The sequence below is a fragment of the Onychomys torridus genome, chromosome 7 (genome assembly GCF_903995425.1).
Source record: "Onychomys torridus chromosome 7, mOncTor1.1, whole genome shotgun sequence".
NCBI lineage: Eukaryota > Metazoa > Chordata > Mammalia > Rodentia > Cricetidae > Onychomys > Onychomys torridus.
In genome coordinates this window covers 76626117-76698205 of record NC_050449.1, presented here as the reverse complement: position 1 = coordinate 76698205, position 72089 = coordinate 76626117, and the positions used below count along the sequence as shown (strand labels likewise).

General features: G+C 41.2%; 1 protein-coding gene across 3 annotated transcripts; it reads left to right on the top strand.

The window, feature by feature from the left end:
• Nucleotides 1-17101: 17101 nt before the first annotated feature.
• Lca5 (lebercilin LCA5) lies at nucleotides 17102-64964 on the top strand. 3 transcript variants are annotated; one of them, XM_036193817.1, is made up of 8 exons: nucleotides 17102-17189; nucleotides 31400-31763; nucleotides 37574-38103; nucleotides 57366-57503; nucleotides 58448-58544; nucleotides 59288-59430; nucleotides 60553-60682; nucleotides 62482-64964. In XM_036193817.1, the coding sequence occupies exons 2-8, from the start codon at nucleotides 31565-31567 to the stop codon at nucleotides 63354-63356; spliced, it is 2112 nt and encodes a 703-aa protein (XP_036049710.1). In that variant the 5' UTR covers nucleotides 17102-17189; nucleotides 31400-31564; the 3' UTR covers nucleotides 63357-64964. The 3 variants fall into 3 exon arrangements, with proteins under 3 accessions (XP_036049710.1, XP_036049709.1, XP_036049708.1); XM_036193816.1 differs by having other exon boundaries at nucleotides 17136-17234; XM_036193815.1 differs by having other exon boundaries at nucleotides 17136-17322.
• Nucleotides 64965-72089: the final 7125 nt, after the last annotated feature.

Genomic DNA, 72089 nt, shown 5'->3' with positions numbered 1-72089 from the left:
AATGTTGGTACAACTATGAAGGAATAGCCATTCTCATATTCTTTTAGTGTAGAAATCAGCTTAATTTTTTTTTTGTTTCTAGTCTATCAAAAAGTCTTAAAACCATTGTGTCCTGCATTAGAGCCATTCTATTTTTATAATTTTTGTACTCAAAGATATTTGTTTATTTATTTGTTTTTGTTTTTGAGGCAGGGTTTCTCCGTGTAGTCCCTGGCTGTCCTGGAACTCTGTAGACCAGACTGGCCTTGAACTCACAGAGATGTTTACCTCTGCCTCTCAAGTGCTGGGATTACAGGTATGTATGTGCCACCACTGACCAGCTTATTCTTTTTTTTTTTTTAAAGAATATAATATTCAAACATAAAATTCTCATGAAGTTATTTATAAAAGGAAATAGAAACCCAATAAATAGCAATGTGATTAAATTATGTTTCATGATAATTTTGAAATTATTTAAAGCAGTGGTTTTTGTGATATAATAGCCTATAAATCAATTTGAGATTATCTGACCTCTTTATTCAATTTTCCTTTCTAAGCACATGAAACATTTTTTAGCTTTTTGCTTATGTAGGTCACAGAATGTGGCTACTGTACAAAGATGTCTTTCTTTTATGTCATCTACACAAATGCTGCTAACTGTAAGAAAGTATCTGAAATAGCAATGTTTACCTTACAATAACCTCCGGTTCACATTCTTTAGCTATGGTCAAGTGCATGAAAATATGAGTGTACAGAGAAAGTACCTAATTTAATGTTCAAAATATCCAATGAAGTGGATATTATGTTTCCCATTTGCAGACAAGGGACTATGGTTGGAGACATGGCTCCTCCTTAGGAGGCTAGGCTCACACACATAAAGGTGATTGAGGGGACTTTAAATAACTAGCTAGTACCAATTTGCAACTTCTGAGTGGCAGCCAGACCTTTCTGACGTTTAACTTCAAATCTCTTAACTACAGCACTCTGAAATGTAGAAAGCTATTGACTCTTATATCTTTAACTTATATTCCAATTGACTGAACTTTAGGATTTTGAGAAAAATACATTTGAATTACAAATTTTAAACCAGCATTCTTTATTTCATCTTGCAGCCTTCTCAATAAAGCTTCTATTGAATTTTAAAGACTACTTCAGAAAAAGGAACTCTCAAACAATTGCCAGTAGTATTTGTCAAGAGAAAATCAGAAGGGTCTATTAATATTTTTGAATACATTTTGTCCTTGAACACAAATTTTGTGACTTAAAAGTCATTGCTGTGGATATTGCTCTGTGTAAATAAAGTTCTGATTGGCCAGTGGCCAGGCAGGAAGTATAGGCGGGACAAGAGAGAAGAGAATTCTGGGAAGTAGAAGGTTGGAGAGAGACACCACCAGCAGCCGCCATGAAAAGCAACATGTAAAGACACTGGTAAGCCACAAGCCATGTGGCAAAGTATAGACTAACAGAAATGGGTTAATTTAAGATAGAAAAGGTAGATAACAAGCAGCCTACCACAGCCATACAGTTTGTAAGCAATATAAGTTTTTGTGTGCTTTCTTGGTTGGGTCTGAGCTACTGTGGGACTGGCGGGTAAGAGAGATTTGTCCTGACTGGGCCAGGCAGGAAAATTCTAACTACAAATGGCGCCCAACGTGGGGCAAGAATTTCCACCTAAAACCTGAGAAAAAAGATTCTAAAATGGAGCTAAAAGCAGCTTCCTAGTTGTCTTTCTCAAGGTAGCGGCAGCCCACCAGTTTCAAGTAATATGGCAGGTTTCTGGCGTGTGCGCCTGACCTGCAGTGTGGCAGGAATGAGGAATCTACAAGCGACACTTTAGTCTGCTGCATGGTGGATTTAGCCTTTGCTAGTTCAAAAAACAAAAAACAAACAAAAAATGGTTTCTGGGCTATGTGCTGCTTTGATAGAACTGCTTCTGATTGTTGATGGTACACATGGCTCCAGACCCAGAGCTGGCGGTAAACTGTACCACCGCCATGTTGGAAAGCTGAGGTGGGCGGAGCCAGCAGCCACAGCCGCGCTTCAGTCTTACAAAGATGGATATTACACAGAGAATCTGGTTTATGTTGTCTTTGGGATTTTTAACCACAGAAAAAGATTTGATTGTAAAAGCTGTTGAGTTAAACAAATATGTAAATTTTAAAGGTACCTTGACTTCAAAATTTGGATATAAGGATATGTTGCTTTGGAAAAGAGTCTCTGCTTTTGTTTCCACAGAAAGCAAGAGGCTGTGGATTTGTTCCAGATTAAGATACATCAGGTTTGATCAGCCAAGACCACCTGAAAGGTCTCCAATGACACCATGGCCCAGACGATCTGACATCCAGAATGGTTTCAAGGCAACTGGCTCAGAGGTTCACCCTAATGGACTACTCCATAATCCTAAAATTTTCTTTGTGTCCCCATAAGATACAGCGCCCCCCTCCAGCAGGAAGTAGTAAGAGAAACTACGCCCACATTCCCAAAATTATCAAGCTGGCTTTGGAGATGGAATTGGCTCATTCCTTCTCTAAACCCAGACATATTGCTAAAAGAAAAGGTTAGATTCTTGTGTCCCAAATCAGAAGAGCCCTCTGTTGTGGGACAGAGAAAAACCAATATTTTTCTTTAAAGCAGGTTGATTATAAATGAGATCTCTTTCTAAAGAAGAAAGGGGGATATGATATAGAGATAATAGGATGAAAGGGTAGATTACGGAAGGAACTTACTTCTAAAGAGCAACAACTTGTTTAAAATGTTTTACATTGGTATAGATTTTAGTCTATTGATACAAACTTAAAGTTAATTGTGTTATACTGTGTGTATATTTCTACTCTTGTTTAAGGTATTATGTTTGTACAGCTCATTTAAAATTATAATGGATAATTAAAAATAGATTAATAATTAGTCATCTATGATAATCATACTTGTAGCCATGTTAGTTAAGTCTTCTAGGTATACAGAGAGATATTTCAGATAGACAGGTAATCCTCAAACACTTCAAAGACCTACAGAATATGGCATTTAAAATACTTTTAAAATTTAGACTCTCTGGACAGTGAGACATGTCTGCTCCTGGCAGCACCGATTTACTTCAGAGAGGAGGATGGGCATTGAAGACACTTCATATCTTATCTTCACCTTGGCAAAAATATCCATTTGGGCAAGAAACTGTTCTTGCCTGGACTGCTTGATCGACTGGACATGCAGGACCCATAGAAAGGTGACCACTAAACTTTGACAAAATGGTCCTTCAGGTTCCTGCTTCACAGAGGAAACTGCCAGACATTCTACAGGACACTGAGAGAAGTGACCAAGAGACTCTAGCCCTGTGGGCTAAAAACAGATGCCCCAATTTTACAAAGGAACATTAGGTGACTGTCCAGGCTGCCAGCTGTCTCTGTCTACTCTTGCAAGACTCCTGAAAAATGCTTGCATCCTTCTCCCGGTTCTCAGGTAATATTATATCCTTCTGAGGTCTTTGATGTGGTTGAAGACTAGATAGTTATAATTTCCTCAGTTATGATACAAGATAAGTTAGATATAAAACCTTAGACTCACAAATATAAGATAGATAGGATATCTTCTTTAATATTGTAACTGTAATTCTTCCTAGATAATTGTTTTGTTATATGTAATTGTACTATGTAAAAGTTAAAACCTTCCTTTAAAAAAAAAAGAAAAGGGGAAGTGCTTTGGATATTGCTCTGTGTAAATAAAGTTCTGATTGGCCAGTGGCCAGGCAGGAAGTATAGGCGGGACAAGAGAGAAGAGAATTCTGGGAAGTAGAAGGTTGGAGAGAGACACCACCAGCAGCCGCCATGAAAAGCAACATGTAAAGACACTGGTAAGCCACAAGCCATGTGGCAAAGTATAGACTAACAGAAATGGGTTAATTTAAGATAGAAAAGGTAGATAACAAGCAGCCTACCACAGCCATACAGTTTGTAAGCAATATAAGTTTTTGTGTGCTTTCTTGGTTGGGTCTGAGCTACTGTGGGACTGGCGGGTAAGAGAGATTTGTCCTGACTGGGCCAGGCAGGAAAATTCTAACTACAAGTCATGGTTTCCTATCCCTCAGATTTCTTATAATAAAAAGATCCCAGGGCTGGAGAGATGGTCAGAGGACAAACGACTTTGGGGAGTCAGTTGTCCCCTTCCAGCTCATATGCTTCCGGGGGCAGGACTCAGGTTGCAGATGTGCTACCTGATGGTTCATCAGTTGAACCATCTCGCTGGCCCCAGGGATCCTGTTTTAACTGCTGAGAATTTTCCCCAGGCAAGTGTATATCCTCTTAAATCAATGCTTTTCAAAGTTCTCTGAGCATATGGGTTGACTGAAATGGGGACTCTAATTTTATAGGTCTGGATTGAGGCCTGAGCATCAGCTGTTATGTGAATGTTGCTCCTTTGTGGATCCTGCTCTGAGAGGTTAAACCTCGGTTGAAAAGACCTCAGGAGACTTTTCTTCTCTCTTATTTATGGACTTTCTTTTTATGAGACAGCATCTTGCTACACAACCATGCCCATCCTCCTGTCTCTGCCCCTCAGAGCTAGGATTCCAGGCATGAGCTCTCTTGCTCTGCTTCCAGCTGGTTTTTATATGGGTGAGTGCACACATTCCCTGAATGTTTCTCTTGTTCCATTCTGCACATTAATGATGAGGCTTTGGATATCCTTTAAACTGTTTTTTTTTATAGGCAGCATTGGAAAAAGCCAAAGAGAAGAGTTAAAAACAGCCTTTAAAGATCTAATGGGAAAAAAAAATGTTCTTCAAAAACCAGCACTTCTGGGGCTGGGGAGACAGGTTGGTTAGTGAAGCGCTTGCTGAAAAATGGAGTTCAGATGCCCATCGCCCAGGGAAGAAGTCAGGTAAGGTTGCATGTACCTGTCGGACTGATTCTGAGAGGCACAGATGGAAGGGTCCCTGAGGTATGCTGGCCAGCCACTCTTGACAAATAAGTGGGTTTCCAGGTTCAGGGAGAGACCCAAAAGACAAGGTGAGGTTTGAGAGATGGTTCAGTGGTTAAGAGCACTGGCTGCTTTTCCAGAGGACCTGGGTTCAGTTCCCAGCACCCACATGGCAGTTCAGCACCATCTAACTCCAGTGTTAGAGGATCTGATGCCCCTCTCTGGCCTCCCGAGTCCACATCTCTTAGGTAATTTTGTTAGCAGCAGGTGCCTTTTCTTTTATCCTCTTCCATTCAGCTAAACAAAATATTGCTTTAAATCCTCCATTTAAATTTATGATACTTGACAGCAAACTCACACTGTGACATCGTCTTAATGTTTTCTCCCCAACATTTATAATGGAGATAAGGAACTCAGAAAATGTAGAATTTTAGAAAACAATCAAAGCTCTTCCCCTTTCATAACCCTGATTAAAAAAAAAAAATACTATTGACATGTTAGTGCATTTCCTTACGTTTCCTTTCACTGGTCATTTAAAAGCCCATTTGTTTTTGTTAAAGAAATATGAAACAGAAAATATTTTAAACCACACACATGTATCTAGATGACATTTCTATCTCCATCTCCCACCTCCTAACCAGACACAATCACCATTACCATACCTATTGAATTTTTTTATGTTTTTACTTTAGGTTTTTCAAGACAGGCTGTGTAGCCCTGGCTGTCCTGGAACTCGCTCTGTAAACTGGACTTGCCTGGAAGTCAGAGATCTGCCTGCCTCTGCCTCCCAAGTGCAGGGTAGAAGTGCATCATCACCTGACTGAAGTCTTAAAGCACCTTGTTTGGTGGTTACTCTTTTGGTCTCTTTTTCTTTTCTTCTCTTTTCTTTTCTTTTCTTTTTTTTTTCTTTTTTTTAATTTTTTGAGACAGAGTTTCTCTGTGCAGCCCTGGCTGTCCTGGAACTCACTCTGTAGACCAGGCTAGCCTCGAACTCATAGAGATCTGCCTGCCTCTGACTCCCTAGTGCTAGGATTAAAGACATGCACCACCACCGCCCAGCTTGGTGGTTATTCTTAATCTGTAACAACATATTTCTGTCTAGTTCTTGACTTACTAATTTTGGACCATATTCACCCAGTCTTCTGAAAGACGAGGATGTCTTAGTTGTATAGACATTGCCTATGTTTCTCCTTTCCTGTGTTTGGTGATATTTTTAATTATTAAAATTTGTAACGCTGATGTTTGTTTCCTGGCTATAAATACCTCTTTGGCGCTGTGTTTATGGACTTCATATGGAAATGTAAAGCACAGGGAAAGATGGGAAGGAGGGTGAGGAGGATGCAGATGGACGGCCTAGCACTTTGATTTTGCTGATATTAGTCCCTTCTTGAATAACTTTTAAAAACATTGCCTCTGAACTTGGAATTTCCCTATACATCCTTTGGAAAGGATTCCTGTCACTGCTGAAGTTTGGGGCTGTCGCTTCTTCATTTAGTCCTAGTGTGCTTCTATTTCATTTCTATTTTTCCAGAATTTCCTCAAACTCACTCCATGCCTCTCACCATTAACATCCTTCAGTCTTTTAAACATTTAATTAATTGACAGCTTCTTAAAAACTTCCCTGAATAGCTGAGCAGTGGTGATGGAGCATGCCTTTAATCCCAGCACTCGGGAGGCAGAGGCAGGCGAATCTCTGTGAGTTCGAGGCCAACCTGGGTTACAAAGTGAGTTCCAGGAAAGGTGCAAAGCTACACAGAGAAACCCTGTCTTAAACAAACAAACAAAGAAACAAAAACCACAAAAAAACCAACACCACCAAAAACCAATACAACAACAACAAAAATTCCCTGAAATTGTGGGAGGCAAAAATCTAGATGTACAGGTCAGAGCATCATGTATCAACACCCAGAATGAGTTCTTCCACATGGCCATTGCTTGGTTTGGGGCATTTTGTGATGAGCTTGATTCTTACCAGTTAGACTAGTTCAGATCATTTGAAAAATGAAGATCAGATTAGTCTTTGTCTGAGTGACAGGGGCCTGAGGTCCCTCTTCCCTTGCATCTGTCTTTTGCTATTGGGCCAATCTCTGCTATGAGATGGCTTTCTGTATGCTGTGAATATGTGTGGCAGCCAGGCAGGAAATCCAAGAGACAAAGGGCAGAGTTGGGAGAGATGTGAGCCTGCCACCAAAGGAGCAACAAGATGCCAGCAGACTGGTAACACCGTAGCCACTGGCAACATGCAGATTAACAGGAATGGGTTAATTTGAGATGAAAGAACTAGATGGGCATAGATGAAGCCATAGGCCATATAGTTTGTAATTAATATAAGCCTCTGAGTGATTATTTTATAAGCAGCTGAGGGACGACAGGGCTGGGTGGGACTGGAAAAACTTCCAGCTACAGCCTCTGTGTGTCTACTTGGGACCGAGCAGCTGTTGGACCAGGCAGGACTCAGGAAATCCTCCCTCTAGTCTTGATATTAGAACCAATTTGCTCTGACCATATACTTACATGGTTCCTATAAAATGTGCTTCATAAACCAAAGGGGAATTGAAGCTGGGCCCCCTACTACTTCAGATTACAACCATTTATTCATGTTTATGAGAACATTTACTTAGCACCCCCATATGGCAGGGATTTTCTGGGCTTTCTACGTGTGGGGTACTCCAGTCTGGAGTGATGCAGGGCAGACCTGCTGTCCTGGTCATGCTTACATCCTAAGACGGGGGCCTTCCCCTTCCTACTGAACCGCAGCTGTTAGCACAGTACAGACTGAAAAGCACTGGAATGGTAAAATGGAATGCTGCCGGTTTAGGAGGTACAGCATCCAAACATCAGCTGGCTCAGCATCACTCTAAACCATCTTCTTATGACTAAGTGTTCAGAGTCTGCATCCAAGCCCGTGAATATCTAATAACAACAATAATAATATTTATAGGAACAAACAAATAATAATAATTCAAGTGCTAACACTTAAAATCAGGGCTGACTTGTAGCTCAGCTATAGAGGATTTATGTATGTGCAGATCCCTGGCTTCCATCCCTAGCATTGTAAAAAAAAAATTTTTAAACACCAGTGTCCTAGTGTTTACTTTAAAAATGGGCATAGCTATAAAGTGAAAATGTAAAACTAAATATTTTTATTTATATTTTTACGCTGATGATAAGATGGTTGTATAATTTCTTTGAAGTCTCAGTGGGGTATTGTGATGATTTGAATATGAATGGTCCCCATAGGCTCATATATTTGAGTGTTGGTCCCCAGATGGTGGAAGGGTTTGGGAAGGATTAGTAGGTGTGACTTTGTTGGAGGAGGTATATTGGTGAAATTATTAAGGCCGCTCCACGTAGTTAAAAGGGAGGTTTATTTTGTGGGGTACTTACAAATGAGGGGGTAGGTTACAGGGTCTGGCAAGGGTATAATGCAGTCTGGCCGTGTTCTCTGGAGAACTCTGCTCGGTCTACCTCCAGCGTCCAGAGTCCGGGAACCAAGAGCGTGACCTCTTCCCGATCCTTGGTCTTCCACTTCCTCCTCCGCCCTGCCTGTGGGCGTGACCATTACCGAAGCCTCAATGGGGGTTGGAACTTCCAGGCCAATGCTGGGATGGCTATCCACTACAGAGGTACTTCACTTTCATTGGGATTGGGCTTGGAGGCTTCAAAAGCCCTGGTCGTTCCCAGTGATCTCTCTCTCTCTCTCTCTCTCTCTCTCTCTCTCTCTCTCTCTCTCTCTCTCTCTCTCCCTCTCTTTCTCTGCCTGCCTTGTGTTGGGGACCAGAAATTACATTCTCAGCTACTGCTCCAGAGCCATGCCTGCCTGCTTGGTGATGACCATGGACTCACTCTCTGAAATGGTAAGCCCCAGATAAACTCTTTCTTCTTTAAGTTGCTTTGGTCATAGTGCCTCTTCATAGTAACAGTGACAGTTTTATATCTGTTTTTTTGTTTGTTTGTTTGTTTGTTTGTTTTTGTCTTGTTTTGGGGTTGTTGAGACAGAGATTCCCTGTGTAGTCCTGGCTGTCCTGTAACTCGATCTGTAGACCATGCTGGCCTCAAATTTACAGAGATCCTCCTGCATCTGCCACCAAGGTACTGGGATTAAAGGCATTCCCACTACTCTAACATCTTGGACAGATCCTATAACATTCTGGTTATGCAATGCTGGAAACATAGACTAATTGTAAGACACTCTTGCTTCTTACCCATGTCTTCTCTTTCCCCACACACCAGGATCTAGACCATAAAGATGACTAAGTTGAGGAGCAGGAGAGAGGGTGTACTAAAGATGTGGGGAGGGCAGAGAGGGTTGGCATCAGCTTTTTACCCAAGGGGGCACCATTAGGGGGAGGATGTCAGCTATCTTGCTAAAGTTCAGCATGTTGAGCTGAGACCATGCTCCAGAGGCTTCCATGTCTCCAAGGAGTCAAAGTGTAATTGCCTTGGACAATGCTCAGCTTTACCAGGTCCCCTCTGTCTTTGAGAAAGAGGAAGACATCCCCTTGAGGCTACCTGAATTGACACTCCTAACTGCATCTCTGACCACCCCTTCCACACATCTCCTTCCTTCCCATGCAATTGGGAAGTCTCAGTGGCATTTGCCATGTCTTTCTACATGGAGAAGTAAACTAGTTTAGTTAAATCCAGGCCTCATTTTCATCTAAGCCTGCTGTGTCATAAAGTCTTACTAGCCAGGGTCATTTCAGTTCCCGTTTCAGATATTGCTAGACTGGAAATATACATTAGCATCAAAGAATTCTCTTCCCACCAATGTGAAACTCTCTCAACCATGCCTTTAATCCCAGTGCTCGGGAGGCTGAGGCAGGTGGATCTCTGTGAGTACGAAGCCAGCCTGGTCTACAAGGAATTTCTAAGATAGCCAAGGCTATACAGGGAAACTCCATCTCAAAAAATAAACAAAAAAACAAACACACACACACAACCCCATAAAACAAACAAACAAACAAACAAAAAGACACTCCACAAAACAAAAACACAAAACTCCATCTCGAGGACAACACCAAAATGCTGAAGAGGCTTTAATTTCGCAGCCATTAGCCCTTTCTTTTAGATACTATAGATTCTATGTTGGCTTGGATTTCCACCTCTCATTCCCATCCAGTGGGCTCTAGAAAAGCAATAATAATAATAAATACTCTCTGCAGAGAGGCAACTTCAGTTTCTTTCCTACTTTCTGAAACTCGGGCCTCTTCTGCTGAAACTGAGGAGAGGCATTTTCCAGGGTGGGACTTGATACCTGTCACTAGTCTGCGGAAGGTGGTGAGTCCTAATTATCTATGGTTTATTTGAGGGTAGTAGTTACAATTTCAAGGAAGCAAGGTGAGAACATCCCAGCCAACATTCTGCTCAGAAGATGGGAAGGGGAAGCCTGAGATACTTTGAAGGTGGATCATTTTCCCCGTTTGTATTGTTTAATTGGTATTATAGGGGTAAAATTTTAGTTTCCCTAACTATGTTGGATTAATGTCACAGTGTTGTGATCTACCTCGCCTTTCTCCCAGTTACTAAGTGTGGTATTCCAGGCTGGGTCAAGGCACGTAGAAATTTTTTTCCGGGAAGAGATATCGTGACCTGCTTCTTTGATTTCTGGGTAGTCAGTCACTAATAAGTGTATGCTGACAGAATGGAAATGCTTTACTTAAGACCACTGCTTGCAAAGTTCTGTACAAAAAGCCTGCCCACTCTTTGATGTTTTCTAGTAATACTGTATTAGCAAATGTCTGGGATGTGGTTCAGTGGACAAAGTTCTCTAGGTTTCATGCCCTAGGTTTCATGCCTAGCCTTGCATCAATTGTGGTGGTGGTACAGGCCTATAATCTCAGCACTTGATTAGAAAAGGCACAAAGACCAGAAGTTCAAGGTCATTGTCAGCTACCAGGAAATTCAACGTTAGCCTGAAGTAGAGAATGCCTCAAATACACAAGTACACACACACACACACACACACACACACACACACACACACACAGAGAGAGAGAGAGAGAGAGAGAGAGAGAGAGAGAGAGAGAGAGAGAGAGAATAAATAAAAACCCCAAAACAACCAAACCTAACAAACATGAAACAATACTAGAAAGTGTTAACAGCGGGCTGAGGAACTAGGCTGAAGTTTTCCCTTTGGACAGAGAAAGATCAGAAACCAGTTATTAAACACTGCATTGCAGACCAGTAAACAACAACAACAAAACGTCATGAACTACTGTTGTTAAAGGGCCAGTGTCTGGGGCAACACTTCTCCACAAGCATCTTTACAGTCTGGGCACATTTTTTCATTTTATGATGTAGGTCACTGATCAACAGTTACTTAGGTATGAGAGAACTGAAACTATCTCTTACATTTGTTTTCCTATGGAATCTTATTTCCAAAATTGCTTTCTTACTGTTTTTTTTTTTTTTTTTTTTTTTTTTTGGTTTTTCGAGACAGGGTTTCTCTGTGTAGCTTCTTTGTGCCTTTCCTGGAACTCGCTTTGGAGACCAGGCTGGCCTCGAACTCACAGAGATCCGCCTGCCTCCCTAGTGCAGGGATTAAAGGCGTGTGCCACCACCGCCCAGCTACTCTTACTGTTTTAATTAGCAAGATAAAAATGTCAGGTGCTGAGATAAAAAACAAAAACCAGTTGTAGTTAGTAAGACAGACCCACAGTTAAAACAGGAGAGGAGGGGAAATTTAGTTTATCCCCAGATTTCACTCATCTGAAAGCTTTGGTTGGAAATCACCTGAGAAATAAATCATGCATCATTTTAATGCGTTTGAGTCCAAATGATTGCAAGGCTGCTAGTTTCTCTTCCATCCCCACGGACGGGCAGGGCGGCTGATTATCCGGCATCACAGGCATGGCCAGGCCCTGAGCCCAGGGACAGGCTGCGCCACAAAGAGCCGCAGCGATGGAGGGAGGAGGAGGAGGCAGAGTCACCGTCACGGCTCAGATGACCCGGAGGTTCAGGTGGGAGGCTTAAAACCAGGGAGACTCGCAGTCGTCGGGACCTCCGCATTGTATTCACGGTCCTTCCAATCACCTTCTGAACCACAAATAGAACCCGGGGGAGACGGAGAGAAGGTAGATCGGACCGCTTGCTCCGCAGGCGGCACTTTCGACAGTCACTCCTTAATTTAATGGTCGGGCTTTGGCTTTGAATTACTCGAAACGTGCGTGATCTCAAATATTTAAAAATTAATTCCTAGAGCTTTTCCTTGACTGGATTGCATATTATTAAAAATTAATCCTCAAAAATCCCCTCTGCTTTAAGTAATGGCATGTATCAGAGGAATCGATCACCCACTGGACACGAGGAAATGGCATATACCACTAGAAAAAATTGCTTTGGGGGGAGGGGGGAGTAAGTTCTAATTCATGAGCAGCACAGCTCCACTGGGGTTTATTTATTTATTTTTATTTATTAACTTAAAATTTTGTTTCCTATCAAAATGCAGCGCGTCCTTGCTCAGGTTCCCGCCAGAGAAGGAGCGGACTCTGGGATCCCTGGATTAAGAGGTGTGCTGATAAGGGCTAATTACTGGCTCTGGGAAAAACTGCGATTTCTGGCAATTTTCTGGTTTTTGTGGCGTGAATATCGTTACCGTGTCTGATCTGGGACCAGTGTGAGGTCAATTCTTGCCAGGGCAGCAATGCGCCTTGGGGAGCCAGTACCACGTTCCTGCTGGGTGCTGCTCCTGTTCTGGTTCTCACACCCGCTGCAGGTGGAGTGGAGCAGTCACTGAGGTGATGATGGTTGGGTTGGAGCAGCCTTTGCATTTTGTTGCACCTTGGTTTGTTAAGTAATTGAGAGAATTTTTGAGGGCCACCATATTGGGGAGATGCTGAATTGCCAGGGGTTCCACCTTTTCCCATTTCAGTTTTGTAGGGCAAGGAAGGCCTGGTTTTACAAGGAAGGTCTGGAATTCCAGCACTCAGGAGGCCAAAAAGTTAGAGGCCAGCCTGGACTTCCTAGTGAGATTCTGTCTCAAAATACAAACCAAACACACACACACACACACACACACACACACACACACACACACACAGTGGGGGAGGGAGGGAGGCAGAGAGAGACAGACATACAGAGAGAAAGAGATTGATTCCCAAACCAAGCAGAGCAGTCCTGATTTCAGATTTAGAATTCTGTACAAGATATTGTTTGAAGACAAAGGCCTAGTACCGCGGGGGGAAAATAACATTAGAGACCATTTGAATGGCTGAATTTATCTGTTCATTTTCATTTATAAAAAAAATCTGACGATGCTTTGAAACTATGAACGTGGATCAAAAACACCAATGTACCAGTCTATGGAGAGTACTGAACTTATAGTACTTTCTCATTCTTGATTAAATACTAATCCTGGCTAAAAGAGACAAGTGTGTCTAAATGAGGTTGTATCCATGTAACCACAGATCTGTTTAAAATGAGAAGGACCTTAGATATGTTTTTTTTCCAAGGATTTTCAGATAAGGTAAGCAAATTTATTAGACCCCCCTTAGAAGGTATATGGAGGGGAGAGGGGAGAGGAGAAGAAGGGAAGGGAGGGGGTGGGGAGGGGAGGGGTGGGAAAGGGGAAGGGGAGGGAGGGGAGAGGAGAGGGTGGGGGAGAGGAGAGGAGAGGTGGGGAGGGGAGGGAAATGGGGAGTGGGGAGGGGAAGGGAGGGGAGGGGAGAGAGAACCAAGTGCATAGAAGTCCAGTCCACGAGTACCCAGCCCTTCCTGCCATGTGCTGCATCACACCCTTTCACAGAAAGCAGTTCCTTGTGGAAATCTGCTTCCTGTGTTTTAAATACACGGCTTTCATTTCAGAAGATAGGGGTGGCAAATGATGTTGTAATTTGCTTTCCTAAAAACAAAACAAACAAACAAACAGAACAAAACTGAAAAACAGACAAACAAAAAGATACTAAGCTTTAAAGAGAACTTTGTAACTGCCCACACAGCTAATAAGAGGCAAAGTCAGATTTGGGATTGAGGATGCAGGCTTCTGGTCCAGCATCATTGTCCTTTTCAGAAGCCAGCTACCCATCATTGCTTCCCTTTACACCTCTGCCTAAACAGTCTAAGCATGTGCTGACCCATGAGGTGCTATGACAGGTGTGAACTGTGAATACTTAAGATATGTGGTTGTTCAGAATTGAGATGTATCAAAGGATGAAAAAAAATAGTTGAATTTTCTGGTTTTTCAGACTGGAGAACTTAGGATTATGTGCTTTTCTTAAATTTAAAAAGAAGCCCACCAGACTGGTCTATAAAAATATATGAGTGAAATTCAACTTTCAATGTAGGCTTTTTTAAAAAATTGAACACAGATGCAAAATCCACCCCCTCATTGAAATAAATTCTACAAGATTCACATACTATCAATAATTCACCCTCCAATTTGAAAGAAAGTTACTAGTGAATATCTAAGTGGCTCAGGTTTTTTTTCCACTAACACTCAAAAATGTCATGGAGTCTTCAACAATTCATCCTTTATACAGTGTAATAATCAACAGCTCTGAGGAACACAGAATGAACAATGATAACCAGATTGGACTGTGTTTGTTTTCCTAACAACCCACCTTCTCGGTCTTCAGTTGCCTCGAACCTTATCCTAAATTCATTGTTTCTTAAGCCAGTTGGTTTCTTTAAAATACCTACTATAGATGTTCTTTAAAACTTAATGTTATATGCTAACAACCTATTTATCCAGTAAACAAACGAATTGATTAATAAATTTAAAGCAGTATGAATAACAGGAAATTCCATTTTTAATTGTCAAACTTTGTTACTTATCATATATTTAGGTTAAAAAAAACATAAAAAATGTGACAGTTCTGTTTGTTTGTTTTTATTTTTTAAAGACAGGATCTTGCTATGCATATTGCCAAGGATGGAAGTTGAGATATTGTTGCCTGAGTCTCACAAACATTGGGGCTTTAGGTATCTGTCACACACAACTTTTTAAAAGAATGGTATTTAATGAACAATTTAACTTTTGCTAAGGATGATCCACTGATAAGATTATATTATGTACATGTATATGCATATATGACATCTCCCCTTTTAAAACTGTGATCATTGACATTTCTATATTATTTGATGGCAGAAAGGCTACTTATGCCTCTGGCTAGTGAATGGTTTGCAAGTTCTAACGAATCCTTCCGACTCCAACTCTTAGGTAGTAGTAGTTACCTCACAGGAAAAATTGGATAATTCTATTAGAATATCTATTAGATAATTCTATTTATAGGAACAGTTTCATATTCTTTGTGTCATTACCACAGAGCATTAAACCCGACAAAGTCCTGCAGAAAAATGGCCATTCACTGGACACTAGAGTCTGAAATCACAGCAGTAACAGAGGAATCAACCCCAGAGTACCCAGTGGTGTCATCTCCAAACATAATCCTTAGGAACAGCAAACCTGGATGCAGTTAAATAGTTTCAATTAGCAGAAATATTAGCATGTGGTTTGGTAGCTTCATTTCCTCTTTTTTCCTGAAAAGCTGCATCTGTGTAGTACACAGTGAAGTGAAATGGTATAACCAGAAAGTTTTAGTCTTAACAAAATGACAGATCCAAACCATGTTATACAGAAAGTTGAAATTATTACCTAATACCTGAGATAGCCCTTTAAAAACTTAACTCAGTAAAACTGGCTTGTATTTTTTGGGTTTTATAAATTCCTTTTATCTTTTTTCCCAAGGTCAAATAAAGTAAGTTATTTTTAATGAAAAACACTGCATGCTGTAAAAGGGAACTGAAAATGTTACAAACAATTAGTTCTTTTTGTTTGGGAGATTTCTGAATTTTTAGATACTGCTCAATTACTTTGTTAGAGAAACACTCCAAAGATGCAAAATTTGGAATTTAATGGTATTGTGGTCCTATCCTTACATCACCACTTACTACTCTCTGAATCTCTCTTCTGGAGTATAAATGATGGCTAACAATATCTAAGTCAAGCGTTGAAACAGAATAGGATGTTACAGCCTAGGACATTCTGAGTGCTCAGTTAAGTCACAGGCTAGTTATCTCTGAGAGCCACAGAGAGGTTCTGGAGATGGTGGAAGGCAGTTGGCCAGGGAAATGGCATATTTCTCAGCTTTTCCCCCAGCATCCTTCTTTGAAAGTAGTTCACCCATGCTTGTTAAACTACTTTCCATTAACTCTGTCAATAATAAGGGTGAACTACTTTGACTGAGGAGTACAGATTTAACTAAGTGAAATGAAGTATTTCATTGCAGTTTGAGGGACTCCTCATTTTCACTAAAGGACAACTGCTATCGCCTATGATACACTGTAACTACAGAAAATTCCATTTACAATATTTAGGCAGGTTCGTCTGTTACTTGAAGGAAAATGTGTCAGCAAAAGTTTTGAAACAGTGCACAAGTGGAAAAATGAAGTGAGGTGAGAAATGAGAATGATCAACTCTAATGGGCAATGGATCAGAATATATTTGTATCCAAGAATTCGATTCTCTGCACATGGAGGCTGAAATCCAGAGAGACACTAACAGTCTTAAATCAAGAACTGGGTAGTCTTAAACCATCTGAATGACAAGGCTCAGAGAGCTTCAAAGCCCCCGTGAAAAAGATTGTTTTCTTTTTAGCTTCTTTGCCTACTGCAATTAATGCTGTTTAGTGTGCACAGTCAACTTTTAAAAGAAAATTAGCCATCCAGCCGCCCTTAGCCCACTGGCATGCACTTCGGAATATTCCTTTTAAAAAAATAAATTATGTGCAAATGTGTTCCGATTACTCTTTATCCCCAAATTCGCTCCAGAACCTAAAAATCACGTTCAAACTATATTCAAGATGTGCTCATGAAGGCCCAGACCACGAGGCAGGAGCCTCATTCATATGTCAAGTTCACACCCTCCTACAGATCAGTTTCAGCGGAGCCCGGAAAGTACATTATGCTTTCTTTATAATGAAACCCAACATATCCAGAAAGAAATCGGGCCGTTTCCAAGGATTTTGTCCAGCAGCTAGTTTCACCGACCCTGTCCAGGGACGGTGTCGCTCCTCGGGAAGGTTGGCATCCTTTCGGTCGGCTTTGGGCGCGGAGCTTGGCGCACCGGCTGTCCTCGCGGGTCGCAGCCCCGCCTCAGCGGCCGACCAATGGCCGATGCCTCTCGCCTGGCCATCCCGGCTTCCGGTGTCACACTAGCCAATGGGAATGGCCGTATGGAGCCAGCAGCCAATGGGAACTCGGGGAGGCGGAGACCGGTCCTCCCGCGGTGGAAGCTGGGCCTCCGCTCCGTTGCCCGGGAGCCGAGGCCGCGGAGCCGCCGCCCACAGCCGCGGTCCCTGATAGTGAGTGATTTCAAACTCCCCGAAGCCGCAGTCGGCAGCGTCCCGGTACTCCTCGCCTCGGGCCATAGCTGTCGGTCGGGCTCGGGGATCGGGCTGGTAATCTAGGCAGGAGCGGGAGGCGTCAACTTGGAGGGTAAGGGGCGGGCCCCGGCCGAGAGAGGAGGTCTGCGGCCGGGGCATGGACGCAATGGGGGTGATGCAGGGCGGGGCGGCTGATGCGGCACTGGGGCGGAGCAGGAGAAAGTTAGGAGCGTGGGGTTTGTTAGCCCCCAAGGCAGGAGGAAAGTGCGGTGCAGGCAGATCCAGAGAAGGGTGAAGTTAACCAGAAAGAAACCTCTGGAGGCTGGTGGAGATCCGCATGGGTGGGCGTAGAGCCTTTCAGAGGCTCTGGAACAGGGTATTATTATTACACTGCCATTAAACGGGAAAGGCACTTGGCCCAGGCTATGAGTTACTTTTAATATATCCTTGAGGGATGGAATGTGACGAGTAAAAGTAGTTAGCCAAACCTACCTGTTGACATAGCCGCGTTGCGGTGGGTACAGAGGCTTTGCTTCCTGCGGGCTGAACAAGGGGACAGTGTTTTCTCGGTGTGAAGGGCTGGCCCAGTTCACCTGAATGTAAACTTTACTCACTTCGTGGGCTTGAAAAGTCATGGCATCTATCTAGCGGCAGTTTTTTTTGTTGTTGTTGTTTTTGTTTTGTTTTGTTTTGTTTTCCCGGTGAGGGGGTGCGGTGAATAGCAGATTCATTGTGAGGATTAATTTTATGGAGGTATTTGTACCTATGTTTGGGTGGTGTGGAGGAAGGTTTTATGGAAGTAGATTTTCTTTTAGGACTGATTTTGTGCCTTTTCTGTCATGAACCAGCCCGTCTGCTCATCTCCACCCCGAAATTTGAGGGTCTAAGCTCATCGCCCAAGCAGAGTATGCGTGACCACATACATGTTTATGCCCAACCGGTGCATTCAGGATTAGATGTCTTTGGGATCAAAAGTCATCATTTAGTTCAGCAGTTGAGAGCACTGACTACTCTTCCAGAGGACACAGGTTTGATTCCCACCAGCTGCAGGACTGCTCACAACAGTTTCTAACTCCAGTCCCAGGGAATCCAACACTCTCTTTTGGCCTCCTATGGCACCGTGAATGCACATGGTGTACAGACATAGGTTCAGGCAAAACACCCATACACATATTGATAAATAAATAAATAAATAATAGGCATCAAGGAGAAAGGTAAATGGAGGTTTCGTTTTGCCCATGGTCATTAATCTGTATTCTTTTTATTCTCTTTCCATACTCCAGTTTTATATTATCATTTACAATATTTCGCCCTGTGATTGGTTGCATATTGATTAATGCGTTTATTCAAAGGTATGACAGGCAAGACTAGTTTGCTTGGAATCTTTAAGTTGATAAACTGTCATTCAGATGTCAAAAATCAGTTGATGCCCTTGGAGAAGCGATATTCCCACAGCTGCATCTCTTTAGGGTCACAGAACTCATTTCGAGAAGACTCAAGCAGTCCTCTCCTGGTCCGCCTTTTTGTTGTCAACCCTGGAGTCTGGACACCCTCTTCTGCCCACCACAACTTAGTCTTCAATTACGTCTTTTCACTCCATCCTTCTTGGCCAACTCCATCCTTCCTGTTGGCTCCTACCATCTATAATCCCAGTTTTGCATCTCTCCCACTCCTGTGTCAGCAACTTTAGGTATTTGCACTCAGATTAACCTGCCCATGGGCACCCCAAACTCAGTATGTCTGGTAACTGGCAAACCCCATGCAGCTGGATGGTATCATTTGTATCCAGTTTTACAAGTCAAAAACTTTGAAATTCAGATTCTTCTCATAGTCCACATTTAATCCATCATCAACGTTAGTTTATTTGACTTGCTGAGTATCTCTGACATCAGTTTGAAGCCCTGTATCCCTAATTATGTTCCTGTAGATGAAACCTCCATTTCTTGGGTTGAGATGGACATTTGTAAAGGAAAGTCTGAGTGCTTTAACGTTCCTGAGAATCCTTTGTTTCCATAAGAAATCTTCCTGTGATGGTAGCTTCCACCCAACCCAGCCTGACTCATTACTTACTGATGCTCACAGCCGGTGTATTCATTTCAAACCAAATTGTCCAAAATTAGTATCATGTGAAGCATATTTGTTTTGCAGTAAGCATACAAAAATATAAGCAGATAAATTTGGTTACTGAATAATCCAAAATATCGTTTCAACACATAACCAATATAGAAAAGATTATTAGTTTTTTTTTTTTTTTTGGCTTTTTGTGTGTGTATTAAATTTTCAAAAGCTCATGTATTATGTGTGCAAAAGTTATTGGTTACTATACAGTGAAAATGACTTCCATTACCTTGGTTTATTTTCCTCCTTACTTCCTTTAGACCTCCATTCTCATGTATAAATTTATACCTAGATTCCACACATGAGGTAACCTGAGGTATTTGTCTTTCTGAGTCTGGCTTATTTAAATGACCCTGAACAATCTTCAGTTCCATCCGTTTTCCTGCAATATCATTTTTATAGGTGAATATATTTTCATTGCGTACATCTACCTTATTTTCTTTATAACATCACCTGCTGGTGGACGTCTAGGCTGATCCCTGTCATTGCTGTTGTGAGAGGTGCAGCAGAAAACAGACGTCCCACGTACATATTCTGATGACCACATATCTCAGTACCGCTGATACATTTCACACGCTTAGTAACTATTTGCGATTTGAAGGTATGCCATGTTTTTGTTATTAGGCCCTAGCTGACTTGATATAGGGACCAGGCTGCATTCTGGGCTCTGGGTTTAAAGGCATGGCCACCATGCCCAGCCCTTGCTAAACTGTTTATTTTGACAGGTGCTGCTGTTTGTATTGGAAGGAGCCTTCTTCACCAGCTGCCTGCTTTTAATAACCGAATTTGCCATTGCCCACGCAGTCTCTCCCCTCCTCCAGATTATGCTGTGCTTAACCTCTAGTAATGCCCGAGAACAGAGACCGAGCGTTGCCTCCTCTGGACACCTCCCAGCTCCCTTCTGGCACTAATCTTGCCTCTCATTTCGCTACCTCTCCGTACCGCCAGCAGCTGTATTCGGTTGTATTATTTCTCCTCGTCTTGGCTCAGAGTCGGTTCTTGTGAGGGAATGAGTTATCTTACTCACTTCTTATTTGTAGCTTATTCAACGTTCAATGTCTGACATTTGGTGGGTGTTGAACAAGTGTCTATGGGTGGATGAAAGAACACTCTGTGGTATTTTCATTTGATTGACTAAACTTTGGGAATACATACTACAGCTATGCTTTCATTTGGTTGACTATTTCTAAAAACATTTTTTAAAGAAGCTGATTGTGCCAGAGATGTGAAGGATAGCATTTGCTGTGGTCTGACTGATCATATTAAAATCATACTTTAAAATACAACATAATTTAAACATTTTTAGTATTTCAAAGTTTTAAATATATTTTGATATTTAAGGGAGAGATTGTATGCAAATAAAATAAGTTTTTTGGAGAAATATGCAGAAGCATGTAAATAGAGTGAGGAAACTGGATTTTCATTCTCTGTACTCTTCTCATGTTCTCTGTAGAATTTGCAGCTGTAGCTTGAGAGCAGCACTGTGCCTCTTCACCTTCATTTCACCACTCCAGACCTTCTTCCTTCTTGAGAAGACCGTGCTCCTTAATTCCGGCTGTCGCTCTTAGTTTCTCGTAGTTTTCTTGTCCTGTTGCCTGCCAGCAGCAGAGGTAACCAGGGAGCGATGTTTTATACACAGAAACCCAGCACAGGGTTCTGTTGGGGGATTAACAAGGCCTTGGTGTTATACACTTTGTTCCTAGACTCACGTGAGCTGTGTGTACACAGTGATCTCTGAGGATCACAGCTCACTTTGACATCCACGAGAACCTGGGGATAAAGAAGGCATTTCAGCCCTGGAGGAGTCCTGACCAGTTAGGTATCACCTGTATTCTTGGGGATTCTTGTTAAAGAAATTTACTTTTGGATAAAAAATGAAATGTTTTGGAATTGATAGTTTCCTGACATTGCTGTAGTAGTGCTCTTGGCCATTTTTAGGAAAATAATTATTCTTATAGATTTAATTAGCCACACACACAGACACAGACACAGACACACACAGACACACAGACACACACAGACACACAGACACACACACACACACACACACACACACACACACACACACTGCTTTTAGCTAGTTAACTTTAATCTGATGAAATACATAAAGCATTCCACCCCTCAGGAGAAACAGATAACTGATTCACTCCTGGTCACAATGACTAGTTTAAATGAGTGGGAAACCTACACATGGAACATGAATCTTCAGCATTCTGTAAGTTGCACATCTTTTTTTCTTTAATGGAAAATAGATTTTCTTCATACAATATATTCTGATTATGTTTTTCCCTCTTCCAACTCTTCCCCACCCTCTCCTCCTCCCTTCCCATCCAACCCCCCCCCCCTCTCTCTCTTTCTCTAACACACACACACATACACACACACACACACACACACACACACACACACACACACACTTATTAGAAAACAAACAGGCATCTAATAATAAAGTAAACAAAATCAAACAAACGAGAATAGGACAAGACAAACAGAAGGAAAAGAGCCATAGAAAAAGCAAAAGAAACACATGTAGATGGAGAGACACACACATTCACACACATAGAAAGCCCTTAAAACACAAAACTGGAGAAAAACATAAGCTATACACGAAAGACCCGTAAGGTAAACAAACAAAGACCCCAAAGCCCCAGCAAAGCAGTGTGAGACAGAGGCCCTCCAGAGATGCCACTGAGTTTCTTTTCCTTGGTCGCTTACTGCTGGGTGTGGAGCCTGCCCTCCTGAGTGGTTTGTATACCCAGTGAAACTCTGTTGGAGAACTAATTTTTCCTTGGGAGAGCAGCTGTCAATTGGAGACAGCTTCTGAATTAGGGATGGGGGCTGTGTTCACTCAGCCTGTCAGTGTGGGACCCCATCAGGCCCAGACCTATTCCGGCCTATGCTTGTTGCCACAGTCTCTGTGACTTCATGTGTGCTTTGGTCCTGCTGTGTTTAGAAGGCCTTATTTCATTGTTCTCCATCCATCCGGCTCTTCAAATCTTTCTGCCTCCTTTTCCACAGTGTTCCCCGAGCTGTGGGTGGGGAGGAGGCTGGGTGGGGAGGGGTGGGGTGGGGCGTCTGCTAGAGACATGTCATTTAGAAAAGAGTGTTCCGAGAACTCTCTGTGTGCAATGTCTGGTTGTGGGTCTCTGTATTTGTTCCCATCTCCTGAAGGAAGAAGCTTCTCTGCTGATGGCTGAGTGAGACACTGCTCTAGGAGTCTATCAGAATGGTATTAGGGGTCATTTTGTTGCTGTGTTTCTTTAAGTTACACATTTTTTTAAAAAGAGAAGTAATTAATTCAATTCATTTTACAATATTTCTAAGCTAGCTATGGTGGCTCACACTTGTAATCCCATCACTTAGGAGTAGGGACCAAGGCCATCTTCAGCTACATGGTGGCTTGCTGACCAGCCTGGGCTACCTGAGACTCTGTCTCTAAACCAGAAATATTAGTAAAGTACAAATTATAGATATAAATGCAGGTGAATTTTACTTTGCCTAAAGTCTCATTAGATTTCTCAGTTATTTAAAATAAGCCCATGAAAGTTTCTGACAGAAAATAGAAGAGTATTTCCAGTGCTAAAAGGCCTATACAGACAGTAAAACAAACAGGATAAAGCGACTGGGTTCAGTGTAATCAAATTCAGTCCGAAGTGATGTTGAGAAGGTGGCCTTTGTGCTGAGCCCAGGGTGAGGGAGCCACTGTGGAGAGTGCTAGGTGGTGAATGTGAGTGCCAGGGTTGGCAGGTGGGGAGCACAGACGCCATTTAGCCTGGGAAAGAGAAGAGAGTGATGGCGTGCATGTGAAGGCTGGGGCAGGAAGGGACTGCTAAGTCTCGGACAGGTTTGAACTTACGGAGTCTGGTGGTTTTAGGAAGTCGTTGAGGTGGCCTGAGCAGGGAAGCTCTGCTGTCTAATCTCTGCTCTGGTTGCTATTTCTGGCTGCCTGGAAGAATTAGCCTGTGGGAATGAAAGCAGGCTGTCGGCGGCCGTGAGTGCAGCGGTCCAGCTGAGAGAAGATGGCGACTCAGACTTGGGCAGGAGCAATACAGATGGTGAGAAGCAGGTAGATCTACAGTGCAGTAGTTGGAGGTTAAGCTGTCAGGTTTTGTAGATGACTTAGGGATGTGAAGAGAGAAAGATCTAGAATAATCTTAGATTTGTAACTTGGGTCATTTAATAGAGAGCAGTCCCCCTAATGAGGTCAGGAAAATAGGAAAGAGTCAGGTGGGATAAAGGTATTTTAACTTGGAACATGTGAATTTGAAATGACCTGTCCACTAGGAAGAGGGGATATTGGACTCTGAAAGTCAGACTTAGAGATGACCAAAGGGGGCATAAAGATAAAGAGAAGGAAGCCAATATGGCTGGTACATTGGGTGTTTACTCATTTGGGTGTCAGGTAGAAAAGAGAATGCTTCTTGAAGGCTTAGGGTTGTTATTGCTGTGAAGAGTCACCATGACAACGCAACTCTTATAAAGGAAACATTTAATTGGGGTGGCTTGCTTACAGTTCAGAGGTTCAGTCCATCATCATCATGGCAGGGAGCATGGTGCTGGAGAAATAGCTGAGTGTCCTACATCTTGCAGGACATAAGCACTGTGGTTCAGTGGAGCTGACCTGTTAACCAAGTAATGGTCAGGAAGAATATGCAGTGTGCATACTCTGGGTGGATAGATAATTCACATCCTACACTGGACAGTGGAATGCCATGAGACATTATGAACAGTGTGAGATTTAGAAGTTGTGTGTTGTTTATTTCTGGAATCTTCCATTTAATAATTATGGACCCTGTTGACCATAGATGAAGGGAGACTAAGCATAAAAGTTTAAACCTTTAAAATACTTGTGGGGAGCAGGAGCTGGATAATGGGTGTAGGAATTCTGTAAGTTCTTGGGAGGAGGGAAGAGCGCTGTTTTGTGTATTCTTCCCCTTGCCAAGCCAGCTGTCCCCTTGATGTCTAGATGGATGAGGTCGGAGAGCTGCTTCTGGTATACAAATGAAAACAATACATTTTACATAACCAACTATAACATTATTAGCATTCAGATGGAATGTAATTAATTGTGTGAGAGTTACTGAATTATCCCATTTAATCCTCAAAACATTTCTCTAGTTCTTGCTATTAATGGTCCCACTGTATGGATGGCAGAGGGGACAAACTAGTCTGGTATTCATTTATTTTTGGTGTGTATACATGTATATGTACATGTAGGGACCAGAGGTTGACACGGTATCTTCCTCGATTGCTTGTTACCTTACTGTTTGAGAACCTGGAGCTCACCAGTTTGGCTGTGCTGGCTGCCCAGTAAGCCTCAGGGACCATCCTGTCTCTACAGCTCCACTGTTGGGATGTCAGAATGGTCCAAGAATGGAGCCGTGAGAGGAGAATTCTAAATGCTTGTGATAAAACTCCAAGAAAACAAGGCATGAGTCTGTATCTCAGTTTCTTCGAAGCACAGGACTGACTGTTCTTGGAACGTGTTTTCGTGCTCCTCCCAGGTGTAGCCGACAGTGAGTTTCCTTCAGGTTATTCATTGCAATTTGCTGTTGTTATTTGTTTATATGCCTCTATGGAAAACGTTTTTGCCACATGCAGCTTGTCCTTGTGATTGTACACTTATGTGACTCTTAACCCTCAGAGTATAAATTGTCTGATGCTCTGAATAAAGCTGGCTATTGAATGAAACTTTAGTTTGCCTCATATTAGCCAATTAGAGAGGTAAACACTGGGATAACTGATATGTGCCACTGAAGCCAGCTTTTTAAATGTGCCAGGATCCAAACTTAGGTCATTGTACTTGGATGGCAAGTGCTTTTTCTGACTAAGTCCTAGTTTTTATATCAATAGCCATTAGAACTGTTGATTTCAGATCCATTAGTGAATTTTTAACAGTCTGAGATAGGCATTAATACATCAGGCTAAGATGTATTAATTAAGTTTTCGGAGATACAGCTCAGTAGTAGAGTATGTACTTAGCATGTGCAAGGCCCTGCATTTGGACCCCAAGGTTCTCTCTCCGTCTCCCTATCCATTCCGAGAAGCAGTGGTAGCAGGATAATGAAGATGTTCTTCATCACCTTACAGTTGCCAACTCTTGGTGATCTTTCATCTGTGTCCTTCTCTGGGATATTTTGAAGCAAACCTCAGACATCCCTTCATTTTTATTTTGAAGTATTTGAACAAATATCTTTAAAAGGCAGATTCATAACAAATACAAACTGCACAATTGCATTTCACCCAAAGCCACAGTAATTCCTTAACATGCAATGCTCAGCCTGTGTTTAAGTTGGCTCAGTCGTCTTCTAAGAGTTGTTTGGGTACCATAGCGATGGCATGCACAGGATGTTGCTTTAGACTCAACACACAGACAGCCTCTTGAGCACAGTTTGTACTCCTTGCAGTTTGTTCAGGAAGATGCTGCATTTCCTGTAGCTTGCATTCTATTTGGAGGCTTGACCAGGTTCAGATTTAACCTGGGGCAGGAGGACACACTACTGCAGAGTCGTGTCCTCACAGGAGGTGCCTGTTCCTATGGTGTTCCCACCATTAATGACCATGGCCTTGTTCCTTGCTTTATTAGTGCTTGTAAATGGACAGACTTCTAATCTTGCATTTCAATGTTTCTTTTCCACTATTTGATGAAAAATAATTCTATAAAGAAGTGTTTTATCTCTTGTTATTTTCAGATACAGCCTTGGCAGCACAGGCCAGGTACATGCCTGGTTTCCCCCTGGAGTATCTTGAAAACGTCATTAGATAGAGATTCATTTAGTATCTCGTGAATTTGTGGGCTTAAGTGTATTTCCTGTTTTAATCTCATGCTTATGCAGTCCCTTTGAATGATGAAAGTGTTCAGTCTTTGCACTAAGAGCCTCTTCGAGTTGGCACATAGGCCCTTTTCAGAGTCTCAGCATCATCTTATTGCTTCTTTGCTTTCTGAAATAACCAACCCTCTGGATTCTTCAGGCAATCTTACACACCTCCACCTTCAGACATGATGTCAGACATTTTACGAGGAAGTGATATTTAGATAGGATGTGTGGGGGTGCCTCATTTGCTTCCTGTTTCTAGGATTTCTCAGTGGACATAGATATAAAATGTTCTTTTTCTCTTTGAAAAAAAATTAAGAGATAAAAGCCACCATACATTCATATTGATGCTTCTGACTCAGATTTTGGGCTTAAGAACGTTAGGGCTCAGCCAGGTAGTGGTGGCACGCACCTTTAACACCAGCACTCAGAGGCCGAGGCAGTTCCAGGACAGCCAGGGCTACACAGAGAAACCCTGTCTTGAAAAAAAAGGACATTAGAGCTCATCTAAGCAGATACTTGTTTTTTCCATATTGAAAATTCCAGTGCCCAAGCAGTGCAGCAGCTGCCCACTTGCTTGTCCCTGGTACACACGGACTAGTCTGAGAGTAAGAACCAACGAAGATCACCTAAACCAGCCTTTAACAGTTCTGTTATTTGCTTTTGTCATATTTGAAACATTTTACTGTGTGTTTACTGTGGGGGGGGTGTTGTGTGCGAATGTGTGTGTGTGTGTGTGTGTGTGTGTGTGTGTGTATGTGTATGCGTGTGCATGTGTATGTGTGTGCATGTATGTGTGTGCATGCGTGTGTGTGTGTGTGTATGTGTATGTGTGTGCATGCATGCGTGTGTGTATGTGTGTGCATGCGTGTGCGTGTGCGTGTGTGTGTGTGTGTGTGTGTGTGTGTGTGTGTGTCTCAGAGGACAACCTCAGGTGTCAGTCCTTGCCTTCCATCCTGCAAGTTGTATATTAAAGTAATTTGAGCTGGCTATGTTATATTTTTGTCACCAACTGAATATTATTTACCTCATTTGTTTGATTTCTCCTAGTGTATAGGACTTGCTCTAAAAAATTCATTCCCCTGAAGTCCTAGTGTCTGAAGTCAAGTCTGTAAACAGTTAGGTACAGTAGAGGTTAGCGTCCATTACTGCCCCTGAATTCTGTCTCTCCCTTCCCTAGTAGCTATTTTTCAGTAAGAAAACCACCAGCACATGTTGCTTTTAAAATTTAAATTCATTAGAACGAAATAAGCATTTGCTCTTCAGTCACATGAGTGACATTTTAAGTTCTACTACAGAGATAGTCATTGACCTCATAGACCAGACTGTAGAACTTTGCTGGCGTTGTTGGGAGTTCTACTGCATAGCCTGACTCTCAGAGAACACATTCCTTTAAACGTTTTATTTATCCCTGTATTTTTTTTTTAAAGTAAAAGGTTATATATTTTTTCCTGTCATGTCACAAAATAGCTGAAGCTGAGTACTTACAAAGAAGAAAGGTTTATTTAGCTCACAGTATAGAGATTGGAAGCCCAAGACTGGGCAGCTGCAGTTCTTTGGTCTGTTGTAAGGACCTCTTACAGATGATGGAAGCCCTCCGTGATGGTGATCATGGTGAGACAAGAAGTCATAGGGGTTCGGGGGTCAGACCTGATCCATGGGCACCCCCTGAATATAAGGTCTGTTTCCTATGTTACAGAAGCTCTTGACTACTGAGCTGTATCCACCCCTTTATTTTACTTCGAGAAGGAGCCTTGCCCAGTTGCCCAGGCTGCTCTGGAACTCACGATCCTCTTGCCTCATTCTTTCTTGTAGCTAGGATTACAGGTGTGTGGAATCATGCTTGGTCTAGGCCTGGTTTTGTAGAACCAACACAGCATCTCAAGAACTCTCTATGGGAGACCAGGATTAATTCCTTCCAAGGGTAATACTCTCATGACCTAATTACTTTGTGTAAATCTGGTCTCTTAAAGATACCGTCAACCCGAGCATAGCCCTTCCAGGGACAAAGCTTCCACACTGTATCTATCCCTCCCTGCACACTTGCTGTGCTTTGGGTGCTGTTATCTCCTGGTGCTCTCCTCCTCACCCCATGGACTTACACATGCTGCTCACACTAGGCCAGTGGTGTGCTTCTGAGCAATGCCCTCAGTTCTGTCCTTTTCATAGCATATCCTGGAGATCCCCAGACTATAGAGCAAATACAGAGTCATGATCACTTTCATAACTTCAGGAGCTTACAGTCTGTTAAAAAGGCAGCTCCTTCCTGATGACATTCTGGGCATTGTAGTTTATCATGGCTTGGTGTGTAGTAGTACTGCATTGTGCATACCTCTTTCCATGTATTAAGAAGCACTCTACTATTAATATTTACTATCAATAAGGCCCCATCTCCCAAATATGAAGAGAGGAATTATTCTCGTTATAAAAGTAGTCCTTTTCCATCGCATTAGCAACACAAATATATTGGGGAGGGAAGAAAATGAGTCATCTACAATGCGTTTGCTCCAACAGGCTCTGTGTGCTGATTCATCCCTTGCTTTTCAGATTGTTTCCAGTTCTTGAGTTTGGATGGGAAGAATCCTCACTATTTCCACATCCTTTCAGTGTATATGTGCATTTTAGATATGTGGTATGCACTAGTTAGAGGTTTCTTTACCATAGTAAGTGTAAACATTTCTTTGAACACAAAATTTTTGTATGTTTCCAAGGATGTGTACGGTATTGATTTTCAGGCCTTTTCTTAATCTGTGATAAATTAAACATTTGTTTATTTAGGTTGTTTCCAGTTTAAAAAGTTGCATTATAAACTGGACATGGTGGCACACACCTTTAATCCAGCACTTGGGAGCACTGGAAGGCAGAGGCAGAGACCTGTGGATCTCTTAATTTGAGAACATCCTGGCTAGCCAACGTTACAGTGAGATGGGGCCCACCACCTGGCTCTCAAATAAATCATACATGGAGATTTATACTTAATTATAAATGCCCGGCCTTATCTTGGCTTATTTCTAGCCATCTTTCCTTAACTTAAATTAGCCTGTCTACCTTTAACCTCTGAGCTTTTATCTTTCTCTATTTCTGTGTACCTTTCATTATTTCTTACTCCATGACTTGCTGTGTAGCTGAGTGGCTGCCCCTGATGTCCTCCTCCCTCTCTGGCTGCTTCCTTCTGCTTTTTCTCCCAGATTTCTTCTTCTGTTTATTCTCTCTGCCTGCCAACCTGGCCTATCCTTTCTTCTGCCTTGCTATTGGCCGTTCAGTTCTTTGTTAGATCATCAGGTGTTTTAGATAGGCAGAGTAACACAATACAGCTGCACAGAGTTAAACAAATGCAACATAAACAAAAGTAACACACCTTAAAATCATATTCCCCAACATTTCCTCCCCTTTTTTTTCTAAACAAAAATGAAAGGCTTTAACTTTAACATAGTAAGACTGAATACAGTAAGAACAATTATCAAGTAATGATTACATTCACAGTGTACTGAATTCCAATTAATTTATGTCTGGTACATTGAAAGAAAACACTCTATAATCTATTCTTAGTAAATACAAAATTGTATATTTAATTTAGTCTCTATCGTAACTGAGGGAAACTGCAGCTATAACTATCTAGTCTTCAACTCCATCGAAGGCCCCAGAAGGAAATAATATTTAAGTAAACAAAAGTGCATTGCAGAGAGCTTCCAAAAACTCTAGAAATGACGGAGACATCTGACTGCCTGGACAGTCACCCAAGTTCTTCTGCAGTGCTGGGGCTTCCATCTTCAGCCTACAGGCCCATAATATCTGGCAGACTTTTCAATGAAGCAAGAAATTTGAAAAGCTGTCCCATCTATATTGGCAAAGTTCATCAGTCACTTTCCTCTGTGTCCTGCAGAATGTCTGGCAGTTTCTTCTGTGAAGCGGGAACCCTAAAGCGCAACCCCAACCTTATTTTGGCAAAGTTCAGTGGTCACTTTCCTGTGGGTCCTGCATGTCCAATATACCACATATTGTCAGTCAGTCCAGGCAAAAGCAGCCTCTTGCCCAAATGGCTAACCTTGCCACACTGAAAGCAAACTCCATAAGGAGTTTCTTCAATGCCCATCATCTCTAAAGTAAATTGGTGCTGCCAGGAGCAGATGTGTCTCATTGTCACGAAAAGCCCTAAGTTAACAAAACATTTAAATGCTATATTCTGTAGGTCTTTTAAAGATTTGAAGACCATCATATAATATTACATGAAGCATTTTTACTTTTCCTCATATTTAGATTGGGGGTGGGGACACCCAGAAATAGAATTATTGAATTAAATGTCAAAAACATAGATAAGATGGCCATGGTGTCTTTTGCCTGTAATCTCAGCAGTTGAGAGAGGTGGAGGCAGGAGGCTTGCTGTGAGTTCAAGGTCATCCTTGGTTACAAACATTTCTCAAAAATCCAAAGTCAATTAACTTTTAGAAACTATAAATAAAATAAATATATCTTGCCAAATTTCTTCTCTCAGAATCTCCTGATGGTAGCTCTGGCCACATTGTTACTATTTTGAAGCATCTTTGGCAATAGAATAGGGTAAAAATGTATATTACCTTTTTGGGAGTATTATCATCTATTTTTCTCATTTCATTTTTTTACCTTATTTTGTATGGGATGCTAGCCTTATGTGCTAAGGATTCCTTTTTTTCACCAAATATGTTTTAAACTTTAAAAACATACTTTTGCTTTACATTTTCATAGTCAATATTAGATATATTTTTCTTTTTTTGTTTTTGTTTTTGTTTTTTGAGATAGAGTTTCTCTATGTATCCCTGGCTGTCCTGGAACTCACTCTGTAGACCAGGCTGGCCTCAAATTCAGAGATCCACCTGCTTCTGCCTTTCAAGTGCTGGGATTAAAGGAATTCACCACCACTGCCTGGGTAGGTAGGCATTTTTCTTCCTAGGTCTTTTTATTTTTTTATTACCACACCCCAACATAGGAAAATACTGGCAATTTGATCATTATTGTCTTGTAGATTTTTCAGGATTGTATTTATAATTCTCAGGATTAAAGTAAAATCAGAATTAGTTGACAGTATTCAGAAGGAATATTATTTCTAGGCCATGACAGAATGTGTCTTATTTCAATATGTAAGTTAATGTATAAAAACACAAATGATAGCCTCTTCCTTATCCTGGGATGCTGTAAATTATTTTGCCTTTAGTCACTCTCGTTTTGATTAGAGAAATTATCTCATGACCCTTTGATGACTTCATTTTCTTTCCTCTGTAGAGAAGAAAGTGTATCTTGTGTTGACTGATGTGGACTACAGACACATTGTGAAGAAAACAAACTGCACATAAATAAATATTACCAGGATACCAAGACTACAGAAATACTCTTCAGTATTTTCATGAATCTGTAAAATTATGTGACTAGCGGCCATTTTTCCAAACGATGGGGGAAAGAGCCGGAAGTCCAGACACCGATCAGGAAAGACAGGCGGGCAAGCACCATTACTCTCCCTATTCATCTGACTTTGGGTCCTCAGCACAGTCTTCTGACCATTCGTCACCCCTCAACCTGCTTTCGTGTCCAAGTACGAAGGAGAAGAATCCCAAAAGACAGTTGTCAGAGAACCAGGTACATCACCAAGGTGAGTGTCTACTGTAAAAGTTGCCAGGCACCCGGACTCTCCGGGGTGTACACGGAGTGGGCTGATTTTCATTGCAGATGGGCTTTATCTTTATAAATTATGTGTTGCTTTTATGTATATATTTTATTTGTGTGTGTGTATGTGTGTTTTGTTTTTCGAGACTGGGTTTCTTTGTGTAGCTTTGTGCCTTTTCTGGAACTCACTCGGTAGCCCAGGCTGGCCTGGAACTCGGAGAGATCCGCCTGGCTCTCCCTCTCAAGTGCTGGGATTAAAGGCGTGCACCACCACCGCCCGGGTTATGTTACTATTTTTATATTCAGAGTCATACAGAAGAGAGAACCAGAAGACTGCTCATTTTCTTGCTTCCTAAAGAAATGTCTTTTGGGGTTGGGGATTTAGCTCAGTGGTAGAGCGCTAAGGCCCTGGGTTCAATCCTCAGCTCCAAGAAGAAAAAAAAAAAGGAATGTCTTTCTTGTGATTGAAGAGGCCCTTAACTGTAAGGGCAAAACCTACAGAGCAATTGTACTTCATTATTATTTTTTTTTTTTTTTAAGTAACTAAAAGCAGTAATATAAACTAGTTATGGGGCATTTTCATCGACAGAGCTGGTGCTTACTGAAAACATGTAACTTAACCGAGGGACGGGTTTAGGACTCTGGATTATCCTCCAATTTGTTTGTCATTCACTGACTTAAAAGAGACTAGATTGTTATTAAACGTAATTTTTGTTATTAGAATGTTACTATTCTGGAGCATGCATAACTGTGTACTATTAAATACATATCTTCATTCTAATCTCTGGGTTGAAAATCCCATTTCATCGGGCAACAGGATGCACCAAGTCTGTAGTCTGTAAGAATGGCGTGGAACAATAAGTTACAGCAAGTGAGGTAATTATGATACACTGATGCACGGCGCACGGTTAGGACCACACTGCAGAGTGTTGGGAGGAACGCAGTGTTAGGGAAGTTCCCAGGAATCCACAAGGATGACTCTGCCTTAGACTATTAGCAACAGTGGAGAGGGTGCCTGAACTGGCCTGCACTGGTAATCAGATTGGTGATCAGAGTGTTGAGACTTCCTGATGCCGGCTAGGGTGTGGGAAGTTGGGGGCTGAGAAGAAAACAGTACCCACATAATGAAGTACCCACATCCGATGGTAACAGACCATATTCATTATTGTTGTGGGGGACAGCTGCTGGACCAATTTAAGAAAGGGTGTAATTAAATTTTCATTAAAAATTACTACCTTGAAAAGTAATGTTTACATGTTAAAAACTACAAAGGGCCAGCAAGGTGGCTCAGCAGCAGGTAAAAAGTATTTGTTCCTCAAGCCTGATGATATGAGTTTGACTCAGGAACCATGGAGGAAGGAGAAACCCAACGCCACAAACTCCAGCTCTGCCCTTGGATCTATACATGTGCACACACACTCCTATAATAATAATAACAATAATAATAACAATAACAATAATGAAGAAGAAGAAAATTGCAAAGAATATGTATCTGAATGGGAGTGACTGTCCTGGACCCCAGTCCAGTGCCTCAGGATGCCCATCTGCTGACATCTGAGTGCATCTCTTGTTTGATTGCCGTTCCTTTTTGGCTTCTTTTTTCCCCCTAAGAATCATGTTTGGTTTTTTATATTAATAACTATTTATTTATATATTTATTAATATAAAATCAATGGTTTTGTATGTATATCAATACCTATCAATATGTGGTCCATATTTTTTCTTATTAAGAAATTTTCTATTCATTTTACATACCAACCACAGATCCCCCCTCTCCTCTCTCCTCCTGCCCTCCATCCTCCCCCCCCCCCCCCACCCCAGTCCACCCTCCATGCCTACCTCCTCCAAGGTAAGGCCTCCCATGGGGAGTCAGCAGAGCCTGGTACATTCAGCTGAGGCAGGTCCAAGTCCCCTTGCACGAAGGCTGTGTAAGTTGTCCCACCACAGGTACTGGGCTCCAAAAAGCCCACTCATGCACCAGGAACAGATTCTGATCCCACAGCCAGGGGCCTCTTAAGCAGGTCAAGCTAAAGAACTGTCTCACCTATGCTGAGGGCTTAGTCCAGTCCCATGGGAGCTCCACAGCTATTGGTCCACGGTTCATGAGCTCTCACTAGTTTGGTTTGAGTGTCTCTGTACATTTCCCCATCATGATTTTTTTTGTTTGTTTTTTTTTGTTTGTTTGTTTGTTTTTTCGAGACAGGGTTTCTCTGTGTAGCTTTGCACCTTTCCTGGAACTCACTTGGTAGCCCAGGCTGGCCTTGAACTCACAAAGATCCACCTGGCTCTGCCTCCCGAGTGCTGGGATTAAAGGTGTGCACCACCACCGCCCGGCTCCCCATCATGATCTTGAGGCCCCTTGCTCATAGAATCCCTCTTTTCTCTCTTTGACTGGACTCCTAGAGCTTGGCCTGGTGCTTGGTTGTGGACCTCTACATCTGTTTCCATCAGTTACTGGATGAAGGCTCCATGATGACAGTTAGGCTATTCACCAATCTGATTACCAGTGTAGGCCAGTTCAGGCACCCTCTCCACTGTTGCTAATAGTCTAAGGCAGAGTCATCCTTGATGATTCCTGGGAACTTCCCTAGGACTGTGTTCCTCCCTATACTCATGATGTCTTCCTCTCTCATGGTATCTTTTTCCTTGCTCTCCCACTCTGTCCCTGTTCCAGTGCAACCTTCCTCTTCTCTTATGTCCTCATCTCCCATCCCTTACTCTATATTGCCCCCCTCATCCTCAGTTTACTCATGGAGATCTCATCTATTTCCCCTTCCCAGGGTAATCCATGTGCCCCTCTTAGGGTCCTCCTTGTTAACTAGCTTCTCTAGAGCTATGGGTTGCAGTCTGATTATTCTTTGCTTTACATCTAGTATCCACTTATGAGTGAGTACATACAATGTCTTTCTGAGTCTGGGTTACCTCACTGATAATGATATTTTCTAGTTCTATCCATTGCCTGAAAATTTCATGATGTCATTGTTTTTTTACTGTTGAGTAGTACTCTATTGCGTATATGCACCACATTGTCTTTATCCATTCTTCAGTTGAGGGGCATCTAGGTTGTTTCCAGGTTTTGGCTATTATGAATAATGCTGCTATGAACATAGTTGAGCATGTGTTCTTGTGGTATGATTGAGCATTCCTTGGGTTTATGCCCAAGAGTGGTATAGCTGGGTCTTGAAGAAGATTAATTCCCAGTTTTCTGAGAAACTGCCATACTGATTTCCAAAGTGGCTGTACAAGTTTGCACTCCCACCAGTAGTGGAGGAGAGTTCCCCTTGCTTCACATCCTCTCCAACATAAGCTGTCTTCAGTGCTTTTGATCTTTTCCATTCTGACAGGTATAAGATGGTATCTCAGAGTTGTTTTCATTTGCATTTCCCTGATGACTAAAGATGTTGAGCAATTCCTTAAATGTCTTTCGGCCATTTGAGATTCTTCTGTTGAAAGTTCTCTGTTTAGCTCTGTAGCCCATTTTTAAAATAGGATTGTTTGGTATTTTGCTGTCTAGTTTCTTGAATTCTTTGTATATTTTGGAGATCAGCCCTCTTGTCAGATGTGGGGTTGGTGAAGATCTTTTCCATTCTGTAGGCTGTCATTTTGTCTTATTGACTGTGTCCTTTGCCCTACAAAAGCTTCTCAGTTTCAGGAGGTCCCATTTATTAATTGTTCTCAATGTCTATGCTACTGGTGTTATATTTATGAAGTGACCTCCAATGCCAATGCATTCAAGACTACTTCCTACTTTCTCTTCTGTCAAGTTCAGTGTAACTGGATTTATGTTGAGTTCTTTGATCCACTTGGACTTGGGTTTTGTGCACAGTGACAGATATGGATCTATTTGCAGCCTTCTACATGTTGACATCCAATTATGCCAGCACCATTGGTTGAAGATGCTTTCTTTTCTTCCATTGTACGGTGTTGGCTTCTTTGTCAAAAATCAGGTATTCATAGATGTGCGAATTAATGTCAGGGTCTTCAATTTTTAGCCTTCTTCTGAGTCTGGTTCTTAGAATTAGCTGGGGGCATGATCTCAAGCTTCTATATAACACACATCTCTTGTCAAGTTGAACCTTAGAAAATGCCTGGTATTCCTAAGGATGATTTACATATCTAGGGAACTGTCGGCAAGAAGCATATTCATTGTTCTATTCCTCTCCCGGAAGTGCCCCAGGTAAGGAGTCAGAAGTCTGTAAGCCTTACCTTTATTTGAGAAGATCCTGAGAAGAATCAGACCAGTGAAAAACAATCCCAGCAGCAGTCAGAACATTTCAGTTGTTATCTCCCCTCTGCCTGGTAAGGCTTTCTGCTCTGTGATGTCTTCAGTTAAAATCTGAGGTCATTTGTCTGCCTGAGGCCAAGCAACAGGACCAAACGGGACGAATTTCTTAACTTACTGTTCTGTTGCTGTAGAGACACCATGACCATGACAGTCCTATAAAAGAAAGCATTTCATTGGGGACTTGCTCACAGTTTTAGAGGGCTAGTCTGTGATCATCATGGCAGAGAGAATGGCGGCAGGCAGGCAGAGAGAGAGAGAGACTGGGCCTGGTGACACATCTCCTCCAGCAAGGCCACATCTCCCAATCCTTCCCAAATAGTTCCATTAACTAGGGACTGAGCTTTCAAACATATGAGGCTATGGGACCATTCTCAATCAAACCACCACACTCCCACTCCGGGGACCAACTTCTGTCATGGTCATGGTTACCATTCTTTTGCTGTGAGGAGACAGCATGACCAAGACAACTCTTGTAAAAGATAGCATTTGGCTGGGAACTTGCTTACAGTTTCAAAGGGTTAGTCTGTTATCATCATGATGGGGAGTGTGCTGGAACTCAGGCAGGTATGGTGCTGGAGGTGTTAACTGAGAGCTTTACACTCTGATCCACAGACAGTAGGCAGAGACTAAGATGGCCTGATGGGGGCTTTTGACTTGGAGGTTTGCTTGTTTGTTTCTGTATTTTAGCCTTTTGATAGGCTTTTAGATACCTCTTTTAAAGGGTAGATGTGTATATATCCGAGGCTTAAGCTCAATAAATGTTAATAAAAATACTTTCAAATTTTTGAGAAATGTTATAATTTAATATGTGTACGTCAAGAATTTTATGTGCTTTAAAATGATATTTATTTTATTTATATGCATGTATGTTTTTGCATATGCTTTTCTGTGTGTGTGTATGTGTGAGTGTGTGTGTGTGTGTGTGTGTGTGTGTGTGTGTATCATGTGGGTGTGGATGGTGGAGGGCAACCTTAGGTGTCTTCTCTAGAGCTATCTATCTTGTTTTTTGAGACAGTAACTCTTCATGGGTTTGTAGCTTGCCCAAGTAGGCTAGACTGGCTGGCCAGTGAGCTGCAGGGTCTTTCTGTCCTTACCTTCACAGTCCTGGGATTGCAAGCTCACACTACCACGCCTGGCTTTTTTATGTGGGTTGTGGAGAGCAAACTCTGGTCCTTGTGCTTCTCTGGCAAATCAGTATGCAAACTGAGCCATCACATACCCCAAAACCTCTTTAAAAGAGAAACGTATCAGGACCGTTAAAAAAAAATCCTGGTATTTAATTTTTACATAGCCCTGAACCTAAATGTATGTACTAGGCTGGTCTTGAACTCAGATATCCACCTGCCTCTGCCTCTCAAATGCTGATATTAAAGGCGTGCACCACTGTGCCTAGCTTATAAAAACATTTTTTTAAGAATGAAAACGAAAACTATGTAGATCCTCTAGTTCTGGATGGATAAATAATAACAAGGGTATGGACTTCACTCACATTATTACCATCTCCTTTTTAGTCCTTAGGAAAGTTAGCCCTAAGGCTATACCCAGCAAAAAGGGAGCCCGAGTCGGATTTCGGTCCCAAAGCCTCAACAGAGAGCCGCTTCGAAAAGATCCTGACATTGTTACAAAGCGAGTTCTTTCTGCAAGGCTTCTGAAAATCAACGAGCTGCAGAACGAAGTGTCTGAACTGCAGGTCAAGTTAGCCCAGCTGCTCAAAGAAAACAAGGCCTTGAAAAGTCTTCAGTTTCGTCAGGAGAAAGCGCTGAATAAGTTTGAAGACGCAGAGAGTGAAATCTCGCAACTTATACTGCGTCATAACAATGAGATTACTGCACTCAAAGAACGCTTAAAGAAATCTCAGGAGAAAGAGCGGGCGACGGAGAAAAGGGTGAAGGATACAGAAGGTGAACTATTTAGGACGAAGTTTTCCTTGCAGAAACTGAAAAAAATCTCTGAGGCTAGGCACCTCCCAGAACGAGATGATTTGGCCAAGAAACTGGTTACGGCAGAGTTAAAATTAGATGACACTGAGAGAAAAATTAAGGTAAAATTGTGCGTCTTCATGCCGTGCTGTATGGCTGGTGCTCACTGGGCATTTTGATGGCTTTGATTAAGCAGTCCCTTATAGTTTGGCCTTTGCTTAGACCCGAAAGTGGATTTTAACATTATTTTTCTGGGATAGAAATCAAGAACAGAGCCAGGCAGATGGTGCAGGCTTTTAGTCCTAAAACTCAGGAGTCAGAGGCCAGGGCATCTTGGTGAGTTTGATACCAGCCTGGTCTACTTTCTAGGCCAGTGCTACATAGTGATACCCTGACTCAAACAACAACAAAACCACCAAGATATTAAGGACAATTAAGAATGTATATTTAGGGGCGGGGGAGAGAACTTAGTCTGTAAGGGACTTGCTCCACAAACACGAGGACCTGAGTTCTACCCCCAGCTCTTACATAAAAATGCCTGGGAATGGTAGGTGGTGGCGAGCACATATAGTTTTAGTGCTGGGGAGGGGAGATGTAGACAGGCAAACCCATGGGGCTCATTGAGCAGCTAGCCTGGTCTACTTGGTGAGCTCCAGGTGCCAGTGAAAGACCAAGGTGGACAGCTGCCAGGAATGCAACCCACAGTTGATCTCTGGCCTCCACACATGCACATACATGTATATATACTTTCACTTACACAAAAGATTATTTATTTAAGAGCTACATATTGAAGATTGTATATATTATTAGTAAACCACATGCTGATGGATGAGTTTGAGTCTTAGTAACTTCTGGAAACATTATGTTTGACTGTTTGATTGTCTTTGACATATAATAACCACCCTGTACAAAACATCCCTTTCCATGAAGCTAGAAATTCGTGAGAGAGGAGAGATCATAAAGGGGCAGAGAGAAGGTCATGAATATCATGATAACAAAGGAACTGTCTGGGGGCAAAGAAGGGAATCACATGGGTTAAGGGATATGGGGGACAACAGAGGAGGGGAAGAAATGAGAAGGAATATGATGGACCATACACGTATGAAAGGTTGTAGTGAAACTGTGTGTGGCCCTCTGTTTAAGAAACCTGCATGAACAACAATCTATGTGAGGGTGGGATGAGGCAGAGATAGACCTGGTGTGGTGGCATGTGCATATATAATCTGGGCATTTGGGAAGCTGAGGAAGGACTGAGTTCAAAGCCAACCTTGACCATATAGCAAGACTCTGTCCCTTAAAAATAAGGCTACTGGATGCTTTCTATTTGGAGATCATTGTAGATGGACATGCTTTAATAAGAAAAGTATGTAGAAAGTTCTTCTATTCCCGTTGCATGCTTTTCCCACTATTTTATAATTGTCACACAATATTAGAGTTGAGGAGATGGTTCTAATACAGTGAAATGATCCAGTAATCTCCTCGGCTTTCCCCTGGCTTTGTTTGTGCTCATGTGTATTGTGATACACAGTGTAATTACATGCATGGTTTTCGTGACCGTGACTCAGGTCAAGGTACAGATCAGTGATACTTTTATCCTCCCCTCTCTAACCTGAGACATTCACTGATAGGCATCTGTATAATTCTTTAATTTCAAGGATGCTGTATAACTAGAGTTGCTTATTGTACAGGCTTGATGCTGGCATGTATTATAGACACTCTAATACCAGTTGTTGGATGAGTCAGCAGCTTTTGATTCCTGAGTAGTGCTTAATAGTGTGGTGACAGAGTGTCTCAGTAGAGCCAATTGAAGGGTAGTCCCCTTTGGGTTTTGTTTCGTTGGTTGGTTTGGTTTGTTCTGAGATAGAGTTTCTCTGTGTGCCCATCCTGGCTGTCCTGGAACTCGATTTGTAGATCAAGCTGGCCTTGAACTCACAGAGATCCGCCTGCCTCTGCCTCCTGAGTGCTGGGATTAAAGGCATGCGCCACCACTGCTCAGCAACCCTTTAGTTTTTTAACTAACCACTGAAGCTGCTAAGACTGACATTCATGTACAGATTTTCTGTATGAACATGACTTTCATTTCTCTGGGATCTGTACCTGGAAGTTCATGTGCAGGATGGTAGAATGTCTGCTTGGCTTTGTCAGGAACTGTCCTCGCTTTTCTAGAGTATGGAGCCAGTGGGTGTTCCTGTCAGCAGCCTCACCTCTCTGGCTCTTCTCCCCTCAGCACTGGGTATTAACCCTTTCTATAACCGGTCTGCACAGGCCCGCAGCACCCCTTGCTTACTGTGCTGCCAAACCGCACTCTCCTAAGAGTTGGAGTTGAACACCTGTTTATGATCTTGTTCTTGGTGGGGTTCTTCCTTCCTATTTGGTAAGTGATTCCCCCTCCCCCGTGAGTGTTTTTGGCAGTTCTTTATATTTCTTCATTCAGACCTTTTTTAAGATGTATGGTTTGCAAATCTTTTCTCACACTCTGTAACTTTTCTTACCATCTTTACAGATGGAAAGATATTTCAAGAGGGAAAGATTTTAATTTCTTTGTGGTCCACTTTACCAGATTTTTCTTTGATTTATTGTGCTTTGGTGTCAAGTCAAAGAATGATTCATCTCTATTGTCCTTTGCTTATAGCATAAAGATTACCTCCTGTGTTGTGACCAGTTATTTTCTTTTCTAATCATTATTGAGGAATGTGTGACAAAAAATACATATTTAAGGTCTACAGCTCATTGTTTTGTAAACACTTACGTTTTATGTTTTACATTTAAGCCCATGGTTCATTTTGAGTTCATTGTTTTTTGCAAGAGGTTGCGGGTTAGGCCAAGTATCAGGTCTCAGTTGCTGACATGCCATGAGAAAAGGCGGCCCTTCCTCCATCACATCAAGTTGCTTAGGCATCTCCTAAAAAAATCAGTTGGACATATTTTTGAGGGCTTCTTTCTAGATTTCTAATCTGTCCTGATGACCCTAGTATCTGTCTCCTGTTACCACACACTCTTCATCCTTAATACATTAATACATGACTTCTTACACAGACAGCGACTTCTTACAGGCTTCTGAAGTTCTCTTTAATTAGATCTTCTGCCTGTTTTAAAAGATGTATTGTATGTGCATGCACACACAGGCAGTTTTGAGCTACCTGATTGGGATGCTAACAACCCAGCTCAGGGCTCTTGGAAGAGCAGCAAGCCCTCCAGCTGCTCGGCCATCACTCCAGCCTGTCCATGTGGTCTTCAAATGAGCTTGTGTGTCCGCAAACACATCCTGGAGCTTTGATAGGAACTGCTTTATGCACAGATCAATTTGTAGTGACTGCCACCTAACTGCTGAATTTCCTGGCTCTAAGTGCAAGGTGTCTCCATTTATTTGACTCATCTTTGATTTCTAAATAGTCTCAATTTTTTTTCTCAGATCACTTCTAAAGTTATTTTTTGAATTTCAAAGCTTATTTCTATTGTAAACAATAGATTTTCAATTGAATGTTTTATGCACACAAAGGAACGATGCAGTTTTAGAAATGACCCAGGTTTAGGATCATTTATACAAGCTCTGTGTCTCCAGGTCCCAGACCTGAACCAAGCTGCTTCTGTGTAATTAGAGTTGTGTTGGGGCCAGTGTTTCATATATAGGCAGGGACCTTCTTGTGCTAAGTTGGTAATGGCACATCTGCTGCCACACCTTACTAGCTCTCTATTGAGTGGCGTTGCTTCTGAAGCCCCCTCAGGAGGATTAGTTTTCACCTTTTAGCTTATTCCTTATCTTCCTGACACTTTTGGCATCCAATTCAGTATATATAATTATTTCCTTCATCATCTCACTAATCAACCCAGAACTTAAAATGGTTGCTACTGAGTTTTTCATTTGGTTAGGAAATGAAGCTTTTGTTTTTATGCCTCATTCAGCATCTTAAATTTTGCCTCATTCAACCTAAATTCCTTTCCCCCTCTAGATCAGTTGGTGATGGTTAAGGCCCATAATTGCTTAAGAGGTGGTGAGGAACTCGATTGTGATGTTGCATTTTGCGCCCTCACTAAAACCCAGGGGTGGCCGGGCTGCACCTGGTCATCTCAGCTGCACCCCTGCAGCGCCCCAGCAGTCGCATACTTTCCCCTGAGGCGGACCGGCTGTGTGGTGCAGAGGACGTGTCGTGTCGTTGTTTTGCTGGGTTTTTGTTTTTTAATATATGCTATCTGTTCTCGATCTGAATTTGTACTTTCAAAAGAAAGATTCTTTATCTTTCAGCTTGTATTACTTGACTTTCTTAAATTGTGCTTTTAAATGCATTTTATTGTGCATATTTAACATAGAGAACATGATGCCTATACTGAAATGGTTGCTGTAGTAAAACAAAATATCCATCACCTCAAACGGTTGCATATATTTCTTCCCTGTGATATGAGCAGTCAACATGTACTCATTTAATTAAAATCTTGAGCATATCATGCTAATTAACTTGGTTTTCATATTGTAGATCACACCTTTGACATTTTTGAGATTGTTTTTATACTCATTTTATGAATTTTTGAGACTTGCATACATGAGTACTGGATTGCTATCATTTATTCCCCATACTCTCTTCCCTCGGACTCTTCCTGTGTGCCCCCCCACTTCCACTCCCTGTCAACTGTCCGGTGTCTGTAACTGTGACTGTTATGTAACTACAACCTGCTAAGTTCATTGAGTGTTGCTCAGATGTACACATGTTTAGGGATGACCATTTGGAACTGGATAATCCATCGGGGCCCATCCCTGGGGGAGGCTGAATAATCTTCTCCCAGAGGAACCAATTGCCTGTAGCTGCTCTTCATCAAGGGATGGGTGACTATGAGACTCCCCATCCATGTCAGTATGTCAGGTGGGAGTGCCATTCTTCAGGTCTTCTTTAGGAGACCATATTGTTTAATATTTCATGGGTGCAACTCCCTGTCAGATAGAATACAGGATGTTGCAGCAGATGCCATGGTTCTCTGGCTCTTATGATCCTGTCCGCCTCCTCTTCCACAGTGTTCCCTGAGCCTTAATTATAGGGCTTGTATTGTAGATGTATCTGTTGAGGTTTGGTACCTGCAGTTGCTTCCTGAATTTTTGACCAGGTGTGGCTTTCTGTAATTGTCTCCATCTGCTCAAAAAAGAAGCCTCTTTGATAAGGGGTAAGAGCTGCACCTCACCATGTGTATAAGGCTGAGTAGTTAGAGTTATACTGATTAAACATGACAGTAGTAGCCTCTCTAGGGTCCATGACCTCACCAGCCATTTGGCTAGGTTTGCAGTTCTAGACACAAATTTCCTGTTGATCAGACTTTAAGTCCAAGATATAAGTGTCACTGTTAGATCCTTGGGTTGTTTTGACGTGCTGGTCATTGTTGGGATGTGTAGGCTGTACAGTGGGTAGGACCATTAATTGTTTTTCTTAGAAACTTGTATAACACTTTAAGAAACTATGAGAGCTAGTCCTCAGGAAGGCTTCCAGATCAGTTCCAGCTTGATTTCTCACAAGTGTGTTGTCTTCATTAATCGGGTCTTACCTTGAAGTTCTGGGAGATAATCAGGCGTAACAGCATATCCTAAATTGCTTTGGGACTCCCTTGACAAATGACTGGAAGGGACATTTTTCCATCCATTGGTACTGGAGTTTTTGTCAACTTATGGCTTCTTTGGGGGTGGGGGTGTGGATTATCACCTGAATGGCATAATTTTGTTTAAGTTACTTAATATGTATTATAGGTATCTTGTAAGTAATTCTAACAAAATGTCTTTCCCTGTGACTTTTTCAGTCATCCTTGGTGTTCTTTATCCCTCTGCCCACCTACTCCTCAATATCACCCTACTTCCTTCCTCCCCAGATAAAGTCCCCCCTCGCTGTTCTTCCTGTTTCTCCCTCCATAGCACCCATGTCTTACTACCCCCCTTTTAGAGTTCCTCCCCCCTTTGACCCCCAGTTCTTTACTCCATCCCTGGTTTCTGCATAGACTCCAGATTGTAGATTCACATCTAAAGATTCAGAGCCAGGAGCCACAAATAAGAATATGTGCCTTTAGTCATTCTGCATCTGGGTTGCCTGCTCAGTGTAGTACCTTCTATTTCCATTCATTTGCCTGCAAATTTCATGATTTGTAGTTTTCTTTACAGCTGAATAATATTCCATAGTGTGTATGCATCACATTTTCACTATCCATTTGTCAGCTGAAGGACGCTTAGGTTGTCTCCATTCCTAGCTATTGAGAATAGAGCAGCAGTGAACGTGGCTGAGCAGGTATCTGTGGAGGAGGATGTCAGGCCCTTTGGGCATATGCTGAGGGGTGGTATAGCTGGGCCACATGGTGGATTTAGTTTTAGCTTTTTTAGGTTTTCTGCACTGATTTACAGAATGACTGGACCAATTTGCAAAAGCAACAGCAATGAACGAGGGTTCCCTTTCCCCACATTCTCTCCAGCATTGGCTGCCATTTGTTTTGTTGATCTTAGACATTCTGACTGGGCTAGGTTGGAATCTCAAAGTTGATTTAGCTTGCATTTCTCTGACTTCCAGGGATAATTATGATAGTTTTATTTCTTCTTTTGGGATGTGTTTAGATCCTTAGTCCATTTTTAAATTGGGTCTTTTGGTTTCTTGATTCTGTTTTTTGTTTCTTTAAACATTCCAAATACTAATTCCCTATCAGATATTTAGATGACAAAGATTCTCTCCCACTCTGTGGGCTTCCCTTTCACTAGGTTGATTGATTCCTTTCCTGTACAGAAGCCTTTTAATTTTATAGGTCCCATTTGGCAATGGTTGGCCTTATTTGTAAGCAAACGGAGCCCTATTCAAAGTCTTAGACGTAGGTGCTGTAAGGTACAGCCTGTGTTTTCTCCCAGCAGTTTCACCACCTCAGGTTTCACATGGAAGTCTTTGATTTATTTGGAGTTAATTTTTATGCAGGGTGAGATGGGTCTAGTTTCATTCTTCTACACATGCACATCAGATTTGTTGAGGAGAGTATCTTTTCTCCAGTGTGTGTTTTTAGCATCAAATAGGAGATGGCTGTAGTTATGTACTCATTGGGTCTCCTGTTTTGTCCCATTGATCTCCATGTCTGTTTTTGTGCCAGTGCTATGCCATTTTATCACGATAGCTCTGTAACATAGTTTGAACCTCCAGCATTGTTCTTTTTCTCAGGATTGCTTTGGCTTTCCAGGTCTTCTGTGGTTCTGTATGAACTTCAGGGTTTTATTTTCATTTGTGTGGTATTGTAGTTTTCTTTTATTTTGATGTAGATTGTTTTAAATTTTAGCATTCAGTGTTTAGACTGGAACTTGGGAAAGCAGCTTTGTTTATTAGGATGTCAGGTGACAACTTTTACTCCTCTGATCACACACACTTACTGAGAGGAGTGGAGGGACATCCTTACAACATTAAGGTTTTGTTTTGTTTTTTTGAGCAGGGTTTCTCTGTGTAGTTTTGGTGCCTGTCCTGGATCTCGCTCTGTAGACCAGGCTGGCCTCGAACTCACAGAGATCTGCCTGGCCCTGCCTCCCGAGTGCTGGGATTAAAGGTGTGTACCCCACCGCCCGGCCTACAATTTTAAGTTTAATTAGTTGAATGTCAACAGCCTTTCCCCCATGAACATCAGCCTATAATTTGGCTGCTGGTTTGTTTTGTTATTTGATGTGAGTTTCAAGGTGCATGGGAGCCCAGTAGTTTAGTTTAAAAATGGACATGTGGTTAACGAGATGAATAGTGAAAGATTTCAGTGGAGTCAACTGCCTGGACAGTTCTCTTCCTTTAGGAACTGCTCACCTACAGTAGTGCCTGCTCCAGTCCCAGGACGTACCAGGGTGAACTGCTTGATGGAGTTAGTCTTGCCAAACACAGTGCAAAGGGCTGGCACCTAAATCAGACCACATGTTTAACCTTCATTTAAAATTGCTGTACACCTTTATTTGGGTTCTGGTATGTGTGTATATTGCATGGAAACTTTCAAAATTCTTTCTTATAGGAAACTTTTTACAATTTTTTTTCAGGTTCTTAGCACACTGCTGTCTGTGATCACCCTTTAGAGGAATAGCACATTGCTGTCTGTGATCACCCTTTAGAGGAATAGCACATTGCTGTCTGTGACCACCCTTTAGAGGAGTAGCACACTGTTGTCTGTGACCACCCTTTAGAGGAGTAGCACACGCTGTCTGTGATCACCCTTTAGAGGAGTAGCACACTGCTGTCTGTGATCACCCTTCTGCATGACACCTCTTTGTCGGCTTTTTTTTGTCACTGTACTGTGTAACAGCACATGTTAGCAATTTATTGAATAGTCTTCTCAAAATAGCAGTCCTATTTTAATGTATGTTCTTTAATAGATTAATACAAATTTCAGTACTTAAAACCTGATTTTGAAAGTAGAGAGAAGCACACTTTAATTATAGGCTGCAAAGACTTTCAAACTTGTGAAACTTACCTACAGCCCTTCCCCAACAAAGCTTTTGTTGGTGAGTTGTCTACTGATGTTTGCCACATTAGGAATTTTAAAAGTTTAAAACATTTAAAATATTCCTTAACTCATTTAAACAGTGATAAATATCTGGTTGCATTGCATTATAAAATATTTCAGTATAAATGATAGCTGAGTGGTTAAGAGCGCTGCTCTTGCAGAGGACTGACTGGGTTTCAGTTCCCAGAAGCCACGTGACACCTCACAATCATCTGTAACTCCAGTTTCAGTGTCTTATTCTGGCCTCCACAGGGACCAGGTACATGTATGAGGCATACATACATATGTGCAGGCAAGTACTTAGACACATAAAATAAAAACAAATCTTTTTTTAAAAAAGTCTTAATATTTTTTCTGAACTTGAAGCAAATCAGGATGAAAGTGGTTTGTTTTAGGTCTTTGTAAATATCTTTAATGTCTGACTCAGTAAAGGACAGCTGAGTCCTCATATCTGCTTCTGCACTCAATCTGTTGCAATATGTTGTTGTGATTGATAAATCTGCAGACAATTCAACCTCACAACAGATGTTTACAGTAATTAGAAAACAGAAGCATATTTAAATAGCACATTAAGCAAGTAGATAGTCTTTCATATTATTCTAAAACTTACATTGTATTCTCCAGACGTTGGGTGCCTTTCTGACCAAGGCTGCAGTAGCAGGTCAGTCATAGCAGTGTGTCCTGAAGCAAATGTCAGGGACTGTGACCATGATAGGAGTCCATGGTCGTCAAACCAAAAACTGCCTTGCAGCCTTTATGAAAAGATAAAAGTGTAATTACTGTACAGGTACATAAGGTTTTTTTTTTGTTGTTTTTTTGTTTTTGTTTTTGTTTTTTTAAAGAACTACAGCAAGCTGTAGGTGTGCATTTAGTGTTTGAAAAATCCAACTACTTGTAACATCATATTGGCATAGAAAGTTACTTTGTCAGGAAAACACAGTGAAACTATTGAGACTCTTCTCTATCTGTTAGCAGTTGATGAAAATTCAGGAAGCAGTTTGCTATTGTGGAGCTCAGTATATATCACTGTAGAAGAAAGTCTGGATATTTTTCTTTTGGTAAATTTTCCTGTAAGAGACCATTACTCAGTTTCCCGTACTTCAGGACTGCCTTCAAGCGGGAGTATGCTTCTTCTTGTTAAAACAGTAGTACGTCTCAAGTAAGCAGTCATTAGAAGCAAGGGCTGATTGAGCATAGTTTCTCCTTTTCTCACTGGCTAGATCGGTCCATTTCTCTCCCCGACGCACCGTCCTCTAGACTCTGCTCTAAGAGCTTTTCTGTCTTCTGAACCCAAGTCCAGAAGCTCTGCCGTTGCCTCGGCTCCTTCTCTGCTCTTTCTAACACAAGAAACAATAATGGATGTCAGATCAGCAGATCTCTATTCTTGTCCTTATGCTTTGTGACTGTATGTTAATCCCCCAGCTTCAGCTGGCACATCTGAGGAATTAAACCCTGAACTCCAGACGTGCCTGTAAGCTCTGAAATCTGATGGGTCTAAGTCATACTTAAACTTTTTGTTGTCACTTTATCTATCTATCTGCCTATCCATTTTTGTGTGTATATGTGTACACACAAGTGTGTATGTGTGCATGCATGCACAATTGTCTCTATGTCTTTATCTGTGTTCTGATTTGATGGTCATGGCATGCTGGTGGAAATGGAGGACAACTTGTGGCCTTGAGTTCTCTCCTCCTTCCATGTGGACCCCAGAAATTGAATTCTGGTCACCAGTGTCATTTCTGTACCCTCTTCCCACAGACAGGAGTGCACCATAAAAACTGTTTAGTATATTACTTTTTCACTGAAAAGTGTAATTTGGGTGCTGGGGATTCAAACTCGGGTCCTCATGCTTATGCAGCATGCACTGTACAGTGAGCCGTTTCCCCACCCCATCACGTTTGTTGTTTCATGAACTAAGTAGAAATCATGTTAGAACATTTTACAAGTCGACTGTGACTGCACCCAAGCTTGGTGCAGACAAGCTGCTGTGAACATGGAGAAGTTCCTAGAAGGTGCTTTGAATGTCGTGGTAAGTCTCCTACTCTTTAGCTCTTAACTGAGCTGGGTTCCTAAGGGTCAGGAACCAGCCTAATTTGGTTCTGTGCTCTCAATACTGATATGCTGTCTGGATTAGAATTAATGTCTCTTGAAAGAATGAGTGAATGATGGATTCATGAGGCATTTGTGACGGGCCCACAAATGTGGGGGATGGCTGGTTTGATGATGACATTATCCAAATGGAATCAGTTCCCCTAAGCTCAAAATTTGGCTCCAAACAAGCTCATGAAACTTGATTAAGCTTAACTTTTCTTTAAAAAAAAAAAAAAAAGCTGACTCTGTACGTCTCTATTGTGGACCCTCTGACTGAACAGCCCGCACTCTAAAAAAGGACATATTTTCAGTTAAGTCCGCATTGCTGCTTAGGTGCCGCCGTGGGGAAAGAGTTATTCAGAGAAGGTAACACCATGGGGTAGGAGCTATTGCTCACTCTAATTCTGCTGCTGGGATTACATATAATAACGTGAACGACATAGTCACAAGCTGACATGAAGAGAGCAAACAGGACAGCTAGGAAGTCAAACGCGATGAAACAGGCAGCCTTTGAGATGGCTCAGCAGGTAAAGGTGCTTGCAGCCAAGTCTGAGGACCTGAGTTCAATCCCAGGGACCCACTTAGTGAAAAGAGAGCACTGGCTCCCTCAAGTTGTCCTCTGACCTCCACATGTGCTCGGTGGTACAAGTACATGTATATATACACACACACACACACACACACACACACACACACGCACGCATGCACGTGCACACAGACAGTGTAATGAAATGTTTTTAAAATAAATGGAATAAATAGGGAGGCATGGATCAGACTGAGGGAAAATGTCACTTCATTATTCAAAGGGCTGTGGCATGGAAGAGGAAAAATACTATTTTTTGGTGTTCTTGGGGCCATACATTACATAGAAACTGGTTTCTACTCATTTGTGAAGAACTTCCTAATCACTGAATTGCCTGCTATGGACTCAGTACCTTTTGATTGCTGAGCTTTCTGTCCCTGGAAGGATTTGACTAGAGGCTGAGTTCATCTGCCAGGAACGCCCAAACTGGCACGACTTTAAGGTGGGCTGGTGAGGTGAGCACCAGACCCCTTGGCTTCACAAGGCCCAAGTCTTGAGACCGGAGCTGCAGTGATACCGAACGGTGGTTAAGATACCATGAACAGCCATTTAACCCAGTTGGTGTTTGACGAGAGTCCTCTTTGCTAGGAAGAAGAAATAAGTGGAAAGAAAAGCAGCTGCATTGAGTGTGTTTGCACAGCTGTTAAGCCGTGGCCACCCCTTTGTTAGCATTCTGACATACTTCACTTCGGGAAAAGTTAAGCGTTTCTGTTTCATTAAAATGCTTCTTTACAGACATTTTAAAAATTATTTTAAAGTGGTGAGGAAAGTCTCCCTAGTCCTACCATGGCAAAGACACTATTCCTAAGTTGTACTTCCATTTAATTTTTTCAATTTTTCCTTATGTGATAATACAACATATGAGAATATCTAAAACATTCATGTTCTTACTTGATTTCCACTTTGCCTTTGGTCTGATTCTGAAAAAGAAGACATTTGTTAATAAAGTCCCCGTGGCTGCCTCCTCAGGACTAGCTGTGCTGAAGCCTTTAGGATCATCTTCTTTGCAGACATGTTATTTTCAAACACATATTTGGAGTTGGCCTTTTAATTTTTAATGCTTTTTTTCCTTGTTCATTTTTAAAAAGTGTAAAAAACAATGAAAACTAAATATTCTTACCACTCAGAGATCACAGCTTTTAGTACCCTTCTGGATCTTTCTCTGTGAGGGAAAATCATGCATAATAGGAAACATGGTGCTGAGCTTTGCTTTAAATAATGAACTGAATCTCATCAGATGCTCGGATGCCTGTCTTTGCTGTAGCTACGGGACAGATTAATGCATTCTTGTTTCGTTTGTGTGATGCATTTAGACTTACTTAGATACATTAGGGGTTAATGCTACTTTGCTTGATGCAGTTTCATGTATTGCTTGGTTCTTTATGCTAATACCAGGGCTTTTACATCAGTGTTCACACAGAATTTTATTTTATTCTAAGTGGCCCTCGTGTAGCTTATAAAACTCAAGACTAAAATTCTCTTCTAGAATGATGTGTAAGGTATTCTCTCCTTTTACTGTTTACATTTCACCTCTCAAGCCTCTGGATTGCATGCTTATTTCTAAGTTTGTATTGGTCTTTTGTTTTTCCTGATTATGCATTTTCTTAATTCTTACTGACTCCTGGCTTGTGTTCCAGCTTTAGTACCCTGAAGTCATTTCTATTTGTTCATTTCATCTCGAGTTTTATATTTTCATCATGAGGGAAATATCTGTTTTTATTAGGACCTGTAAGTGTACATGTTAATGGGATTCACTGTGGAATTCCCATGTGGGCACATGACATGGATGTTATAGCCATCTACCCTTATTGCACTCTCTCCTGCATCCATAGCCTTCCCAGGCCCTGGTCACCACTATTCTGTTTTTACTTTGGGAAAGAGTGTGTGATACTTGTCTTCCTGTGTCTGACTTATTTTGCTCACCATGATGACTTCCAATTCCATTGAATTTTCTGAAAATGACAAGACCTTATTCTTCTCAGCTAAATAATATTCTATGGTATGTGTGCATATGGTATGCATGTATGTATGTATATGGTATGTGCTGTGGGATATCTTTCTCTATGCTATGCATATGTGTTGCTCTGATTGGTTGATAAATAAAGCTGCATTGGCCTATGGCAGGGCAGGATGGAGCCAGGTGGGGAAATCCAAGAGAGAGAGGGAGAGGAGAAAGGGGAGTGGGAGGAGGCGCCAAACTGCCATTCAAGGAGCACCATGGAACGGGAAGCAGGTAAAGCCACACAACACGTAGCAATACATAAATAATAGTTATGGGCTGAGTTAAGTTATCAGAGCTAGCTGGCAAGAATCCTAAGCCAATAGGCCATAGAATTTGCAATTAATATTAAGCCTCTAAGTAATTATTTTATAAGTGGCTGTGGGACTGCGGAACAGGCGGGGACTGGAGAAACACATACTGCAGGGCCAGATGGGCCCTGAGAAACTTACTGCTGCAGGTATGTGTACATGTGTATATGGTATGTGTATGTACATATATTATATGCATATATATGTGTATATGGTATGTATGTATATGGTACGCATGTATGTGTGTATATGGTATGATATATGTATATGGTATACATGTACGTGTATATATGGTATGTGTATATGTGTGTATGGTATGGTGTATGTGTATATATTGTATTGTGTATGTGTGTATATGGTATGTATGTGTGTGTATATGATGTGGTATATGTGTGTATATGGTGTGGTGTAAGTGTGTATATGGCATGTATATATGTGTGTATGATGGTATGGTGTATGTATATATGGTATGTGGGTATGTGTGTATATGGTATGCATATATGTGTGTGTATATGGTGTGGTGTATGTGTGTATATGGTATGTGTGTATGTGTGTTGTTTCCTTTATATTTTTATCTGTTGAGCAACTAGGCTGATTCTTACTGTTAGGAATAGTACCATTGTACACATGGGCAGCAGGTATCTGTAGATGTAACACAGAGCCAATTGCAGAGTTAAAAGCCAAGAGGTCGGAGCAATAGTTAAGAGCTATAAACCTTACCCTTCACTGCCACTCCTGTCCTTCCCTCAGTAAGAGACCTACTTCTGTGTGTCTGTCCTTTTTATAGACTTTCTGTTCTGCCTTCTCATTGGTTGTAAACCCAGCCACATGACCTTCTCATCACTGCCTGTCTGTACAGACTTCCAGGTCTTCTATGGTTGGTATTGAGATTAAAGGCGTGTGTCTCCATGCTGGCTGTATCCTTGAACTCGCAGAGATCTGCCTGTCATGTGATCTGGATTAAAGGTGTACACCACCACCTCCTAACCTCTGCTATGGCTTGTTATTAGCTCTGACCCCCAGGCAACTTTATTTATTAACATACAAATAAAGTCACATTTCAGTACAAATAAAATATCACCATAGATATCTGTTTGGTGTGCTGACTTCATTTCTTTAGAATATACACTCAAAAGTAGCAATAGCTGGATCACGTAGTTCTATTTTTAGTTTCTTTAGGAACTTCCATTTCCCATAGTGGCTGGACTAATTTATGTTTTGTTGTATTAATACTGATTGTCAACTTGACAGGATCAGCTGTAACTTACGAAATGAAGCTCTGGGAGTATCTAGTTTCTAGATAGAGTTAACTGATCTTAACTTCCCACCTCAGGGAAGATCCTTTCTATGGTCTGGAGTCCAGACTGAAAACAAAGGAGAAATAATGGCGCAGCAGCATTGCTTTCTCTGTCGTGGGTGCATGTGACTGGCTGTTACGTGCCCGTCATGATTCCCGGCTTCCCCCTCAAACTGTGAGTCTCACACACACACACACACACACACACACACACACACACACACACACACGCACACACCCCTACCTCTTTGTTGTTTTTCTCAGGCATGTTGTCACGAGGATGCAGCAGTGACTACATCAACGCTGGTTTCTCCATATCCTGTCTCACTGCTTCTCCTGGATGTGTTAACTTGTGTATATCACCTTCATTCAGTTACAGCAGATCTTACCAGTCTAGACATTGAACTGTTCCTTCCAGCTTCCAACTTCCTAGAACTAAAGTTTTCAAACTATCACCTAAAGGTCCTTTGGATTTCATTGGTGTCTGTTATCATATCCCTTTTCATGTCTAATTTTATTAATTTGGGTTATCATGTTCTCTCTTGCTCTTCTTTTCCTCCCTCACCCCTTTCTTCTCCTCTCTGCTCCCCTCCTGTGCACCTTGGCTAAGAGCTTCTCTGTATTCTTGATTTCAGACAGCTAACTTGGTTTCACTGACTTCTTTAGTATGATGTTGCTTTAGTGTCTCATTAATTTTTTTCTCTGATCTTCATTATTTCTTTCCATCTGCTCATTTTGGGTTTGGATTGCTTTTGTTTTTCTGAGACCTTGATGTATATCAGTAGGTTACTTATTTGAGATGTCTGTGGTTCCTTTAATGTAGGTACAATCGCAGTGAACATCCCTGCCCCCAGAACTACTTGGTAGGTGGTATTTTTACTTTCATTTGATTCTAGGCAATTTCCCCCTGTTTTCTTCAGTGACTCAATAATCATTCAATAGTTTTTTGATTAATCTCCAAGTGTTTGCATATTTTTCTTTTCACCTGTTTAGATGTGTTTTCAATTTATTCTTTGAAAATTTCATGCATTTATACAATGCATCTTGATCATATCGACTTCCCACCCCATCCCTCCAAATCCCTTCAGTCTGTTTCAATATTTTCTTTTTTTTCTTTCTGTGGTTTTCTGTTGATTTCTAATTTTAGTCCATTATGATAGAAGACATAAGAAAATTTTTCAATTTTTAAATACTTGTAACATTTCTTTTATGGCTTAAAATTGATCTATTTTGGAGACAGTGCCATGAACTGTTGAGAAGAAAGTATCTTCACAGCTATACGCTCTATAGATGTCTGTTAAGTCTGTTCCCTGTGTTCTATCTTAACTTTGAAGCTTCTCTGTCTTGATAACTTGTTTACCGGTGAGAGTTGGTGTGTGTTGAGATCACTGTTGATTTATCTGGACCAGTAGCATGTGGTTTAGGAAACTGGATGTAGCGATGTGTGGAACATATATATTTACAACCGTTGCATCCTCTTGCTGGATTGTCCCTGTGGCTATGGATGGCTTTCCTTCATCCCTCTAATTCTGGCTTGAAGTCTGTTTTATCACCCACCAATCCACCTGTTCCTGCTTGTTCACAGCTTCTTCGTGCTGGGGAAATCCCTTCCCAGCCTTTCCATTTCAGTGTGAGTCTTTGCCAGTGAGGCTGGATTTTGTTTGTCATCTCTTACGCTAGTCTGCAGGTTTTAGTTGGAGAGCTAACAACCTCTTACTTAGGTTCAGGGTCAATATTGAGAGTTATTTGCCACTCTTGGTTTATTTGTACACTTTTTGTTCTTTTTTCTCTTTCTTATTTATTTTAGGAATTTGCCAAATACTGAGTTAAATATGCTTGATTCTTTGCTTATTCTATTAATGTTGTAAAATATCTTCTGTAGTGCTAGTTTAGTAGTCATGGATTGCTTTGGTCTGTGCTCATCTTGAAAGTATCTCCTTTATCTGAAAAGATAACTGTGGTCTGTATGGTAATCTTAACAAGCAGTTGTTTACTCTTCTCTGTTTTCCTGCCATTTGGGCTTTCTGCAGAGAGGTCTGATGTTACGTGGATCGTATGTTAGTTACTTGAAGTTTTCTTTAGTGGATTTCTGTGCTCTTTGTAGGCGTTTTACGTATAATGTGCCTTGGATACATGCTTTTCTGGTCATGTCTGTTTAGAATTCTAAATGCCTCTTGTACTTAAATGTCTGTTATTCCCCCTTGCTTTGGAGACCCCCACCCCTTTTTTCACTGTAATTTCAGTGCCTGTAGTTTGTATTCCAGCCCCTTCTACCTGTGGATTCTCAGGTTTGGTTTCTTGATCATGTCCTACAGCTTAGAAATATTGTGGTCAGTGGATTCTACATCCTGATTATCAGAAAAGAAATTCCTGATCATTTAGGTTCTTTGTGGGCAGCGCTTTCATTTGGAACTTGAGCACATTCCATCCCATTCCACCTGTGCTGCGTTTCTTCTCTTTGGTTTGATGACTCCCTAATCTGCCTCAGTGTATTTAGAGGTACAGTTTTCTTACTGCCTGTTTTGTAGAAATGTTTCAGGCTTCTGTAGAGTTGTAAATCTAAAATGCTACCATGAATACTAAACTAAAGAGTTTACAAACTCATCTATTGTAAATATTAACATGCTTGATTTATATTAATATTTATATTAACATGCAGTCATGGGATCCCATGTTCTTTCTCTGTCCCATGCAGATACACAGATTAACTTTCTGAGGGGAAGTTACATATATCATACCCATTGACCCTAAATACATCAGTATTGTGATTTACATGTATACAGTAATTTCTTTTATTCCATTGTCCCTAGTGGATTTTTCCTCTGTTGACATAATGTCTTTTATAGTAATTTCTTCCTGAAACATAGGATTTAGTCTGCAGGAAGTCTGCTGCTGACCTATGTAGGTCTCTAGCCTTTTACATAGAACATTTTAACTTAGTACTATGTTATGGTTTGGATTTTTTTGAGAGAGAATCTTATCATGTATCCTAGGCTGGCTTCTATCTAGGCTCCTACTGCTTCTGCCTTCCCATAGCTGAGATTACAGGATTCCACCACTAGGTTCTGGTTAGAATATCCATAACTTTGCATTTAACAGTGATCTCTGATGTGTCGTTGTTACTAAACCAAGTGTGATGTTGAGTGGGGGAAAACATTTCCTTCTTAGATCATTCTGGGGGCTTGTGATATCTAGTGGCCAGCTGTTCCTCCTAGTGTGGTCATGCTGAATAAATCGGTTTTCTCTGCTTTTCACCCTTAACTCCTTAATTGACATATTGAGGAAAGTCACCAAGCCAAGCCAGCTGCTTGCCCTGAAAACTGTGGGTACACTGCACATGGTATATTCCCACTGAGAGTGCATGAATGTTGATGGCGGTTCATCCCCTGAACCATTGTCAACTAGATTTCCTAGTTTTAGACATTCTAACAGATAGGTAGTATCACTTCACTGTGGCGTTAAGTTGAATTTTCTTCATAGAAAATGATCCTGGAGCCTCATGCTTGGTGTTTATTTGTCTCTGTCTTCTTTGGTAAATCACCTGTTCAAATATTTCCTCTACTTTTACTGAACTATTTGGTTTCTTTGAATTTTGTGACTGTATATATATATATATATATATATATATATATATATATATATATATGTAAATGTAACTATATGTAACTATATATATACATATAAGTATATAATGTATTGTGTTGTTATAGTGATTGATACAAGTCAGATAAGTTATTTCCCTCAAAATGGCTTTTTATTCACTTTGTTACTTTCAAAGACCGGAGTTCTTAATTTCAGTAAGCTCTAAGACACTTCATTTCTTAACATTGCCCTGGGGAAATAATCAATTTATGTTTGAAGTTATTTATTCTAGGATATTCACTATGGGAAAAGCTGGAAGTACAGAAAAACTAGGACAGCAGAATCTACTTAAATAAATTATGCTAATCTATGAAATGATTCCATTTTAAAGGATTTGGTACCAAAGTCTATTGCTTTCGGTTTATCACAGTGAGGCGGGAAAAGCTCGTAGAAGTCAGGTTGTCCACTGAGATGCTGACAATGATAGCTACTGAGAAGTGAGATTACAGCTACCTTATGTTTCCCATTTTATATGTGATTTTATGTTTTGTTCAGAAGACTTTTTTGTGTAGAACGTAGGCAAATAACTATTTATTTGGGGAAAAAAAGTGTTTCAATTTCAATTCTTCATAACCTCGATGATGCATGCTCAGAGACCATGGGAACAGGCGCCAGTTTCCCAAGTGGGTGTTCCCGAGTGGGTGTTCCAGTGCGCACACCGCACTGTATTGTTTGCTCTTAGCTACCTTGGCACTTACTTCCCAGCACTGCTTTCTGGAAGCTCCTCTGTTACCAGTTCTGCCTTTTGGCCCCTCAAGTGACTGTGTGCTGTAGGCAAATGTGTAAGGAGTGATCACCCATCATCAGGAAAAGCAAAAGAAGGATCAACACGCTAGACATCTTCCTAATGGATAGGGAGCCTGTTCCTGGCTTGTGTTACGCTCGTGCACACTAAACTTAGCCTGGTTTTTAAGTCTTATCAGTGCTACCGAGCTGTGGCCTGCACGTCCAGGCCTGTGTCTGACTGTTGGTTTTGTCGTTGCCACACAAAGGAGCTTTCAAAGAACCTCGAGCTGAGCACTAACAGCTTCCAGAGGCAGTTGCTTGCTGAACGGAAAAGGGCGTTTGAGGCCTACGATGAAAACAAAGTTCTTCAAAAGGAGCTGCAGCGGCTCTATCACAAGTTAAAGGTGAGCACGCTCCTTCAGACCACATTATTTCTCCTGTCACATAAATTACAGGGAAACCTCATAGTCTTTAAATGTGGCCACTATTCATATTTGTTACTATGTAATTCACAAAATTCTAGTACTGTATCTGTCGCTTAGAAACGCTTTGTTACTATAATTGCTATAACAAAGTCAAGTACTGTATATGCCAATCGCAACAATGTAAATGAAATACATTTTACAAAATTCTGGAAGAGAACCATGGGAAAGAGCATGTGCCTCACACTCCTCAGTGATCCCCAGTATTCTTCTTTACATGACCCTGGGACTGCCTACTTTTAAAGTTGAGGCCCCCTTCATTTTGTTTAGAGGAAACCAATTCACATTAGTTAATTGTATTAAGCATGTTTTCATTTTATGGAGGTTATTGATGGGTTGGAATTTTGTTCAGAATTCTACAAAATTGTGCATACCCTTATATAGTTTACTTTTTGATGTTCAAGTTCTCAGAAAAAGGCATTATTTCCATATTGTGAAGATCTCTTGGGTTGAAAAACATGCTCTTAATTTTTAGGTCATTAATAGCCCAAACACATACTTAAGAGAGACTCTGCGTTTGTCTCTGTGGCGAAGCCTGGATCACAGAGAGCCACTGTTAGCCTGTGGGGGAGGAGTGGAGCGTGTGGTCTTTTCTTCTCTCCCCCTTCCCTCTGTTCCCTTCTCCTTCTCTCTGTTCCCCCTCCCTCGTCCCTTCCCCATTCTCCCGTTCCCTCCTCCCTTCCTCTTCTTCCTCCTCCCCCCTCCTCTTTTCCCTCCTAGGAGATTTTTCTTCCTCTAGTTTGATAGTTACAGTGGAGAGCTGACCTAGAGACATTCCAGTTTAATAAAGAAGATTTGGTTATCACACTGAGAGTGTTTAATTTCAAACTGACTATCTTCCTTTCTTGTATTGGGTTTGATTTCAGGAAAAGGAGAGAGAACTGGATATAAAAAACATATACGCTAATCGTCTGCCGAAGTCCTCTCCAAAGAAAGAAAAAGAAGTTATTGCAAGAAAAAACGGTACAGTAGCATTACTGCTGAAACTGGGGTTGTCAGTAATAGTGGATTCTAAGTAAAGAAAGTGAAGGAGAAGAGCCCCTTGGAATAGAGTTGGTTTGATTTTTACAAATCAGCATTGCTAGTAATCAGTCTTTCTACTTTTGTCTTTCTTAGGAGAAGTCATTAAAATCATGTTTTGGGGGATGGAGAGATAGCTAGGGAGTGTGGGGGTGCTTAAGAGCAGTTTATGATCTTCCAGATATGTGTTGAAGCATCCCAAAATGATGTGTTAGCATACAGCTTTTCTGTTATTATTAAATAAACTTAGTTTTAATAAAAGGTTAAAAACCTTCTTATTGTAATTTTGATAACATAAATATATAATTACTCCCAAGTATTAAGCACCTAGCTAGCTTTAACAATTGTACTCTTTACTGCTGTTGTTCTATCCATTTCTTCTACTTGCTGGTGTATTTTAAATCGAATCCCAGATATTATTTCACTTCACTTATACTTTGTATTATTGTGCAGTTTTACTTTTCTTAAACAAAAATATAATTCTCCTATGAATTAGAAAAATTTTAAATCATTGACTTTGCAAAAGATTATTAGCATTTGTAGGATAATTGTCTTCAAACCACATAATTGCTAGTTAATCCTTCATGAACAAAGTGTGTACTCTCATTTAGATGAATATTGCCAATTGAGTATGTGTCAACATTATTCACTGGGGTTAGAAAACTTGTTTCTGACTTTCTTGGCAGTATCATGCCAGAGTGACTTTACAGACCTGTGTACAAAGGGAGTGCAGACCACTGAAGACTTTGAGCTAGAAGAGTTTCCCATTACACCACAGACAGTTCTGTGTTATGAAAACAAATGGAATGAAACAGAGTATCTTTCTTCGGTAAGTTCAGCACAATGCCTAGGGCCAAACTCCAGGAAATCTGTTTTCACAAATGTCGTCAGAAGCTCCATACATACTTCCCACCTCTCACTGGTCCTGTGTTCTCTGGGGAAGTGTGCTAGTTACCTTTCTTGTTTCTGTGACCAAATATCTCACAAGATGCAGCCCAAGAAGGAATCAGCTCTTTCTGGCTGTTGGTTTGAAGGGGAATGTGAGACAGCTGGTCATATGACATCTAGTCAGGAAGCAGAGATGAATGTGGATGCTCAGCCTTTTTCCCTTTCAATCCCCAGCCATTAGGGTATGTCCAGACACATTCATCGTGGGCCTCCTCCTCATTTTTTTTTCCTTTAAGATTTATTCATTTATTTTATGTATATGAGTACTTTATTTGCATGTATACCTTTATGCCAGAAGAGGACATCAGATCCCACTATAGATGATTGTGAGCCACCACGTGGTTGCTGGGAATTGAGCTCAGGACCTCTGGAAGAACAGCCAGTGCTCTTAACCACTGAGCCATCTCTCCAGCCCCCTCCTCAGTTCTTAGAGATACACTCAGATGTGTATCTCCTCCTAGACAACTGATTCTAAGCTGACAATGAAGATTGCCCATCTTGGGGGCTAGCAAATAAGTTTATAACATTATTTGATTTAAATGCTATATAATTATTAATTAGAGATTTAGACATAATGTAGATCTGAAAGATTCAATGTGGCTTTCAATGACTGTGTTCTATAATTCAACACTATCTCAGTTGGCTTCCACAGCTGGTTATTGGCCATTTTTAGTTAGGTGGATTAATCAGATTTTGTTATAAAAGTACACAAACCAAAGCTACTTTTACAGCTTACCTCATCACAATTTTATGCAGGCTGTTGGTTTTATTTTCATTATATTGATTGGTTCTGATATATCTTATAATATTTTTCTTTAAAACTTCAGCTCAATTAAGAAATAATCCCTTTTGAAGCATCTTTCAAAACATGATAACTTGACTTATTAAATGAAGATTTGATTTAATTTCTAACTTGGTAATCATGCTTAATGGCTGATCCACTATGTTTAAAGACTATTTTCCCCCTTTCTATATGAATTTGCATTTTTGAAATGCATAATAGTACCTGGAATACCACGAGCAAAGCGAGCGTGAAGCAGAGATTCTACATCCAGCTTTGGAAAAAGAAGAAACGTGCAGTGAGGATCCCGAGGGAAGCCCTGGCAAGCAGGAGGCCAGGAAGCCTGAGAGTGGTAAGAGTCGTCTAAGCAGTGGGGGAGCTATTAGTGCGCAGGGAACCGGAAGAGGCGGAGACAGCAGCGGAGGGCCGTCCACTGGAGTCAGAGCGATTGAACAGTTACAAAGGAAAGAGAAGGAAGACTAAAGTCGCTGTTGGGGATTATTAATTCATCCATGGGCCAGAGAACTCCAGAGAATTTAGATGAAGCGATGTTTAATCACAGAGGGAAACTATTCCCGGAACTAAATGAAGAATTAACCAAGAGAGCCCTCTCTTTTGTTGGCCTTGATCTTTAGGTCATGGAGTGTCTGAAACACAAAAATCAGTGATCTACAAGGCCCTGAATATTCCTAGAATTGTTTTAGTTTAATTTGTAAATCTTTAATAGCATTGCTTATAAGTCCAGAGAAAGTTCGCATGGTTTCCATCTGGATACAATGTGCTAGAGGTGTGGGTACCAGGAGTCCCGGAATAACTTCCATATCCCATTAGTTCCATGGTAGCTGTGTACAGAGAAATCTTTTGAGTTTGTCTATTTGTTTTAAACTCAAATTCATGGAACAAAAATTTGTGATCCAGGCCAGGCGGTGGTGGTGCATGCCTTTAATCCCAGCACTCGGGAGGCAGAGTCAGGCGGGTCTCTGAGTTCAAGGCCAGTCTGGTCTACAGAGTGAGATCCAGGAAAGGTGCAAAGCTGCACAAAGAAATCCTGTCTCAAAAAACAAAACAAAACAAAACGAAAAAATTGTGATCCAATCGAAGTTGTTAACATGCATATTGGATGTGAAATGATACTCATACCACTTTTGGCCAAAGGCTGAGCAAGGTGCTTTCACGTGTTAAGCCACAGGATGGAAAATTGTTATGGTCAGTTCATTTTAGGGAGCAAGAAAAGGAATAAAATAACAGAAGACCACGGCCTGGTCTCTTAGGCTGTCTCCTCACTCTCTGTTCTGTGTAGATTGATATGATATCAACATATATGCCATTTACTGACATTTTATTTTAAATATAAAATCTTTATGATATTTCAATATTTTTAATTCTTTCACTTGAAAAATGATTTCAGAATTATAGGAAACTGCCAAGAATGGGCAAAACAAAACAAAGCCTTTCAAATGAATTCTGCACATCATGTCTGTGCCCTTCCCCCAGGCAGGCACAGACCTTTTATCAAGATTCTCCATCACAGTTCCCACACTTCAGGAGCTTGAACTCTGACACACTTAGCTAGTCTGTTGTCCATAGTGTGATTTTGTTGGTAAACACAGGGTTGTTCCTGGAAGCATTTTCTTCTCTCAGAACTTGATCACAAATTGTGTCAAATTCTCACTCTAGGGTCATTTTTACTGTGGAGTATTTTTTTTTTTTAAGTCTATTCAGTTACTATTTTTGATAAGTCCATACCTTTTTAAAAAAATGAGGATGTTCTTCATTTGAGATGTAACTGAAGTTCTCTCTTGACTTGAGTGAATTACACTAGCTGTTGGAGTTCGGAATAAGGGATATTTTCTCAGTCAAGACTTTGTTTAAATTCCTTGTTCTTTCTGTCTCCCTGCACACCATGAATTGTACAGCACTACATGGAGAACCTTCCTACACTGAAGATCAGAGTGTGGGCTGTGGCTCTTAAGTGTAATCCATGTTAATTACTTTCTAATCCAGACTGTCAAATGTGGAAACAAAATATTATGATGTCCATTCTACCTATCTTAGAATGTCAAATGTCGAGTAAAAGGCTTTTTGCTGAGTTTTCCGATTTAGAAATACTTACTCTATAAAATTCCTCTTTTTAAATTTCATTTTATACAGACTGGGAACGAGAAGACCTTGATAAAGTGAAGGGTAAGTCCTCTTTGCTAGGAAGAGCAGAGAAGCCAGCACTGGACGCTGGAAGGTTCCAAGTGGAAACGTCTCAAACTCAGAATGCTGATAAACTTGAGGACGAGGCAGAAAAACTAAAGACAGAAATGCTTCTTGCCAAACTGGACGAAATCAACCAAGAACTCCAGGATCCGCAGAACCTCAACCGCCCCCCTTTGCCCTTGCTCCCCAACTTTGAATCAAAACTGCTGTCTCCAGACAGAAGCCCCAAATCATACACATTCTCTGAGTCTTCAGACAGATTTAACGGACATCATTTGTCAAACATGAGTTTTTTAAGTCCCAGAGGAGAAGGCCGGAGCCCAGGACCAGTTCGAAGCCCAGGCCCTCTAGATGAGTTTGCATTTGGTAGCTATGTGCCTTCGTTTGCAAAAATGCCAGGGAAGTCAAATCCACTTAGCCAAAAAAGTAGCCTTTTAGATTTCCAGAACAACGGTTTGGAAAGCCCAAGTAAAGACAATGTAGATTTCGTTTTGAGGAAAGAGAAAAAGGCGAACCTGATGGAGGAGCTGTTCGGTGCCACCGCCGCCACCGCCGCCACCTCCGCCACCGGATCCTCCAAGAGTGGTGGTGACCCAAACTTTCTGGCTGCCAGCAGAGGAGACTTGGACTCTCTTCATTTCCCCTCTGGCGATAAAAGCAGCAGAGTTCGGGAGCCTGATGATGAAGATCAAGACTTTTTCCTCAGTGAGGGAAGAAGTTTTAATCCCAACAGGCAGCGGCTGAAGCATACAAGCAATAAGCCAACGGTCAAAGCTGCTGACCCTGTTGACGAGGACATTGAAGAGGTCACCCTCCGATGACTGACTGGAGCACGCAGTATATATATGTGTATATATTTTAAATTGTAAATATTAAAGAATTTGAATGCAGTATTTATTACAAACATTTTAACTTTTAATGGTAAAATAGCCTTATTAGGGAAGAATTCTTAGCAGCTAACTGTGGTACAATTCAGCAGATAGAGCCATACCACACAACCAGGTTGCTAAGAATGGTTTTTTTGTTTGTTAGTTTTGAAATGACCCAAAGGGAGAGTTGTTGCTTCCTTTTCTCTGTTTTTACAGCTGGTCTCACTCACTGAGCTGGCCCCTGTGGGAAGTCTAGCTTTACTAGAATCTGTATTTCCTACCTTTACCTCTGTTTATCTTGGGTCAAATCTCACTGAGCCTAAGTATTGTCTTCCCACTGAGGGTGAGATGGAAATTAAAGGTCTCCGGTGAAGACCCCAGGTAGCAGAGAGTGGTGGGACTTAGGAGCTGTGCCCTTGTCTGAGGTGACAAACTACTCCTGAGTGTCTGGGGTGCTTACCACGGTATGCAGTGAGGTATTACTCCTGAGGAGCACAGTGTCGTGCCCTCTTTTTGTACACTCTGTATTCTGGTGACCAGTGGAAGATTCCCTACCAAATACAGGAAGTAGAAGAAATGTCAGCCCAACACAGAATGATTTTCAACTCAATTATGTTTCCAGAGCCCTATTTTTGGAAGTTTTAATACATAATTTTAAGATTTGAACTTGTGCTCAAACCCAGGAGACAGAAGAGTGATACTCCTGGGTTTACAGGACTGATGTTGAAGCAACCGTGGTTAGAAATGTTTAGAATCGGGACACCTGCTGTCCCGAGTAGACTCAATAGCTTTCTGTTGAAGGGCACAGTTTCCTTCCACTTAGTTCAAGCCAGATGCAGAGGCATTTGCTTAATAGGACTGGTCTTCTGGACGTATCAGCCAAGGAGAAACACTGTATGTAATGGCGTAACCTGAGCATGCAACCATCTGTTCATGGTGTGGGTCCTATGCTAGCTATGCATTCACACTGACTGGGGGCAGGAGTTCCCATGGTATCTGGGGTTCCTCTAAATGCTGATAAGACATTACCTGGTTAGGTCTCTCATTCCCAGCTGCACAGCCTGCCACCTCCTGGATCGGCTTCTTGTCACTTACTGGGAACAGACTCCTTAAAGTGCTAAATAATATTCAAAACTTTTCTCAAAGGATTTTAGATCTTCTGTGAATAAGCATTTACTATATTGCAAATCATTGTAATATATGTAAACATGTTATTTGTGATGCAGTTCTTGATAAAAAAACATTATGCAATGTTAATTTTGTTCATGGCTGTAAGTTTTCTACCAAAGTATTCTAAATTTTAATGTTTTTAAACTTTTTCAGAAAAATTTTTATTCATTACTTTAATTAGATTTATGCCTTTTTTTTCTACCTGGAAGTTTGTTTAACCCAATGTGCAAAGAATTATTAAAATTAAAACAAATTAAGTTAAAAGCTTAAAAGCATTATGATGTTTAGTATTAGAATTGGCTATTAAAATGTACAGAACTTAGAGAACAAATCAGTTTTTTTCTAAATGTCAAGTTAAATTTATTTGTACTCAGAACTCTTACTAATAAAAATTTAAAACACACTATGACTCTTTATTTGAATGATCCTTTATCTTTAGGAGATGTCCAGAGGAAGCAGGCTCCGGAAGATCTTTACCTCATTGGTCCCCTTTTCATTTGTTCAGCAGTTTTAGTTGAAGCACAGGAATTTGTACTAACTCAGGACAAACGGTGTGGCAGTCTTGTCAGAGAATTATAGTTCCAATTAATCTTTTCTATCTTAATAGCTATTGTAATGACACGTATTTCACGTGGTAATAAAGAGGGGGTTCAGGCAGGGAGGGTTGAATTGAATTGTAAACACGGGCCTGTTTCCCAGCTGAACTATGTTTCCTGATCATCTTCACTTCATATTCTAAGCTGGTGTCCCTGGCCGCTTGGGACACAGGGAAGGGAGATATACACCCTGATGATGTGAATGCTTTTAGAAGTAAATCACTGTAACTTGGCAACAGAGAATACCTGTAAAACCTTTTCTCTCAGCTTCACAATACATACCTTTCTCACATGAAAGTCTGTTTTTTAAAAAAAAATCAATTGAAAGTGCTCTCCTCTCATTGAGGGCACCCTGCCTGTATTAGGTGGGTCGAGAGGGTGGAGAATCACCCTTATATGGCTCCTTGTGCCTGTGGACTATGGCTTCCTTAGCTCCTAATGGTCCTCTGAGGTCCTTATGGTGAGTATAAGTAAGTAAAATCCTGAGGCTGATGCTCTCTGCCAAGTGCCCAGCACATTAAAAGCACTTGATAAACAGCTGCTGTTATTAAAGCTAATTATGAGTTTCATGGAATAATTGAAAAAGTGGAACAAAGATTCAGGGGCTCACACACAGACACACACACACACACACACACACTGAGCACACAAGACATAAGCAGATAAAGCTGCTAAGCCCCACTGTAGAGCATCTGTACTAAAGATACTGTGTCTTTTCAGTACTATGAGCTCTTCTACAACAGAGCAGAAAAAGAACTCGTGGAGGATTTTCTCAAGACAGGTTTTGTGACATGGGGCAAGGAGAGTGCCTCACAGCGACTAAAGTCTGGACAGCACCCTGGTCTATGGTTGCATGATATAATTCACACCACACTTCTGCCACAGTGTCGGTCAGGATAAGCTAGGAAACCCCTGCATGTCCTTTGTCTCTGCACATCTGTTTTGTCTACCTTGTGGGACTCGCATACGTTCACTGGGTTGATACAAAACCATGCTTAGAGTCAGAGGCACTCAAATCTTCCCTACTCTGTTGTTGTTATGCAAAAGGAATTAAGGAAAGGCGAGGGCATGCTTTTTAAATATCAGAGATGGCAATTACTGCTTTTGTGTTTTGGCTTATTTATTCCTCACAGAGCTTTTTCCTAAGTAGCTGGTACTTTATCAATCATTGTTCTTTTTCTTTTTTTTTTTTTCCAGAATCAAGGCAACTATAACACATGTTACAGCATATTTCAAAGGTAGAATAGTACACTCAATACTCACAACATAACAAACCAAAAACAGTTGTGCATCAGTGCATCAGTACTCTACAAAAAGAGTTCATACAAATAGACTACTTTTGCTGTCTCATGTTTTCAACTAATCTTTCGGTACGAATATTAAGTTGGTAGCTTCAAGCCTACACGATCCCCTCAAGCTGACACTGTCTCCCTAAAACTCCTACAAACTGGCAGACGTGTCACTGGCCCATGTTATGTTGTGATATGCCCACCCTCCGTGCCGGTTGCCTTGTACAGGAAGGGGTGGACTCCCTGCTCTTACTCTGCTCAGAAAAGGTCAGGGTTTCTGTGGGGAAGGAATGCTTCCACTGATGGAGGAATTTTAGACAGTGGTGCTGGGAAAGAGTTATTTTTTAGAGTGTGGCCTCTGCTAAGTTGATTCTGATCCAGTGGTTGGCCCAGCCCAACACCCATGAGTATGTGGGCTGGAGTTGATGCTTTTTAAAGACATGAAGTTGGGAGGTAATGAATCTGAGAGGAGTTGTGAAGGGGTGGAAAGACGAATGTGATCCAAATACATGGTGTGTATTAAATTCTCAAAGAATTAAAAAAATTTTTTCATTTAAAAATTTTAATTTTCTGACATGTACCTCTACATTCATGAATATATTCAGCCTGTTCCTAACACAAAATAAAAATTAGAAATTAGTCAAAACAAGATAGAAAAACATTTGACTTTGAGGTCAGGAAATAGATTAGACCTAAGTGCTTACAAATTACAATTTTCATTAAATAATTTGTCTTTAAGTTCCTCATATGTGAAATGAGACTGGTCACATCTTTACATGCCTACGAGAATCAACTAAAATGGTTTATTTCTAGGAAAAGAAAATAGGATCAAGCATATCATAAGAGGGGCAGTGCTATCTGCTCTGTACTTAAGAGATGAATGCTTGGGCTGTAGAGATGACTACATGGATACAGCAAAGAGGTTGTCTGCCTGTCACCTCTGTGCTCAGGTGGAGAGAAGGGACCTTGGGGCAAGCTAGCTAGAACCAAGTCAAATGGATGAGCTCAGGGTTGGCAAAAGACCTTGCTTCAGTAGTTACAACAGAGAATGGTCAAGGAAGACACCTATGTCAACCTCTGGCGCACGCGCGTGCGCACACACACACACACACACACACACACACACACACACACACACGTTTGCACATGTGGGTACACAGTAAACATGAATGTATGTACACACTACACTCATACCCACACACAAAAAACATTCACCTCCATCCAGATAATTTTTAAACAGTAAGGATTTGTCAATAACATTTAAAAAGCTAGACATGTTCTTGGCCATCTTCAACTGAAATGACTCTTTCTTGACTCATTCAGAGGTTGCAGTCCTTCATAGAAGGCATGCTGTTTCTGTGAAGGAGCAGTCTGTGGCTGTGAAAGAAGCAAGTTTAACTGGAATTGCACAGAGCTTTACTTCACTGCTGTACTCATGGAGAAACCAGGAGCTAAGACATGCTCTCAGAGTACAAAGTTTTCAGAGAAAGCCACCCAGACAGCAGTGTGGGGATCCCCTGAATTCCAGGGCTGAAGAGAACTGTGTGTCTTCACCAATACTTCCTGTGCAGTAGGAATTGATTCTGGCTAGGTACACTTTTCATATAATATAAACAGGACATTGTTAATGTCCATTTTTTTTCCTGATAAAGAGAATCAAAGTTCATACACAGACAGTCATGGATGCTGCTTTGCCTAGAAACATTCTTTTGTTTGTTTTTTTCCTCCTTTAGAATTTCTGCTAAAACTCTTAATTAGCGTCATTATGGGTCTCTAATCTATGTGATATGGGTAATATTTATTCTCAAGCAGTTGGGATGGGGGAGAGTCTCCTTCAAATAATGAGTACAAACCCACATTTCAGTTAAAGTAAATAATTTCCAAAAGAGATATAGAATCAATAGACTCAAAAAGCAACCACCTGGGAAACAGTGGTATTCTGACCAGGGCATTTGTGTAGAACGGCGAAGTCCATGAGCCTCAAGTCTCATTTACTGTAGGTTCAGTGACCCCTCATCCTAGGCAGGACGTCATTCCTCTGGACAGGACCACTGTTCTCCTCTTGAGCAAACTGAGCAGCGTTTAAATAGATCTGCCTTATGCTTCAAGCAGTAATTTTTAAAGGATGCCCTCCCCTGAACTGCTGATGCACTTGGAAGCTAGGTGAAGATGCCTGTTGATAGATACGTTACAAACCCACTGGGTAGAGACAGCATCAGAGCTCATCTGTATTATGTGAGCCTTGCAGGGCATCCTGATACAGCTGGAATTTGAGAACCACTTTACAGGAAAAGCAAAGGGGGAAGGGGTGTTCTTTAGTGTACAGGAACGACCGTAGTGTTTTGTAAACTCAAATCCAGTGCTTGGAGCTTGTAATCCCAGTGTACAGATAGACATGTGGACTCTGCACCTTATACTGCATGTTCCCTAGAAAGAAACTATCTTGAAGTGTGTGTGTTCATGGGTGTAGATAAGGGCACACACATGCTAATCAACTTAGGGCCCTGGCTTTTCTGCTTTAAACATAGCATCTTTTCTGCAGTTAGCCAGGCTAGCTGGCCTGGTAGCTTCTGGAGATTCCCATCTCTGTCTCCATGTAGGACTCTGGGATTCCAGACATTTGCATTACTACCTGCAGATTTGATGTGGGTTCTGGAGATCCGAACTCAGATCACCAGGTGTGTATAGTAAGTGCTTTTACCTGCTGCACCACCTCTCCAGCCCAGAGATGATTAGGTTTTTATGGCTACAACTAGCTGTGGTCTGTTACTGTCAATTTTCTGGCCAATATGTCAGAAAATTTGAACAAGTAAACAGAAAAAAACAAACAAACAAACAAAAAACAAAGAAAGAGGAAAAGGTTATATTGAAACAACCAATATCAGAACAACTGGGCAATTCATATGGCATTTCTATTATGTCCTATGATCCCCAGATTTCCAGAAAAGAAAAAACTTGAAAATGCATAGTATTCCCTCAAAAAAGGACTAATCAATGGCTTAAGTTTGACATGCTGTTACATGACACAATTACTTTAGCAACTGATCTCTTAAAATTTCAAGTTTTTGAAAGTTTAGAAAACTTGTGTGTGCGCACATGTGTGTTTGGGTATTGTGTGTGTTTTTAATGATCCAACCAAAAACTTGAGAATGAGGCTTAAGAAATACTAAAATGATCTAAAGGACTAGTCTGCATGCAGGAGGTGGTTAAGTAATGTAAAATAGAGCTAAGTACTTGACTCTTGTGCATGCCGCAGCATGTGGGAATACGTTTGTCAGTTATGGTCAATGTCTGTCAGATTTTTATGATTTAGGATTTTGTTCGCAATGCAAATCTCCACATCTTTCATTGGCTTCCTAGCTTACTACAAAGCCAAACAAAAGAACCATTTCATCTTAAACAGACCTGTTTTTGTGAAATGTGTTTACATGGGATTTGTTATTGTACCAAATATGGAGCTATCTAAAACAAACAAATAAAAACAAACTACTAACAATGGAAATAAGGTACTTGTGATAGTGGAGATAACTATTCCTGGTGATTCCTGATGTGTCCCACATATTTTCTCCCAAGCACAGGCTCCAGAAGATGTATAGTGATCAGGCTAGTGACACTGTAATACAGTTACAAGTTTTGAACACATTTCTTTCTCTTTTTTGGGGGGGGGGGGGGTTCAGTTTTTCAATTCAGGGTTTCTCTGTGTAGCTTTGGAGCCTGTCCTAGAACTCACTCTGTAGACCAGGCTGGCCTCGAACCCACAGAGATCCACCTGCCTCTGCCTCCTGAGTACTGGGATTGAAGGTGCACGTGCGCCACCACCGCCGGCCTTGAACATATTTCTAAACTGTGATTCCCCCAGTACAATGTTGGCCTGGGGACTAGAAATCTCTTAGTGAATACATTGGTTCTGGTCCCTCCGCTGGACTCAGAACCTTGTTCACCTCTCTTACTATTCTGTCAGCGCTCTAGCGTTCTCGTTGACTTCTGCAGGTCTACTCCTCTCTTCCTCCTTCTCTTCCTCAGCCATTCTCATTTCAGCTGCAGCTTAATTTCTGGTTCTGGTTTTAAGTATCCTTTTGATGAACTGGAAAGTTTGATGGAGTCCAGCGGCATAATTAAATCCATGAGCAATGGTGTCAGTTGGGTGTTCTTTAGCTGCAGGCATGTTGCTAGGATACTCTTAAAGACACAATTCTCTTGATTAACTGCACAAGCTAGATTGCCCAAGTAGCATTTTTATCATTCATAAAAATACAGGTCAGGTTGCATTTAAATTTATAGCAAGACGAGTGCTACCCAACTCTGAATGCTTTTAGCATCACAGAAATGTATTTAGGTATGCGCACAAAGAATGTGTTTGGAATAATAATTTAGTGGCTGAGAATTAGTCATCTATTTCAGGGAGAGCTCAGTGTCCACGGATTTGAAGCTGAAAGAATTCTGAATGTAAATCACCACTGGGAGAACCCATCTCCATTGTGAGTGTAGCTCTGCAGAAATCCCACTGTGGTTATTATGATTGTTATTATTTACTGGTGTATTTGATTCCAAAATTTCATACAAATTGCAATCATGGTCCCTGGCTGATTTAGTAAAATAAAATCAAGAAGCTTAAAAAGAAAAAGAAAAAATCATCTATCATAATTGATTTCATATGGACAGTTGTGGTTTTTTGAGGTTAAAGACTGGCAAATAGCTTTATTTGGGTGGTGTTCTAACAATTATTTTACGGCTAATAAATATGAAAATGTCAGTATCTGTGTCTACCCCATCTATGATGCACTTATTAATTTGTTTATTCATTTAACAAGTGCTTTCAGGGTTTCTATTTTATATAATGCAATTGCTGGAAGCCATAAGAGGAATTTTAAATGTCACTGACATCGATTTTCATTTTGGAACCATCAGTTCCATACTAATGCAGAAAGATGGATTGCACAACTCAGGACTTGCAGATAAGATATAATGAAAGAGTCAGTGGGAATCCAGTACTTAAATGAATAGTAGAGTTATTTATGAGACAGCATTGGCAGCTCTCAGTAATCAATTGAATGGGGGAGAGGAAGCCTGCAGTAACTAAGGAGGTGACAGAGGCAGGAGCTGCCGTGAGGACTATAAGAACAGACTTGAGAGGAAGTGACAAGTAGCTTCACTTTGATTCGCCTTTTCTGTCCATTGCGTTTAAGTCAAGATCTTTCATGTGGCTGGAGCTGGCTTTGAGCTCTTGAGCCTCCTCCTCTGACTCTCTTTGTGCTGAGATTATAGGCATGCGCCACTATGCCTTGCTTCTAGCTCTTTCTTAAATGGGTTGAGTTCTTGAATGTGCACACAAACACATGAGAGCAGCAGCCAGAAGGCAAGTCTACAGTAGAGATGTTGATTCAGGGCTTTGTTACACTCGGGTGTCATTTATAGTCGGGTCTGCACAAAGTTATTTAGTGTGCAAAACACATGAAACAGGATTGTAATAACACTGGAATCATTCTGTCCATTAGCTTCTGCCTTTAAAACAGTTTCCTTAAAAAGAATTTCTCATTCTTACTCGAAGTTTCAAAAATATCTGAATTATGCAGTTAAGTCCCACCCCCTCCATCTTCCCATTTATTAATAGGAGAAGTGCTTGATAATTG

Coding starts and splice junctions, on each gene's coding strand:
- Lca5 (XM_036193817.1), top strand. CDS start 31,565: ATGGGGGAAAGAGCCGGAAGTCCAGACACCGATCAGGAAAGACAGGCG. Junction 31,764..37,573: donor GAACCAGGTACATCACCAAG/GTGAGTGTCTAC, acceptor TCTCCTTTTTAG/TCCTTAGGAAAGTTAGCCCT. Junction 57,504..58,447: donor GGCTCTATCACAAGTTAAAG/GTGAGCACGCTC, acceptor GTTTGATTTCAG/GAAAAGGAGAGAGAACTGGA.